Genomic DNA, 72089 nt, shown 5'->3' with positions numbered 1-72089 from the left:
CTTAAGTTGAATATAATAGCTTTTAGTTACCGTAAATCAAGGAGTTTTTTTTGGTTGTTTTGCAGCTGCGTTGTAACGTGAAACAAAGGTACGACAAATTTAAAATTCGTGTGATACGATTTGTGTTTGGTTGTGTTATACAATCAAATATCGAGGAGGGTTGTGCGAGGTAATTGCAGAACAATGATCTAAGCGACTCAGATTGTTTGAAAATTGATCACTTGTGACATGTGTGAAGTTTACCTGAGTGATTCAGGGTGGTACAGTGTGATACCAGTGTTTTATTTGAGTGATTCGGGTGGTGCGGTGTGATACCGGTGAAGAGGAAAATTCTCAATCCTTGATAGATTGATCAAAAATTGAGATCGATTATGTGAAGCAATCAAAGAACGAGGCGAGAAGTCAGCTGTGTGAAGCAATCAAGTTCGTTGTTAAAGCGGGTTCGAGAAGAAATGATATGTGACATATCAAAGTGAGAAATCGGGTGATCCGTAAGAAGAGATTAAGGCACGAAGCTGACTAGTGAGAAATAGATGAATACTTGTGTGAAACAAGCTGTGGAAGAGGGCATCAAGGAATAAACGTGTGAAGCGGAACCGATAAAATTGATTAAAGCATGGAAGAAGGCGATGATGGCAATGCGATTTACCAATCAAAGAAACGAGCAACATGATGCTGCAATGCCCGAAATTAACATCGACTAACTACATCACTTGGTCGATTATGATGGAGACAATTTGGCTGCTCATGGTTTACAAAAGGCCATAGATCCCGTGAAGGGAGGCGTAGTTGAAGAGAGAAAAAAATTTATGGAGAAGGCGTTTATTTATCAATCGATACCCGAAGTTGTACTTCTTCAAGTATCAAAGCATAAGGATTCGAAGGACGTGTGGGATGCACTACGGGTTAGATATTTGGGAGCCGAGAGTGTTCCAAAAGCTCGCTTGCAAACACTTTGAAGCGAGATGGAGGTGTTGAATATGAGAAAGACCGAAACTATTAATGAGACAAGTCAAGTAATCGACCAGGTTCAAGTTCAAGTAATAGCTAAAGGGAACCAAAAGAAGGACGAGAAAAGTCATGGGTTCAATGTTATCGATGTGGAGAGTATGGTCATTTTGCATATGAATGCACGTGCCGACAACCAGAAGAGGAAGAAGAAAATTTGGCTCGTGAAGATCCGATATTATATTGAAGATTAAGGAGTCGGTTTCAGGATTAAGGGGGAATATTGGAAGTTAATCCTAAAACAAGCTTAAAATAAAGTTGAAAGGGTTAAGTGAAAAGTTTGGTTATTTTAATTATTTTATTTGAGTTTGAGTTTTAGTAGGATTAGATTTGGTTGACTTGTTTATCAAGTTTTGATTAGTATAAATAGAGGGTCTAGGGTTAATTTTAATGTATGGTTTTCATTCTTAATAATACTGAAAGATTCATGAGGAGTTCTGATGTGCTATGAAATACACTTATTTTCGTACTTGTTTTTATCAAGCTTTTCGGTGTGTTTTAGCATTTGTTTAACCGTTTCCGATGATGTTTACATGTTTATGTTTGATGTAGGATCATGGGTGATAAGAGCATGGAAAACAAGTCTTAAATTGATGGATTTAGTTCATCCGAGGATTGGATCGACGATGCGCGTATAAGAGTTTTAACGAGTAAAATAAGCGAAAAACGATGACCCGAAGGCCTGCCCGTGCTACGCGACCAAGTGGGCCTTTCTAGTCGCGCACCGTAGCGTCCCACATGTCCCCAAGGTTGCCAAGAATGTTCAGGAATCAGCTACCCCATCTATTTTGTCTTCTAGTAGGTCTTGTGGGCTTGTTTTAACCTATTTATATTAGGAATGAGGTGTTTAAACACACACACACACATATAAAGGGTTTATACCCTATGAACGAAAGATGGACCATTACGGTGGTATCTTTTATCCTTTGGTTTTCGAGTTTGAGTATTTTAACGATTTCAAGTTCGTTTTTGGCTTTTAATCATTCAAGCCTTTTGTAATCAGATTTATTTGAACATGTTTATCGATTTTATATATCTTTTCTACTGTTCATTGATTATGATTGGCTAGATTGGTTAGAATCACCTAGGTTTGATGTTTAACGGTTTAATTTAACTAGTTTAGGGTGCTTAACAAGTGATTGATTGTTTACCTATTGTAAAGTTCATATTTTGTGATATTATTCCATGTATACCTGCTGCCCTAGATGTGTTTTAGGTTGCATGTGCCCCATGTGATTGATTATTTCATGAATTAGTTTCGTGTAGTTGTTAGTTACATCGTTCGGTTAATACTTTGTGTGTTGATTGAGTTTGGTCGACGTCACCATTAGGGTTAATGTTTCATGAGTCATTCAAGTCTGTGAGTTCACCACCTTTGATTTGGACCAAGACTTTATGTGTCGGCTTATATTGCTAGTTATTTTATCGGGTTAGTCGTTGCGAGACCACGTGCGGTTTTTCCATTGTCGGCTAGGTTAAGTTTGTAAATTGAGTTATTTTGTCCTTAGTATTGAATTACCCCTCTTATTTAAGGTTTGCAATAGCTCGAGCCTTAGTGAGATCTGTAACTTACACATGGACTAAGTGATGAGTTATTAGGGTACGTAGATTAACAACCACGAATTAAAAGCTATCTAGACGTCGTTAGGGTTTTCTGGTAAAACTGACCGTAGGGACCCAGTTGCCTTGACCTCATCTATGTTAGCCCGTCTTTAGAACCCTGGTTTCAACTACATGTTAGCACCTGTATCATCTTACGACCGTTCGGTCATCTTACCTAGATGATTCGTTTTCTTATTATCCTTAGTTCCGTTAAGTTCATTAGTTAAGTTTAGTTAGTTTAAATAATTAAGATAAATAAATATATTATTTAGGCAGGACTTAGATTAGGGTTACTTATCTTAGCCGTTCTCATGTGTCTTCGTGTTCGACATCCTGACTTCCCTTAGACTGTGCTACTACGCGATCGGTACACTTGACGTTTGTGGAAAGTTTAGTTAGGTTTATTTGGTTTTATAAATTTAAGACTTAATGTTGAATTGCGAGAATTAGTTATTAATATTTATATATAGCTTTTCGCACATCAAGTTCTCATAAACTTCATGTTCTTGATCCAATTATTCCAAAACTTTGCTTAGGTTTGTGTTGATTACAATACTTTTAAGTTGTCACAATAGTTTATATAATATTTCAATTTTCTATTGCAACAGATCTCCAGAAAAGCAAGATATTGCTATAAGCTTCTCGGATCACGGTTTTCATCTTCAGTTTCATCCATGGCTTCAGGTAATGTTATCTTACGGTTATAAATGTTTAACCTTTTGAAAGTAAAACAACATTTATACTTGGAGATAGAACAATTGTTTTGCAACAGTTTCATTGTCTATTTTTTTTTTGGTTTATTGGATTTTATTAATCCCAACTTTCACATTTTGGCCAGTAATAATCCCAACTTAAGATATTCCCTCTGACAATCCTAACTTGTAAACTACTTTCCTCCAACGAACCTTATCTAACTGGGGTCTAGCGCCGTTAGTTTTTGGTGATGTGGCAGGTGACGTGGACGCCTACGTGTAAAAAAATAAACCCAGCTCAAGTCTTAGGTGTGGCCTGAAGCTAAACATAGAAATTGTGCAAGGCACATTTATGCGAATTGACATAAGAAGTTCAAAGGTAATGGGTTGAAAGGAGTTTTCTAGAAAGCTGTAAGGGCTTATTGTGTGCTTGAGTACAATGAAGCCATCAAGGAGATGAAAGAGTTATCAGCTGATACACATGATGCGTTTTTGAAACAAAATCCTAAATGATTTTCAAGATGCTTTTTTAAGACACACACGAAATGTGATATTAATGTAAACATGTAAGCAGACACCTAAGACTTGAGCTAGCTTTATTTTTTTACACGTAGGCGTCCACGTCACCTGCCACATCACCAAAAACTAACGACGTTAGACCCCAGTTAGATAAGTTTCGTTGGAGGAAAATAGTTTACAAGTTGGGACTGTCAGAGGGAATTTCTTAAGTTGGGATTATTACTGGCCAAAATGTGAAAATTGGAATTAATAAAATCCAATAAACCTTTTTTTTCTTCATGATGTGAAACTATGTTTTTAATTTTTACACGATTATGATTTGGGTTGCATAAAAACATTTGTATAAAAATAGTGTCACACCCCAACCTACGGCGGAACATGTCGGGGTTCGACAATATTGTATCATAGCTCAAAAGACACTAATTGAAATTACACGTGTCAGTATCTAAATTATTCATTTCATATAACAAGTACGCAAAGAACAAACATTGTTCTCAAAATAATAATAATAATAATAACATTACAAACAAAACTTAAAAATAAAAGTTGCTCGTTATTCATCATGCAACCTAAAGTATCAACTAAGCTTCAATCACTTGCTTCATCCAAAAAACTACATGCGTCATGTGCGCAATATATAGTTTGTCAACATAAAGTTGAGCAAGTAATCACGGTTTTTGTATATACATAGTATTGAAAAAGACAATTCGTTGCGATAAACATGAACTACTACAATTAGCATAACAATAATATAAAAAGAGCCATTTCCCTCGTCCCAAACGGGCAGAGTTACTCCGACGGCGTATGATTATTCTAATGAGGATGAGATACCAACAGCCATAACTAAAAAATAATCACATAGTCACATTCGCACGTATAAACTAATTGAGCAATTGCGTATCTACGAAAAAATTGTAATTCTAGTGAAAATTAATCTATTTAAGTTGTGAACGCATAACATCCCCAAAATATAAAATGATAAAAAGAGGGATGTGAATTATTCACCTTATAGAATAGGATATAAGAATGAGATGATGATAAAAGTTAGGATGAAAAAGTTAAGCTCCTCGAGATACGTAAACAAAAGTCCCTAGTTGTTAACGACAATATTTAATCAATAAACGGAAAGTCTTATGACGGATTTGGGATTTGATCAGGTTTTAAATACTATTGTAAAATAAAATATTATTAATCAAATTATTATTATTATTAATTTTAGGTTTTGATTTTCAAATAAATAAAATAAATATTAATTGTTGATAAATAAATAAATATAATTATATACATTACGGAAATTTTATTTGAACATCAAATAGTTTGATTCGTTAAGCGAGAGTAGTAACATATTTTATTATTGAATTTGTGTTTTAAATAGAAAGGGGTTTTTTAACTAATTACGGGTTTAAAAATTACTAAAGTTAACCAAAACCGAGGTGCGGTTTATCAAATAATGCTTATATATATATATATATAGTGAGAGAGAAGATATGATACAATAATACCTAAACGTACAATAGGTACGCGAATACCATATATTCACGAAATCGATCTATGAAATCACATCCCATCATCTCGGAATCGTTAATAAATATCCAATTAATCATTGGTTCACCGAAAAAACAATTTTGGATCGTTAATCGATCAACTTTTTAATTTTTTTCACAAAACCCGTTTTTGAACGTTTTAGTTTTGGCTGAGCGTTTTAGAATTTTTTGCCTTTGAGCGTTTTTGTTTTTGCCTTTGAGCGTCTCGCGTACCTACCGTACATTAAGCAATTATTGTACAGTAACCTCACTATATATATATATATATATATATATATATATATATATATATATATATATATATATATATAGGATTGGGTTTATTTCAGAAGTGGTTTTTAGCGCGAGAAGTGCGAGAAGACATTTGAACCAATTACATTTTTTCTCTTTTATTTTTAATTATTTATATACAAGGGTACAATAGTAAAATGTGAATTGATTTGTTTTTGGTAACTAATGCTAATAGTAAAATGTGAATTGATTTGTTTTTAATAACTAATGCTAATTAAATTGAATGTAAGTTACATCTCATTAACTTTTTTTAGTAATTGGTATTAATTTTATCTTTAATTATGTTTTCATCATGAAGTTGAATTTTGTCATGACCATATTATAATTAAGCGTTGGGTGGTTCTGAATTAACTAATTAGGTTATAGGATATTTTTTTAAAGGTAGTTAGGTAATTTAATTTAGTTTTTGTTAATCTGGTTTGTTATATTAAACAACAGATACCTACACAAGCATATCCATATAAATACACACAATAACTAATGTTGGTTTGTCTGGTTTGTACATATTGTCACCAAAATAAATATCTTTAAACAATGTGTTTTGTTAGATTCACAAATCACATATTAACATTCACATATTATAAATTTTCCTACACATACTACATATTATAACACATATACAAACACATAAAAAATTTTACCCTACACAGATTGATTGTTATATAAACAAATTAATGGTCTATGTAAGTAAGAAAAATAATATACCTACACAATCTTATAGACCGTCTACACAGTTAATCTATAAGTCTATATTTTTTATACATAAAATGTGTACTTTTTATTGTTATTTATGTAATTGAAAAGATATTTAATAAAATTTAGAAAAGTGTAGGATAAATTAATTAGGTGTAACATCCCGAGATTTCTAAAATAATGTTAATTATATTATTAAATATTGGCGGGAAAGTTTACTCGGGAAAGCGGAGAAATAATTAAATAGAGTAGGAGTTAGTATGGGTCGGGCTAGTGTTGGTTAATGGATATGGGTTATGGACTTGGGTCGCGAAGGAAAGAAGGATGAGACCATGGGCTTAAGCCCATGATCCATAATTATATAAGCCTAAATTACCCATTTATCATTCATTTACACATATTCCATACACCACCAAAACACACACTTAGTTCTCTCTCATCCTACTTTCTCTCTAGCCGAAATAGAAGAAGAAACCGAGCATCAACCCGAGGTAATGATAGTATGATATTGTAGAGATACAAACCCGTTAGATTTAGTCACGAAACAACGAGCCGACACCGTTAAACCGTTGAAGTCACGAGATCTGGGTGGAATCGGGTATAAACCGAACCTAAGATGAGCTTAGGGATCACCCTAGCTCAGATCTGGATCGAACGGGACAAAAAACGGTGAAAACGGTGGCCAAAGGAGTGAGATCTCGCTTTTCCGGCGAGATTCATGTTTTTCCGGCAACGGCGGCGCCAGAAAGGCGGCGCCGGAGGTTGTGTCACATCAGATGTGACGTCTGACGTCTGACAAAACCCTAACCCTAATTTGTTACGTAATTTTAACGAATTAGCGGTGATTCGTTAACGGAAGGGTAGCCAGTTCGTTATGGCAATTCGTTAAGAAGGGAGGACGAACTAGAAGCAGCTCCCTAAGTGATTCGTTAAGGAGAAATGACGAATAAGGATAGCGAATCAGACCATGTTAGCTGATTCATTACTCGTCCATTCGTCATGGCAAGATAACGAATTAGCCCGCTAAGTTCGCTAAGTCAATATAACGAACTAGGCGGTGTTTTGATAATGAATTAGACAGTGTTATAATAACGAATTAGGCTTAATTCGTTATAGCAAACAAGTGGGTGAATTAAATAATAATTTAAAATCGTAGTGGAAAATGTGATAAGACAGTTAATAGCAAACAGCTCGACCCCAGCCAGGGGCTCTGCCCCTTGAACCCTGCTAGGGGCTGCCGCCCCTAGACCCCGCTGCCAGGGGCGCTGCCCCCGGACCCCCGTTCATTGTGGGTTGTATTTGAACTAGAAAATACGATATGGATAGAAATAGTTAATTGATATGTGTATTAAGCAGTTAGATGCGCACAGCTCGAGAAGGAGCAATCGTTAGCAGAAGAAGTAGCTGAGATCAGGTGAGTTTCTAGCCCCATGTCCTTGTTATGTTTTCGAGGCTGTGTGCATACTCGATGTGAAGTGTGAATACACTTACCTTAAGTGGTAAGTGTATGCTATAGAAGTCATAGGAGGTAGTTATCATATAATACTTGTCGGTGCGTGAACGATCTTCGGATATTGCACGTATCACCAAGGATAGTGATTTCCAAGAGGTTGTTAGTGTGTATGAATGCTATGATGTGACTTGTTTATTATGTAAATGATGTAATGATATGAAGTGTGTGGTAGACAAGTAGAGGTAGAGTGTGTTAGAAGTGGCAAGAGTCTAGTAAGAGTGTTAGTGGCATGACGGTAGTACGTGGTAGGGTAAGCCTATACGTGACTTCGTTATTAAAGTGGCAAAGTGGCATAACGTCATTCGTTATTAAAGTGATTAAGTGGTAGGGATAAATAAGAGGTTAAGTGGTAAAGTGAGTAGGTCAGATAGTGGACTACGTGTCTTCGGATACGTATATAATGCATGTAGTGGTTGTATGATAAGTTGCTTGATTAACTAGAACTCACTCAGCGTAGCTGACTTTTAGTATGCACGCAGCTGAGCTGATTAGAGAGTTAGCATGAGGACGGCACATGGCATGGATTGAACGGCTGGCATCTGAAGATAGAAGTAAAGATGTTTTAAATATAATGTTTTGTAATATGGTATCAAAGAAAAAATTTAATGTTTTGTAACGAATGGTTGATGTTTCATATCCCGAAAAAGTTTTTAATTAACTCTGATTTGTAAGAACTGTGTTTATGAATAAATCCGACGCTAAAGTAGGGCTACCGGGAACGGAGCCTTACATTAGGTTAATATTCTCCTACACGTACTAGATATACCTTATGATACAATGCATATACACAACAAAAAAAAATTCCCTACACAGATTAATTATTACATACACAAATTACCGGTCTTTGTAAGAAAAAAAATAATGTACATACACAATGTTACAACCCGCCTATACAGTTAATCCTACATAAGTCTGTTTTTTTTTTACATAAAATGTGTTTTTTTGTTGTTATTTATGTAATTAAAAAATATTTAACTAAGTTAATATTTTCCTACACATACTACGTATACCTACTGATACAATACATATACAACAAAAATTTCCCCTACACAGATCAATCATTACATACACAAATTAATGATCATTGTAAATGTAAGGCCCGTTACCGGTGCCCTATATTGGACGTTGGATTTACTTATCAACATTGTTCTAATCATCAGAGTTAGTAAAAACATTCGCGGAATATAAAAACTTTCATAAAATATTTCATAACAAACCATAACTTGTCTCAAAACAACATCTCGTCTTTCAAAATAAACAAAACATTAAACTTAAACGTCTTGAGTCTCCTGATGCCAGCCTCTTATTTAATGCCACGTGTCCCCTCAAGCGAGCCGCCTCGTCCTACTCACCTGCGTGCATACTAAAAGTCAGCTACGCTGAGTGAGTTCTAGTTAATCACACATAACATAATACATACACTTACCTTCCATTATGCATCCGAAGATACATAATAATTACTTTACTAATTTATTTTCATTTCATAAGTTCATACATACGTTCGTACTTTATTACTTTCATACTATATAAATTACCGTCCTTTTCTATCTCGGATATTATTAGGGTCCGATCTCTTCCTTTTCTATCTCAGATATTATTAGGGTCTGGTCCCTCTTTCCTTTGATCTCAGATATTATTAGGGTCTGATCCCTTTCTTGTCTATCTAAGATATTATTAGGTCTGGTCCCTTTTTACTTCTCTATCTCAGATATTAGTAGGGTCTGGTCCCGTCTTCTCTATCTCAGATATTATTAGGGTCTGGTCCCTCTTTCTTCATCTTCGTACATACTACCTTTACATACTCATAACATACATACTTTCTTTAATCATTCATACATATTTATATATTGTACGTATATCTATCATACACATTCATCTATCATAAACATACCTCCCTTGTTGGCACGTGCAATATCCGAAGATCGTTCACGTACCGACAAGCTTTCATTCACATTTAAGATATACATACATAGCATATAAACCATATAAGGCACACACTTACCAATTAAGGTAAGTGTATTAACTATCACATCGAGTATGCACACAGCCCCGAAAACATAACAAGGAAATGGGGCTAGAAACTCACCTGGATCCTGTTGCGTTCACCGTTAATCGTATCCCCTTCTTTAACTGAGCTCGGCTAACTGTATTTAAGTTATACGTATCAAAACTCGTCCTATCGTATCAGATGACTTTAACTTAGTGTTAAGCGAACTTAGTGTTAAGCGAACTTAACATTAAACGAACTTAACGTTAAGCAAACTTAATATCTAAGCGAACTTATCATTTAAGCGAACTTATCTTTTAAGCAAACTTATCTACAGTAGCGAACTTATACGGCGAAGTTGATCAGTAGGCGAACTTGCTTGCAAGTGAACTTGCTTGCAGGTGAAGTTGTACAGTAGCAGTTTCGGGTTTGGTTTTGAACCCATAAACATCTCAGTTTTAACGTGAAATCCTTTGATACGATGTTAATAATTCCCGTGAACATTCCCATGGTCATTTTGGGATAAGACTCGGCCCGAAAATGCATAAAGTTTGGACCTTTAAGCTCAAAACGTTTAAAACTAGATCTAGGGTCTATTTTAAACGAGCCGTTCATAACTATGAGTTTGTTAAGTCTATTGTAATCTTCAAGTTTGCAACTTTACGATTTATCTAGACCCGATCTATCATCCTACCAATTTTCATATAAATCCGTTCATGAAAAGTAAACCTTTTTAACAAAAAGTACCTTTGAGGTTTTTGTTTGAAATCACTCGAGATACTCAAAACCATATCAAACGAACTCCGATTTGAGTGATTCAAGCGGCCACAGAACCGTCTCGTCCCGATATACAAACCTGTCAGCTCACCTTCTCCGGAAACCACCGCTACAGTCGCCGGAACAGCTGAACAGTTGCCGGAACAGCTGAACAGTCGCCGGAATCTTCACTTTTGAGCTGCAGTGCTTTTACTGATAAAAATTGGACTTTCCAACCTCTGATCGAAGATCTTTTCAATGGAAAACTTCATTTATATGTCAGGAATACTCAGTTAAAATTTGAGACCGATCCGATGGCTAGATCTCCGGGAATCTTTGTGTCTTTGTGGGTGTTTTTCTCAAAAACGGGAATTGAGTTAAGTGTGTGTTTTGATGGTGGAGGCTACGGTGTAGAGATGTATGAAAATGGAAAGGATTAGGTTTTAAGGGGTATTTATACTCCCTTAAGCCCATGGACCTAAGGCCCATCTTTCCTTTTTGGTTCATAATTAACTCCATCTAATTAGCCTACTTATCCTTCCATCCTTATTATTTTATTAATTCTCTACTAACTCAAGTAAACTTTTTCATCATAAATAAATAATATATTAAATATTATTTTTAAAAATTTTGAGATGTTACAGTAAAAAAGAAAAATAATGTACCTACAAAATGTTACAACCCTCCTACACAGTTAATCCTACATAAGTATGTGTATATAGGAATTTTTTTTATTATTTATTTAACTAAAAAAGAATTTGCATTTAGAAAAGTGCAGGATAATTTAATTAAGTTATATAAGTTCATGAGAGTTATTTAAATTTAGTAACTTACAAAACACAAATGGTGATAATTGTGCCCTTTATCATTAAAACATTTCATAACTCTTTCCATTTAATTACACAATTGCCATTATAATTTTAGACCATTGATTTCACCAAATCAATGGTGTAAGATCACTTCTCGCACTTCTCTCTATAAATTCAATTCTCGCATGAACCATATCTATATATATATTGTAACATCCCCAAAATTTCGATCCAAATTTGAGAACTTAGGAAAGTTAAAGGATCAAAAATACTCTCAAGATATGTAATGAGAAAAATTTTAAATAAGAAAAATAAAAAGAAATAAAGGAAATAAAATATTCCATATATAAGTTCATCCCATATTAAGAAAATGGGAAAGGAAACTCCATCCCACATGGAAGGATGTAAGAAAATGGAAGCACTTTACTTGGATATAAATAAGGAATATAAATCTCATCCCATTTGGAAAGTGGTAAAGAAATGAAAGCTCTTTATAATGAAGAGATTTTCCATAGTTTTATTCTTTTAAGACAAGCATGCACCTAGCGGTCCTAGCGGAGGGTGCGTAGCACTCGACGCGCACGGGCTCGGGCTCGGGCGAGAACGATGGCGAAGGCGACGGCGAAGGGCGTTGGGCGCATTGTGGCGCTTTGATGACGCACGCTTGCATCGCCGCGAGCAGCTTTGAGAGCCGCCTTAGTATTTTTGGACAACGAGAGTTAGACCCAGATATAACAAGCTACTAAAGACAAATGACCAAAAATGAAAAATGATATCCAGGGACCCATCGCGATAGTCCAAGAAAAGGGGCATCGCGTATCGTGATGGTCCGTGATAACTCAGGGACATGTGTCACACCCAGGTGACAAGTGACAACATGGCATGACACGTGGCATGATCTCCGGAAAGGGGGTTTCGCGATACGCGACACAGGTATAGAAAAGGCCCATCGCGTATCGCGATGGGACCAGAAATCAGCTATAAAAGGGGAGGGGTACGACTCATTTCACACACACACTTTTCACTCTCTCTAGAATATTTTCTCTCACTACATCGTTTTACGTGCCATCGACCCGACAAACATCACCTCGAAGTGCGTGCCACCCAAAAGTAGCCCGACATCTAGTCTCGTAGTACGTGCACGCCCCGGTGACATCTGAATATCACCTCGATTTGCGTGCCAAGAAAGGTGGATCAAGAACGCCTCGATAAACGTGCATATAGAGTAGAAGTGCTGCCCGTATAAACTTAGGAATATCTAACTCCGAATACCCGTGCGAGGTAGGGGTTCTGTCTAAATTATTATTTTATTATTATAAATGGCTTAGACCATAGTCGGGGGTATAGCCCGAACCTTGATTACGATTAAGAATAATATAACTTTTCTTAAGCAAAAGTTATAGTTAAAATAGTATTTCTTTATGATTAAGAAATATAATAATTATACAAGAGATTATAGTTAAGAAATTAATGTTTCTTCTTGAAGAATAAACTCAGTATAGACGTTTCTTCTCGAAGAAGAAACGTAGAATGTAGTTGGTAAATAAACAAGAGGACTAAAGGTCCAAATGCTTTATATAAACAAATGCTTTTATCAAGGTTAAAGCTATACAAAACGGACTAAAGGTCTAAAGCTAGATCGATGATCTAGTTATTTATACAAAAGTTATTCTCGTACTACATGTCCGAGGTAACAAAACAAGAAGCAGAATCAGAAAACAGGAATCAGTATCAGAAACTGATTATAAACAGAAAAGGTGAATACGCCCTAAACCTTTACAAACTCTTTTAGAGTTAGAATGTTTGCATAGGATTTACGAATTCTTAAAACTTTGTGTTACAATAATAAGAAACAGACACTCTGATTAAGAGTATACATGTGTTGTAACATCCTAAAATTTTAATTATAAATAAAGGAAGTTATGTTTAGTGATTTCACGTTGTTAATTATTTAATGTCGAGTAAGGAGGGAGTTGGGCTTAGATTGCGTAAGATGGGTTAAATGAGAATGGGCCTCGGGTCCGTGGGCTTTGAGGGATATAAATATCCCATCCCAAACCCAATCTTTCATTTCCACCTTCTTTCTTCACACACTCAAAACACACACATTCTAACCGATCAAGATTCGAAGCCGAGACCCGAGATTTTGTTGATAGATCTGAGTTGGTAAGGTAAGAACAAATCCTCCAAAGCTAATATTACTGAAAATGGTTAGGATTGGATGGGTTAACCGGACCCGAAACCCAAACTGCCCAAATCGGACCCCTAAAACGTCAATTTTAGGCCGATTTGATGGTTGGGATTTGTGGGCGCCGATCATACGATTCCGTGGGTACCAAAATCGAGTTATTTGGCTAAGAAACGAAGGAGTTATGGGCAAACATATCTGCAGCGCGATAACTTCGCCTGCAAGATTAAGTTCGCCTGATGAACTTCGCCTTCAAGCGTAACTTCGCCTTCAAGCGTAACTTCGCCTAAGGTTTAACTTCGCCTGAAGCCAAGTTCGCCTAAGGATAACTTCGCCTACGGCCAAGTTCGCCTAAGGTTTAACTTCGCCTGAAGCCAAGTTCGCCTAAGGTTTAACTTCGCCTGAAGCCAAGTTCGCCTAAGGTTTAACTTCGCCTGAAGCCAAGTTCGCCTAAGGTTTAACTTCGCCTGAAGCCAAGTTCGCCCGAGGTTTAACTTTGCCTGAAGTGAAGTTCGTTTAGAAAATAAATTAAAAACCTAATGGAAAATGTGTTAAGGCAGTTATCGAAAATAAAATTTTTCCAAGCTGACCTGGCAGCTTAACCCCAGCCAGGGGCTCTGCCCCTTGGACCCCGCTAGGGGCTGCCGCCCCTAGAACCCCGCCGTTCGTTGTGGGTCATATATAGATAGAAATACAAAACGAGTAGTAGTAGTTAATTGATATGTGTAAATATTATACAGTTAGCCGAGCCCAGTTAAAGAAAGGAATTACGATCAACGGCGAGCGTAACAGGATCCAGGTGAGTTTCTAGCCCCATTCCTTGTTATGTTTTCGGGGCTGTGTGCATACTTGATGTGTTGTTAATACATTTATCCTAAGTGATAAGTGTATGCCATATGTGATATATGTGATATGTATGAATGATTGCTTGATGGTACGTGAACGATCTTCGGATATTGCACGTACTGTCAGGTTGTAACGTTATAAATATGGTAAGTATGATATGTATGTTTATGTGTATGAACGTAATAAAGTTAATAAAAGAAGGAAATGACGGTTGTATGGTTGTATGGTTACGAAAAGGGTACCGAGCCCTAATAATACTCGAGGTATGATGTATGGTTGTATGGTAACGAAGAGGGAATCGAACCCTACTAATATTCGAAAACAAGGGACCAGACCCTTATAATATCTGTGATGTTAGGGACCAGACCCTTATAATATCTGTGATGTTAGGGACCAGACCCTTACAATATCTGTGAGGATAGGGACCAGACCCTCATAATATCTGTGATGTTAGGGACCAGACCCTTATAATATCTGTGATGTTAGGGACCAGACCCTTATAATATCTGTGAGGTTATAGGGCGAAAGGCTCTTTAAAACGTATGATTATGAATGTAAAGAAAGTATGTAAGTAAGAAAGAAAGTATGTAAGTAAGAATGAAGGTATGAGCACTTATGTGTGTATGAAAGAAAGTTATGAGGTTAAGTACGTATGTATGTAATAAGGTATTGTATGGTATTGTATGATTAACTAGAACTCACTCAGCGTAGCTGACTTTTAGTATGCACGTAGGTGAGTAGGATGAGACAGATGGCTTGAGTGGAGGACACATGGCAGAAGACTAAAGCCTGGCATCTGAAGATCTGATATGTTTTATAAGTTATGTTTTGATTTTGAAAGACAAGAGGAATGTTTTAAGACATGATTATGAATTGATATGTAATGTTTTATGAAAGTTTTATATTCCGCGTAAAGTTTTTAATTAACTCTGATATTTAGAACTGTGTTTATGAGTAAATCCAACACGAAAGTAGGGTTACCGGTGACTGGGCCTTACAAGTGTTTGGATCCATTCATACATGGTGACTCGGAGTTCCCCGAGGTCATGCTTATCATTAACATGCCTCTGGAAGTCTACGGGACTGTTCAGAGATATGATATTGTGTATATAATTAATTGTACAAGGTACTTAGGCTAATTTGATCCCAATTTAGTTGGGTTCCTAATGAGTAGTCACAAAGGTATTATTGTTGGTTTCACAAAGGTATTCAAAAGAATTTTAAGAGTCAGCGTTATTCACCGGCTGTGTGCTGACGTATTTTCTAACCATTTTACCGGAAAACAAGAAAGGTTAGAACAGATAAACAAGAAGGAATAGAAGATTGGAGTTACAGTTATTAGATGCTATATGGTGGCTCAGATCTTTTATTTGAAAATATTATAAAGAAATATGTTTTCCAAAGAATAGTATTTGTATTACCAAACGGGTATTTAAACCCGAGTTTTCAATATAATAATATTTTATTAAAGACTTCCGCTAAAACAAACCTGCTACTCTGATATATTTACAAACCATGTACAAACCATTGGTCACACACCTAGGCCCTAAGGCGGGGTGTGACAGGTTGGTATTAGAGCCATCAATCTTAGCGAATTAGGTATTTAATTATACCTAGGCTTTGATTAAGGATAAGTTTTGAAAGCTTATTATACAAATACTGATTTAAACAAACTAGATACTTAGTTGAAAAGTATCAAGAAATTATCCAAACTGATACGGATAAGATATAAAACAAATAAGATAGGAGCGTCTCCCTATCCCCAAAAATCTAATCACGCGCAGATGTCCGATTGTCAATCTAGCCAAGGATCATGTCAGCGTTGATCAGGTAAAGGAAAAGGATTTATGGGAACGTCTTTTCTCTATATCTAGCGATGAAAGTACATGCCAAATAAAAATGGATGAAGATTCAGATTCATATGATTCTGACATTCCGCTAGCTCAGATAATTCCCAATCAAAACACTTATGGAGCAGGATCAAGTAGATCCAAGAAACCAATAATGCCATAGGAAAAAGAAGTAATGACTTATCCGAAAGAATATCCTCACGGAGAAGAATATTTTAATTTTCTGGCAACTCAAGATCCTTACTTTGCTCACACTCAAAATGAAGAATAGTATTTGTATTACCAAACTGGTATTTAAACCCGAGTTTTCAATATAATAATATTTTATTAAAGAATTACGCTTAAACAAACCTGCTACTCTGATATATTTACAAAACAGGTACCAACTATTGGTCACACACCTAGGCCCTAAGGCGGGGTGTCACACACACACACACTCACACACACACACACACACACACACACACACACATATATATAAATTGATTAAAAAAATTGTAAGGCCCGAGCTCGGGTGCCCTATATTGTCGTTGAATTTACTCATAAACACGGTTCTAAATATCAGAGTGAATTATAACTAAAACTTTTTGTGGGATAATAAAAGTCAACCATTTCTTACAAACATACGATACTTGTCTTTAAACATTACAAATTGTATCAGCATAAAATATAAAAATAAAGCATCATGTCTTCCTTCTTTAGATGCCAACCATTCAGTCTATACCATTTGCCATCATCAATCCAACTCCTTAAACATATATACCTGTGTGCATACTAAAAGTCAGCTACGCTGAATGAGCTCTAGTTACTCAGGTAACATATATTTCATACACATACTTACATATACACATCCGAAGATACATATTATGTACTTAACATATTTACCTTTCTTTCGTATATACAAACATTCATACATTCCTTCTTACATACATACCTTATGTCATACTTTCATACTACATGCATAACTATCATTACCATCTAAGATATTAGTAGGGTCTGGTCCCTTCTATCTTAGGTTTTAGTAGGGAATGGTCTATTATATCTCAGATAGTAGTAGGGTTTGATCCCTTCTTTCCATACAACCATACATCCATACGTACATTTGGTATATATATTTTTATATATACTTTCATACATACTCTTAACCTTTTCTATATCATTCATCAAACATTCACATATCATAAACTTACCACTTAAGGTAAGTGTATTAACTAATCACATCGAGTATGTACACAACCCCGAAAACATAACAAGGAAATGCGGCTAGAAACTTACATGTGTCCCGTGTCTTTCTGAGTTTATGGTTACAAATCTTCTCAGCTGGGCACGACCAATGTAACATCCTACTTTTGATAATAATAAATAAAATAATTTCATTTACTTAATGGCGGGCTATTATTTAGTTAAGTTAAATAAAAGTAACAGAGTGTGGGCTTTGACAATAAAAGATGGAATAAAGGATGGTGATGGGCCTTAGGTCCATGGGCTTAAGGGTATATAAACATCCTTAAACCTCCCAAAAACCCTAAAACCCTCATTTCATTCATTCAGCCTCCTCCACTCACTTAAAAACACACACAAACACTCTTCTACTATTCAGACCAAATCCAAAGTGAAGAAGGAGTAGACTTCAGCTTGAATCTTCATCACACGAATCAAGAAACATGTCTAGATTCACGTGTTGAATCTGAGCCGAAGCAAACAGAACCAAAAAGGTACATTTTAGACTAAATGTTAAGTTTTTTTTATGTCAGTTTGCCCTAGGATTTGATACTAAGGCGAATCAGGCCTTATTAGGTAAGAAAAATGTAAACTTGAGCGTAAACAAGTTTTTTGGAATGAAACGGGACAAGCGAGTTACGTTTGGACCATGTTAGAGTGAGCAAACGAAGTTTTTGTGGCCCAGAACTCGATTAGTCGGCAAAACAGGCAACATAAGAAAGTGATTTAGACTGGAAAGGCATGAAATGGATTGAATTGGACCAAACGAAATGAATCGAATGGAAAATGTGTTGAATCAAATGGGACACAAATCGAATCGTATAGGAAACGAATCGAATCGAATGGAAATGAATCTAATCGAATTAAGACTCGATTCGATTAGAATTTCAGACTCGATTCGATTAGAATTTCAGACTCAATTCGATCATAATTTTATACTCGATTTTATTAGAATTCATACTCGATTCGATTAGAATTTATACTCGATTTGATTAGAATTTAGACTGGGTTCAATTGGTTTAGACTTAACCCTGAATCGAGTCTGAAATTCCAATCGAATCGAGTCTGAAATTCCAATCGAATCGAGTCTGAAATCCAATCGAATTGAGTTTAAATTCGATTCGATTCGTTTCCATTCGATTCAATTCGTTTTATATCCAAATAAATTGAGTTTCTTCAGAAGTTGATTAAAACATGGTTTTCGTGTGTTTTCTTCCTAATCACATCCTTACATCCCGTTATGCCCGTTTTAAATGATAAAACGAGTTTCGGGCCATAACAACTTCATTTTCTCACTCTAACACAGTCCAAACGTCATTCATTTGTTCTATTTCATTTCAAACATCTTGTTTACGTTCAAGTTTACAATTTTTTTTACATAATAAGGCCCGATTTTCCTTAACATCAAATCCTAGGGCAAACCGACCTAAAAAGCTTAACCTTTAACCTAAAACGTACCTTTTTGGTTCGATTTTGCTTCAACTTGGATTCAACATGTGAATCCAGACGTGTTTCTTTAGTTGTTTGATGACGATTCATGCCAAAATCTACCCCTTCTTCACTTCAAATATGGTCCGAAGGGTAGGGGTGTGTTTGTCTGTGTTTTTGAGTGTGTAGAGGAGGCTGGATGAATGAAATGAGGGTTTTAGAGTTTTAGGGAGGTTTAAGGGTGTTTATATACCCTTGAGCCCATGGACCTAAGGCCCATCACCACCCCTTATTCCATGTTTTGTTGTCCAAGCCCACACTCTATTATTTTTATGGCACAAACTCAATCTTAATACTAATCTTGGCGGCTTTGTTTAGTAAAATTGATTAGGGGCTTGGTTTCGTGGTGTTACAGAGAAGATGTGGTGTCATTTAATTGCATTTTGATTGCGTTTATATAGCGTTTTAGGGTCGGTTAAGCCGCGGTTTTGGTATGAATCAAATTTGTTGTCAATTCGTCAATATTTTCTACAATTAAAACGTAGGTGGGATTCGTTTGTGATCAAAGAATGATTTGGTGACGCTAATTACCATGATTAATCCTTTAATTGAGGAGTAAAAAAGATGGGGGCTGGTTATCATTGGTGGTGACGGTGTTGAGAGGAGAAGGAGGGAAATGTTTGGTTAAACTGCAATTGAGTCTGTAGGTTTTGGTAGTGGTACATAAGTGGATAAATTGCCGGTTTAGGGTCGTTTTTGCACATTTCTCATAGTAATAAATAAATAAATATACTTAAACGAAAGTGAGATTTTATTGACTGAATTACCCAAGAACGAGCCGAATCGGGTAACAACTACAAACACACGAAAATGAAACCGAAATGTTACAACATTCCCTACTTTTGGAAATTTTGTCCCAAAATTAGAGATTAAGCCGTAACGAAAAGGTACGGGTACTTGGTCTCCATTTAGTCTTCTCGCTCCCAAGTGAACTCGTATTCACGTTTAGATTCTCAACGAACTTTGACAAGCGGAATACAGCTACGCTGTAACGTCCTATTTTTTATAATAATAAAAGAAATTTTGTTTATTTAATAATGTGTTATTATTTATTTTAGATAAATAAAATGTTAGAGTGTGGGCTTGGACATTTAAAAGTTGGAATAAGGGATGATGATTGATATACATCTATTTATACATCTCAAATCCCTTGTAAAGTTATGTATATTTAATTCTTTGAGTTCGGTTTAGTTCTTGTTTCGTTTATCTTTTATTGTTTAAGGTTTTGAGTCAAGTATTTTATATTTATCATGTTTTAAATATTTTGGTGTCTTGCATGTTAAACTCTAATTCTTTTTATCATTTCATGTGAAGTCTATGTTCGTTTATGCTCGTCAATGATTACATGATTACATCACTAATGTTTTGTTATTTTCTTCATAGATTTATGGCTTGGTGGTCAAGGAAAAGAAGTTCTAGAAGTTCCTAATCGTTACTTGGAGTTCAAGGAAGAGATTTAACACGTTATATAATAAAATAAAAAAGAAAATTCAGAATTCCCCTCCTGGTGTGCGCCGCGCCGCGCGATTGGGGAGGCTAAGGCCCGTCGCGTGGCGCCTAAAGACCCTGATAAGCTATATTTTGCAAGTTTAGGCCCAGCTCGTTTATATAAAGATGTTATGATACACCTAGACGAAAAAACACTTAATTCCAGCCGATTTTGGAGATAGAAGAGAAAGAGATTGAAGGTTTTTGGAGATTGATTACATTAGAGATCAAGGAGCTTTCATTCAATCAATCAAGGAAGGAGTTTTAAGGGTTTTACCGCTCTACTTTCCTCGTTCTTGTTATTTATCATGATTCTCTTTTGTTTCTTTGTTTGGATTTGTTTTTAAGGATGTTCTAGGTTAGACTCCATGTCTACCTAGGTTTAATGAACATGTTTGATGCTTGATTCTTGCTTTGGACTATTGTTTTGCTTATGGTTTTGTTGATTTAATAGTAAAGACTTGATTTTGCTTTCATGATGCATATGAGTGTTTGTTATCTTGATTGATTGTCAACTTTTGCTTCACATAGATCTTTTATCTCTTGATTTTGTTCTTTAGATTTAGGGTTTGTGTTTAATCATTACTTGGTGTTTTGATTATTGTGATTGAATAGGCCTATTAGATCATAGAAGCTTATTGATCGTTGATTAGGATTTTAAACTTTTTGCTAAATTCCAATAGCTTTAAGGTGAGGAATTGTTCATGTGTCTTGGTCAATCGCATTCTAGGTTAGATTAGTGAAAGTATTCTTGCTTGGTTATTGTGTTGATCCTTGTTCATGATGTCATGATAAGCTTATCAAGTTATCTAGGGTTTAGTGTTTTGTGAGATTGCTTGCTTTAGTATTTGATAACTGTGAGGAAATCAACCCAACCTATTTCTTAATAATCTAATAGTTATTCTTTGGGATTTCATTTGATTTGTTCAAGGGTCCTTTAGGGTTTGTTGGATGAATATATTTAGAAATCAGTTTCCATATCATGTTAGTTGTCCATTGCTTGATGATTGTTGATGCATGGGATTCTTAACTAGGTAGATTCCTTCTCTTACTGGTTTCGATCTTGTGAAATATTGCTTGTTTCTAGTTTAATTGTTTATTTAATTTCTTAGTTTAATATTAGTTTAAAATCCCCCCTAAAACATTAATAATAAATAGTCATGTTGTAAGTCGAGTCTAATTAGTTAATTAACGTAATTTATAGAGTCCTGTGGGTTCGATATTCCGGACTTACTTAGCTTTAGTAAAATTGATCGGTTCACTTGCCGGTGTTTTGTGTAGTTGAGTCTTAAGTCTAGTTTTATTACTTGTTTAATTTAGTTGATATTTAATTGACTGTTTTCAGCACACCAAGTTTTAGGCGCCGTTGCCGGGGACTCTTAGCAATTGCGTTATTTAGCTTTACTTGGACTTATCTGCTACATACGTGCTACTTGATTTAGTTTTGTTTGAGTCGTAGGAGTATAATTTAAGTTTTACTTTATTTTTGAAGTATTTGAGTCTACTCACTTGGTCTGTTGCGTTTTTCAGGTTTATGCAACATCTTCGTTCGCAAGGACCACTGCTGGAGAATCTGGAATTTTCCTTGTTGAAAAACGAGGCTAGTTCGTCCGCAGAAAAACAACCGTCAGAACCCGCATCCACACCAAATTCGTCACCACATAATTCACCACCAGAAAGTCTGAAAAGCCAAATAGAAGTTCAGATGGCCGACGATGGAACAATTGCTGCTCAAGCCTTCGATGGCTTAACCGGAAACCAATCATGCATCGTCGTCCCCGAGATCGACAATACCAACTCATGGCAGATTCCGTCATACGTCATGAACAATATCGTTCAAACTAATCAGTTTCATGGGTGTGATGACGAGGATGCACCCGCTCATATTAACCGACTTTACCGTGTTTTGAAAACTTTTAATTTACAAGGTGCTACTGACGATTCTATTTTCTTACATCTTTCTCCGTTTTCACTTGCATGTAAAGCAGCTCTCTGGCTCGACACTCAGCCACCCGACACGTTCACTACGTGGGAAGCACTACGTTCGACATTTATTAAGAGATATTTCTCACCGGCTAAAGCGGCTATTCTTCGTGATCAGATTCACTCGTTTCACATGGAGCCAGATGAACAATATTGCCATGCTTGGGAGCGTTTTCAGAACCTGCTTGCCCGTTGTTCACAAAATGGTCTTACACCATGGGCTCTAGTAAAGAAATTTTACAACGGGCTGACATATGAAACCCAAGTTTGTTTTGACACTGCTTCTGGAGGTAACTTAATAGCAAGGAAAAATGTCACCGAATGCAACGAGATGTTTGAGAGCTTCGCTCAATCAGACCTCGCCGAAAGGCTACATCGCGGGAATTTCACTCCTGTTAGCAGTACATACTCATCCGCTCGAGGTGTACACCAGGTTAATCTGGATACTAGTGTGGCTGCTGATTTGGAATCACTAACTAGAGAGGTTAAGGAGTTGAAGGCCAAGGTGGATAGGTGTGAGTTTTGTAGAGGTGGACATGGCACATTGGAGTGCCCGGTGATGAATCAACAGGTCGATTTTGTTGCTGGTCAGAATATGTTTCCCAACAATTACAACAACAACAATCAGAGTTGGAACACCTACAAGAACCCGAATCAGAATAATTCTAATTGGCGTCCATCCGGCGCACCACCCGGATTTCAAAATTCTTATACTCTAGGACAAGGTCAGTATTTTAATGATAATAATACCAATGGTACAAATGTTCAAAATAATGTGTAGGATTTGAATGGTGGAATTAGACGTTGGAAGAGATAATGAAGCAAATCCTGGAGAGAGACCAAGCTACACAGAAGAAGTTCTCCGAGCACGACCTCCTTTTTAAGAATCAACAATCTGCTATTCTTGATATTCAAATGACTGTTGGTGATATTGCTCATCATTTAGAAGAAAGGCCTCCAGGTCAGTTTTCGGGTATTCCTTAAACTAATCCGGCTGATCAATTGAAAGCCATATCCACTCGTAGTGGAAGGGTTTTTGGTCCGGAGAGAGTTAGTATAGAAGTTGAGAAAGATGGGAGAGATGAGTTGGTGGATGAGGAGATAGAGGTAGAGGCTCTGGGTAAGTCACACGGTACAACATCAATTATTGAGCCACCAGTTAAGAAGAAGCCGGTTGGAGTCCGGCCACTACCACACATCATTGACCCTGCCTATGTCCCGTATCCCGCCCGTCTAAAGCATCAAAGGTATACGAAAGATTACGGGCATTTTCTCAACATATTTAGCCAATTGAATGTCAAACTCCCGTTCGTCGAAGTCCTCCAGCATATGCCTAAATATGCCAAGTTTTTGAAAGACCTTCTTAAAATAAAGGATAAGTTGGAGGAGCTGTCGACTGTACTGCTGAATGGAGAGTGTTCTGTAGTAGTTCTTAATAAATACCCGACCCCGGTGTTTTTACCATTCCATGTCTTTTCGGAAGTGACACGACATGTCAAGCATTAGCCGATCTAGGAGCTAGCATAAACCTCATGCCATATTCTTTATACGAAAAGCTAAGCCTAGGAGAGCTCACCCCTACTCGTATGACATTGTCTTTAGTCGATCGTTCCGTTAAGTATCCGAGGGGTGTCGTGGAGAATTTTCTCATTAAGGTAGATAATTTGGTTTTTCTCGCTGATTTTGTTGTTTTGGATATGGAGGCCGATGAGAGAGTTCCTATCATTTTGGGTCGTCCATTCTTACGTAATGCTAGGGCAATCATTGATGTGTTTGTAGGCAAGATAACTCTTAGAGCCGGAGATGATAGTGCCAATTATTTGGCTAAATCCATGAGACATCCGAGTGGTCAAGACGGTCTTATCAATCCATGTCATCTAGTTTACTCGATAGAATCATTTATCTTGGGCATGGATCCACATCTTAACAATTCCCGTTCGGTGAGATTTAGTGTGGGTAAGGAGCGAGATATTTTGATGTCTCGAGAAATGGTGAAGTGTGTTGGAGAAAGAGGTGGTGGTAAGCGAAAGTTTGAGAAGGTTCGTGGAGCTAGGAATAAGAAGACCAAGATTGATGAATGGTCGGATCATGATTCAATATCTTTGAGGGAGTTGGAATTCTACCGAGGAGGAGGAAGCTCCACTCGGTCCGCCACGTGATTCGTATAACATGGGTTATTGAGTGAAAACTCAAGTGTAGAGTTTATATATTTTATTTTAATTTCTATTTTCTTTTTCTTTGAGTCACTAACACTAGTCTTTGTAGTTTGTGTTGCGTCGTCGAGTCGTTCCAAGGAATCATCACCATCATGGAGAGAAGAATTTATGAGAATTCTAGAGGTGCCAGGTAAGTTTTACACGTCAAAATAACATAAAATGGGCATAACGAAGACTTGGTAATTTTCTGGAAAATTTTCTAAGGCAAAAAGGCTTAAAAAACGTCAAAATATTATGTCAAAAGTGCCCGTCGCGTCGCTCGACGGGGTTCTTCTTTCCCCTCTGCACAACGCGGATGCAATGTGTGAAGACAGGGGCGCCGCGCCGCGCGGCCTGACCCTCACCCTATGGTTGCACGGTGCCTAGGGGGTTTTTCAGGCAATCTTTTTTATTTTTTGTTATTCCTTGTGTTTAGTTTGGTATTTCGAGTCATGTTTTAAGGTCTAGTTGTTCGAGTCTTGTTGAAGTCATCTAGTCACTAACGTAGTTTTGGTAGTTTGACTTTGTTTTCGCATTTTTAATTTTTACTAGTTTGAAGATTGAGTGAGCTAGAGAGAAAATCCCCAAGGAAGAGTATATTGAAAAAGACAAGTGTGGGGATGGAGTTGCAGTGGAGCCGTATACTTTATGTTTTATTATTATTTGCTCCTAATTATTCATGTTTTATATATTTGTGGGTTGATTGAAGTACTTTAATTGCATAATATCTATCAGCTTGATAAGATACATTTTTAGATATTTTTGTTTTGATTTTGCCGCTTACGTTCGTGTGTGACAGAAGGAGTTATCATTTGCTGAGAACGTTCGTAGTTGGAGGTCATCCATGGAAGAAAACCTTGGCATCATATTTCATGTGCATATTACCAGCTAAGTCTTTTCCATTATCTAGCTTATGAATTTTTTATTTTGTTTTTATTTTAATTTTAATTTTTAGTTTTTTAGTTTTTTGTAGCCCGACTTTATTTTTAATTTTATTTTTATTTTAAGTCGTCCTTATCCTTGCATTGAGGACAATGCAAAATTTAAGTGCGGGTCGTCTATAGGATATTTGAGTCGTAGTTTAAATTGAGTTTTTGCTTTAAAAAATAAAAAAAAATTAAAAAATTGAAAAAAAAAACTGAAAAAATGTTTTTAAAATGTCCCTTGATTATAGTTTTTTGCGTTAAAGTGGGAGATGATGATATTTATTGGAAATTGGTTTTTCAAACTACTAATAATATGAGATAAATAAAAGAAAACACAGTTAGGCTCAGCCTTGAAAATGAAAGGACAATTTGATAAAATGGTTAAAACGGAAATCTTTTATGGGTAAAGCGTTTTGTCCGTGGAAGATAAGTAATGAAAGGTCGGGCCAAACTCAAGCCTCAATTCTTTGTATGAAAAGTGGAAATATTATGAAGTTTAAAAATTTGAATACGCTATCATATGATTCTTGGGTAGGTTTAACGTTAGAGTATGCCGTGTAGCCTGTGATATAAATCTTAAACTGCTAGTTGTAGTGTTTTACACATCATTGGCGTATGGTTTTATAACATTAAATCTTGTATTGATGGGATACCCCAGGTCCGGAGACCATGGGTCTGTATGCAGTCTATTCATCTGGGTATTCACAATTCCAAATGGGGTTGTGAATATTTAAAATAAAGCTAAAAAAGAGCAAACCCGCAGATTTCTTCCACAAAAGTCTTTAAACATGATTACAAAAGTACAAAAGTACAAATGCATTACAGACTTGATCATCCACGCTGTTAGCCATGTGGGGTCCCCTTGCTCGCGTCTCATTACCATTAAGAAACAGACCACAAGGGACACGCTACATGTAAGCCCTACAGATGAAATTTTGCATACTCACCTATGGTGATGGTTCGATGTATTGCTTGATAACGGGGGTATGTCATGTTGTGGGGAACACTAGCTACTAATTAATTGTACCTTAATCGTATCTAATGGCTGCTTGGTAGACTTTGATGCTTAAGCTTAGGTGGATAAACAATACCCTTGATCGTATTAACTATTCATGTAAAAAAATAGAGAAACAAAAGTTTTAATCTGCTAATTTTGAGGTTTAAGTCAAGTTGGGGTGGTCTGGTCCAGTAAAAGCTGAAAATAAGCGGGTCTTAATTGTGTAAACCACTGAGTAATATTATTGTCGGATCTTATTTTTCCCGATAAAGATTAAGCCATGAGTTTAAGTGGACAACAATATCGGTGATCGCGGTTTTTGCGTTCTTCTAAACTTTAAAAATTAACCTATATGTTTGTAAGACTGTAATTTTCCGATTCTGATCCAACTGCATTAGACTTTTTCAGGGACGAAAAAAGAGTAAGTGTGGGGATATTTGATATACATCTATTTATACATCTCGAATCCCTTGTAATGTTATGTATATTTAATGCTTTAAGTTCGGTTTAGTTCGTGTTTCATTTATCTTTTATTATTTTAGGTTTTGAGTCAAGTATTTTATATATAACATGTTTTAAATATTTTGGTGTCTTGCATGTTAAACTCTAATTCTTTCTATCATTTCATGTGAAGTCTATGTTCGTTTTTGCTCGTCAATGGTTACATGATTACATCACTAATTGTTATTTTCTTCATAGATTTATGGCTTGGTGGTCAAGGAAAAGAAGTTCTAGAAGTTCCTAATCTTTACTTGGAGTTCAAGGAAGAGATTTACAAGTTATATAATAAAATAAAAAAGAAAATTCGGAATTCCCCTCCAAGTGTGCGTCGCGCCGCACGACCGAAGAGGCTAAGGCCCGTCGCGCGGCGTCTAGAGACCCTGATCAGCTATATTTTGCAAGTTTAGGCCCAGCTCGTTTATATAAAGATGTTATGATAAATCTAGACGAAAAAACACTTAATTCCAGCCGATTTTGGAGATAGAAGAGCAAGAGATTGAAGGTTTTTGGAGGTTGATTACATTAGAGATCAATGAGCTTTCATTCAATCAATCAAGGAAGGAGTTTTAAGGGTTTTATTGCTCTACTTTCTTCGTTCTTGTTATTTATCATGATTCTCTTTTGTTTTCTTTGTTTGGATTTGTTTTTAAGGATGATTCTAGACTAGACTCCATGTCTACCTAGGTTTAATGAACATGTTTGACGCTTGATTCTTGATTTGGACTATTGTTTTGATTATGGTTTAGTTGATTTAATAGTAAAGACTTGATTTTGCTTTCATGATGCATATGAGTGTTTGTTATCTTGATTGATTGTCAACTATTGCTTCACATAGATCTTTTATCTCTTGATTTTGTTCTTTAGATTTAGGGTTTATGTTTAATCATTACTTGGTGTTTTGATTATTGTGATTGAATAGGCCTATTAGATCATAGAAGCTTGTTGATCGTTGATTAGGATTTTAAATGTTCTGCTAAATTCCAATAGATGTAAGGTGAGGAGTTGTTCATGTGTCTTGGTCAATCGCATTCTAGGTTAGATTAGTGATAGTATTCTCGCTTGGTTGTTGTGTTGATCCTTGTTCATGATGTCATGATAAGCTTATCAAGTTATCTAGGGTTTAGTGTTTCAAGAGATTGCTTGCTTTAGATACTATTAATTAACCCTATTTGATAACTGTGGGGAAATCAATCCAACTGATTGCTTAATTTAATAATTATTCTTTGGGATTTCATTTGATTTGGTCAAGGGTCCTTTAGGGTTTGTTAGATGAGTATATTTAGAAATCAGTTTCCATATCATGTTAGTTGTCCATTGCTTGATGATTGTTGACGCATGGGATTCTTACCTAGGTAGATTCCTTCTCTTTCTGGTTTCGATCTTGTGATTTATTGCTTGTTTCTAGTTTACTTGTTTGTTTAAGTTCTTAGTTTAATATTAGTTTAAAATCCCCCTTACAACATTAATAATAAATAGTCGTGTCGTAAGTCAAGTCTAATTAGTTAATTAACGTAATTTATAGAGTCATGTGGGTTCGATATTCCGGATTTACTTAGTTTAAGTACAATTGATCGGTTCACTTGCCGGTGTTTTGTATAGTTGAGTCTTAAGTCTAGTTTTTATTACTTGTTTAATTTAGTTGATATTTAATTGACTGTTTGCAGCATATCAGTGATGGGCCTTAGGTTCATGTGGTTAAGGGTATATAAAACCTTTAAACCTCCCTAAAACCCTAATACTCTCATTCTTATCCTCTAGCCTCCATACACTCTCAAAAACACACACAAACACCCTCCTTTATCTCGGACCAAGATCCGAAGGAAAATACCCGAGCTCGAGGGTGTTAGAGCATTTTGACAAGCAAGACATACACCAAGACTAGATTGTGTTCGTCAAATCAATTCGTCTAAGGTACGTTTTATAACGAAAAACTTTTCGTTTATGCTCGGCTCGTTTAATATTCCTAGATCTCCATGAATGGTAAAGACTAATCAAACTTGATGATTCTCGTTGAAATTCGTTAACCTTTGATAGGTTAATTAATCAAACAAAAAACCGGTTATAAACATTGACCAAATACACCGTTAAAACTTAATGTTTAAGTGTTTTGTTGATTGGGGTTCATAGGCGCTGAGTATACGAGTCGATTGATGCCAAATTTGTGTTGTTTCATCGTGATTCATGGTTAAATCGCAAATCTGGTGCATGTTAACCGTTTATGCTCTTATCAATTTTGACTTTGACAATGGAAGTCTAAGTTGGATAATTTCAGATGCTTATTCATTATGATAGGCGAATGGCTGGTCATTCGTTGAACCCGTCATAATGAATAAGATACATTCGTGCGCTTTCATGACGAATGAATCCCTCATTCGTCTCCTAGAATTCACGAATGGTCTTATTCATTCATTATCTATTCATTTGTCATGATGAGACGGTGAATTAAACCATTCGTTATAAGATACACTCATGTTCTCTTGTAACGAATGAGCCTCTCATTCGTCTTATAGAAGTCACGAATGGTCTTATTCATTCGTTATACACTCATGCGTCTCGATAAGACTCAGATCAAACCATTCTTTATAACGAATGGAATCATTCGTCATAACTAATGAGATAGCGAATGATTCTTAACCAGAAACCATTCGTCATAACGAATGAGATAGCGAATCAAATTATCATTATTTAAGTATTTAATGAAATTTTTGTAAATGACTATTAATGAAAATAAAATTTTTCCAAGATGAGCTGGCGGCTCTGCCCCTTAGACCCTGCTAGGGGTAAAAATAACTTAGAAGTATTATATAGTTAGAAGTAGTTAATTGATACTATTATTGTTACACAGTTAGCCGTACACAGCTAAGGAGGGGTATTACTGTAAACTCAGCAAGGGACAAGATATAGGTGAGTTTCTAGCCCCATTTTGTTGTTATGTTTTTGGGATTGTGTGCATACTCAATGTGAATAGTTAATATACTTATCTTAAGTGGTAAGTGTATGACATGCGAATGTTTATGAATGATATATGCATGAGGTTAAGAGTATGTATGAAAGTATATAATAGAACATATAAAGAAATGTGTGTATAGTTGCATAGAAGGAAGGGACCAGACCCTAATAATATTTGAGATAGAAGAGACTAGACACTAATAATATATGAGATAGAAGAGATCATACCCTAATAATATCTGAGATGGTAAAGATAGTTGTGCATGTAGTATGAAAGTATGAAGTGTGAAAGTATGAGAGAATGTATGAATGTACGAAAGAAAGGTGACAGGTAAAGTATTTAATATGTATCTTCGGATGTGTATATGTAAGCAAGTGTATGAATGTATGTTGCCTGATTAACTAGAACTCAATTAGCGTAGCTGACTTTTAGTATGCACACAGGTTAATAGGTTGAGACAGTTCGCTTGAATAAAGACACATGACATTGGACTGAAGAGGCCGACATCTTTAGAAGAATGCTGTGATGTTTTACTATGACTTTTTATTTTATGTTTAAAAACAAAGTTTGTTTATTATGGAAAGATTCGAATGATTATGTAATACATGGTTGAAGTTTTATATTCCGTGAAAAGTTTTAATTAACTCTGATGTTTACACCTGTTTTTATGAGTAAATTCAGCATCCAATGTAGGGCACCGAGACCGGGGCCTTACATACACCTGGTCTCTTTGTCCATACGATCCGTGATTTCAATGGGTTTCTCGATAGCGCACATAGATTCATCATTTTTTACTTCGTCGAGAGGTATGTGGAGATTCTCCTTAGCTAAGAACTTCTTGAAATTGGAAACGTGAAAAGTCGGATGAAAATTGGAGAGCTCTTCGGGGAGGTCGAGATGACACACAACTCTACCATCTCTTTCAACGATCTCAAACGGGCCAACGAAATGAGGAGATAGCTTATTCCTTTACCAAAGCGAACTACCCCCTTCCATGTACTTTAAGGAGAACTTGATCACCAACGTCGAACTCAAGAGGTTTACGTCGCTTATCGGCGCAGCTCTTTTGACAGCTACAAGCAGCGAGAAGATTTTGACGAATAAGAGCGATCCGATCGGAAGTTTCTTGAACAAGCTTGGGACCGGTGGTTTGCGATTCACCAATCTCGTTCCAACAAATCGGGGAACAGCATTTTCAGCCATAGAGATCTTCAAAGGATGTCATGCCAATACTAGTGTGAAAACTATTATTGTAGGAAAACTCTAAAAGTGGTAACTGAGAGGATGTTTACTCGGGTCCTTGACTTCGTGTTTTGGACTTGAGAGGATGTGACCCGTGTTATGTGCTTAACAAAGGAAAATTATTTATTTATTTATTTTTATGGAAGTCGTATGCTAAATATCTTAGTCGGTCTTTAATAGATTTTATTTACAAAAACATGAACTCACTCAGCTCAAGCTGACTCTGCGTGTATGTTAGACTGATTTCAGGTTGAGTGTGGATGGGATTACTGCTTGGATGTGCTCAAGACTACCCGAGGTCCAGAGGCAGTCTTAGTCGATGCTCCTTATCGTTTTAATATTTTAGACAATTATAATTTACATTTTTGTCTTAAGAATAATATTCGGATGTTTTATTAATTTTCCGCTACAAGAATACTCTATGTTGAATTTTTTAAATTATACGAAACCGGCGTATCTTTTATATTTGAATTTGTTTGAAATGATTACCAACTGTAGGACTCCCGGGTTTTGGGGTCTTACAAGTGACTCCATATATCACGGATTTACGGGCGTTACCATAGGCGTGTTTTAATTTTGTGAAGCATCATGGCATATCGGAAGCTGCTAACTTGATCTAAATAATATGTGGATTGTGTATAGTTATTGTTGAAGGTATATTTATTGTTTTGTATAAAAGAATATCATTGGAAAATTGAAGGAAGACGAGATGGTAGGGAAAAAGTAAAAAAGTAATTGTTGTGATGGATTTTTATACTTGTTATGGAATATAAAAAAATTTACAAAAAATTGAATAGTGTACATCTGTTAATGAAAGTGTGTTTTTGTTCTTTGTTTTGTGTTTTATATTTGGATTAAAATTTGGTAATTTTTAAATTTTTATTTATAACACTGTAATATATCTTGTGATGTTCTTCGTGTTGTGTTATAAATTTGGATTAAAAAATGATAATTATAGATTGACAATGTTTCCATATATAAATATAACACACTGGACGATTATGACCCTGGAGTGTTATATAACAAGTTGTTGGTGCATGATGCCAGTAGTTCATTTATCCCGTGTTTATTGTGTCTGTAACTGCTACAATGTTCTTATCTTGTTGAACGTGTTAGTTGGCATTTTGTATTAGGAGAACTTGTAGAGTAGCGAAGTTAGGGACAACTGCGCCTAGCATGTTAGGCGAAGTTGTCGCACTATATAACCTAACTTCGGCTACCTTTAGACTAACTTTTTGACGGCTGAGTTTTTGTAACAAGTGGTGTTACGTGTTTGGTATCTTTGGTTCTCGATATCGCAATATAATAAGTATTCCTTTGTGTTTGTGTGTTTGCTTATGATTTACGTGTTCCTCGTGTTAGCTCTCGTACCGTATACGTAGGGGATTCTGCACCCTCGTGTTACGAGATACTCCTGTGTAGATCCGTTTGGGAACCTACAATTGGTATCAGAGCATTTTGCTCGTGATTGTGTGGTTCGGGATTATCACACGAGTGTTAAAATTGTTCCGTTAGACCGTTCACGGAATCGTTTTACGTTGAAACACCGTCCTTTTTTTTGTTTCTCACCATTACACCTTAATCTCTCCTTTCTGTTACTCCCACAACCCTCCAGATCAAAGAATCAGACTGCAAAAGGAAGCTGTACTTCCATCAAAGTTGCCGTCATCGAATTTAGGGTTTTGGCGAAGATACAACTCAGCGAAGTTACTATTAGGCGAAGTTAAACTTTCGCGAAGTTAGTAATACAGCGAAGTTGTCCCTGGTGAAGTTATTGATATTGTTGAGTTAGGGGCAAGCGAAGTTAGGGGCAAGCGAAGTTGGCCTGTAGCGAAGTTCTAATAACTTCGCTGTTCACTAAATAATTTATTTGGATTCTAGGTCTCGTTTTGTTTAAGTATGACTTCGATAAACATCACCGAACTGGTAAAGATGAAAGTTGAAGCTGGTTTAGCAACTAAAGCTCCAAAACTACTTAAAGGAACTGATTTCGTTGCATAGAAAGATAGGTTGAACAGTATGTGAAATATCAAGATGCAAAAATGTGGGTCTGTATTCAAGAAGGGTACATTCCACCCACTACTGAGTTCGAAGGTCGTGAGCAACTTAAGAAATACAATAAGATGGAGGATGATGAAAAGAAAATGTACGAAGCAGAAAGTAAAGCACTAGCACCCATAACAATGGCACTACCTCAAGAGATTCTTCATACCTTCAAAAAGTACAAGACTGCTAGAGAATTGTGGGAAGCACTAGAGAAACACTAGAAGGAAACGTTGGAATTTGAAATTCAAAGTCAAAACTGTTGAAAACTCAATTCTCAGTGTTCAAGTACCTTAAGAATGAATCACTTGATGACATAATCACAAGATACTATCACCTAATGACAGAGTTGAACAACTACAGCATAAAATACACAGAGGCAGGAATTGTAGAAAAACTACTGGATGCTCTACCATCCAAATGGGAAATATACACAGTCTTGATAAGAGATGATAAAGATTTTGAAACTTTTGAGTTGGAAACGGTAGTCATAAGTTACGTAATTATGAATTGAATATGATAAGGAAAGAGACTCATACTGATCAGGTTCAGGATCCGGGAATGTATGGTGCAAAAGGGTCTCCAAACTTAAGCTCTAAATCAGAATCGATTGCGTATTACTCAGGAGGCGAACCAAATTCTACTCAAGATGGTCATGTGGTGATGAATATGGATGGAGATATATGCTTTGTGGCGGGTGGAAGTAGTTCGTCAAAACCTCAATCCTCAGCTGGTAACTCCTCAGCCAATGCTTCTAGCAAGAATTACTCACAGATGCCTACGAGTGTGAAATCAGCTGAACAACAATTTGCTCTTTATGCCTCTTTCATTGCCTCTTATGAAAATTACATAAATGGAAAGATATTCGACCCTACAACCTTGGATGAGGACTATGATCAGATAGATGCTTATGATATGGAAGAAATGGATCTGTAGTGGCAAATGGCTATGATTGTAAGAAGGGTGAAGAGGTTCATGAAGAAAACTGGTAGAAAGTTCGTTGGAGAGAGACCGGGGTTCGACAAGTCAAAGGTTCGCTGCTACAATTGTCAACAAAATGGACACTTTGCTAGAGAATGTACAAATGAAAGAGTCGAGCGAAGTCAGAACAGGCCTACTCAACAGAATGGAAGTGGAAATGAAATCAAGGCTATGGTGTCTCAATAGAACGGTGGGTATAACTGGAATATACAAGTTGAGGAGGTGATTGAACAAGAAAATCTGGTAAACATCGAGACTGGAAGATGTGACAGGGAGTCAGTGGAAAATCAAGCATACATGGCAGAAATGAACGATCAGCTCTCTGAGGTATGTTCTGAATCTCATTGTGAATAATGTGAAAAACTATCTGATAAATTGAAAGCTTTAACCAATCAGTTTGTTAGTTTGGATATTGAATTAAAAAAATTAAAAGAGGAACATTATTATTCTAAAACTAAAGAAAATAGCTATTCGGTAAAAATAAAAGCTAGTGAAAAAGACATCAGAAGCCTTAAGGCTACTATAGCTGAAAAAATTTAAGTAATTGATCTTAGATATGAAGTTGTAGAAGAAAAGACCAAACTGATAGCTGAAAAGGATAAACATATAGCTGATTATCAAGTAAAAGTGGTGGTATTGAACAGGAAAATTGAACAATTTAGAAATTCTAGTGTTCAACGTTCCCCAAGCAACAAAGGGGGAATCGGATACACTGAAGTTCCACCACCTTTCAACAATAATTATACTTATAATCCTGTTAATCAGCCATCCATTTGTATTGAAACTGGTCAGACAGTACCAATTAAGGTTCGTTCGAACAACACCGATGTTGATATGAACAAGACTGTTCAGACAAGCTCTAATATCACAAGTCCTGTTTCATCAAACTCGGACAGAACCTTTGAATCCGTTGAGATGAAGGATGAAGTTGTGTTACTCAAACGAGGGGAGGATTACGAGTTTGACAAAAAGAAATCTTCCTTAAACCCGTTTGTTCCCCCATATGTGAGACAAACTGATAGTAACACAACCTCATCGTCTACAGCAACTTTCGATACGAACGTTCAAAGGAACACAAATAATTCTAACAAGGGTTGTTTTAGATGTCACAGGATAGGACACTTTGTCAATGACTGTCCTCTGAAACGGAGAAAATCTAGAAATATGAGGCCAACTAAATCTGAGAATAAAACGAACTCTAAACTGATGCTGGTAAGAATACTAACACATCCAACTTCAATCGTTGGACTAATCCAAGATTTCAAAGAAACCAGTCTCGTTTTTTCCTAGTTAACCACAAAACGGGTAATTATGAATCCATTAATGCTAGAAACTCAAGGATGTTTGGATGTCCTCATAGCCAGTCATCTAGAAATTTTCCTTTCAGATCAAATCGAAACTTTCCTCAAAAGAACTGTGGGCAACCAAGGTGTTGGATGCCGGTTAACAGGTTTGAGCAACCCAAGACCAGAAGGTCTTGGGTCCCCCGCTTCTAATTCATCTCTTTAATTGTGTAGGAGCAGTCGAGCAGGACTGTAAACAACATGTGGGTTGTAGAAAGTGGCTGTTCCCGGCACATGACTGGTAACAAGAAATTGTTACGTGATTGGAAGACTGTTCAAGGAGGAAGGGTTAGTTTTGCAAGAGAAAGTGGAGGGAGAATTACTGGTATTGGTACTGTTGCTAATGGGAGAATCAAGTTGGAGAAAGTTAATTTTGTAGAAGAGTTAAAGCACAATCTTTTGAGTGTCTCTCAGATCTGTGATAAAGAATATATTGTGCATTTTACAAAAGATGAGGCACTCGTTCTTTTTCCTGGTTTCAAGATTCCTGAAACCTGGGTTGTAATGAAAGATCCAAGAGAAAAGAACACATATGTAATGGACATGCGGTCAATCGATATAGCGACAGAAGAGTCATGTCTACTGTCAAAAGCAACAGAGTTTGAGTCATAATTGTGGCACCGAAGAATGGGTCATATTCATCTTCGTAATATGTACTACATTGTCAAGAATGGGTTGGTACTTGGGGTTCCCTTAAAGAACTTCAACTTTGAAGACCAATGTTTGTCATGCAAGAAAGGAAAGAAGCACAAGAAACTACATCACTCCAAGAGGGTTAACTTAATTGTCACCACTTTCGACCTTCTCCACATGGACCTTTTTGGTCCCATAAATGTCAAGAGTCTAGGAGGAACGTCATATTGGTTGGTGGTGACTGATGATTACTCGCGGTAATCATGGGTTTATTTTCTGAAGGCAAAAGATGAAACAGTTCAGTTGGTAATTAACTTGATTACCAAGGTGGAAAATATTGTTGGGAGAAAGGTAAAGTTCATCAGAAGTGATAATGGAACGGAGTTCAAGAACTACCAAATGGAGATGTTTTGTTTGCCGAAAAGGATTGAACATCAGTTTAGCGCACCATATACTCCACAACAAAATGGAGTAGCTGAAAGAAAGAACAGAACTCTAATCGAAGGCTCCAGGACTATGCTGGCAGACGCCAAACTTCCCGTGGTGTTCTGGGCCGAGGCTGTTGCCATGGCCTGTTATATCCTTAATCGTGTTTTAACTGTTAAAAGATTAAATAAAACCTGTTATGAACTTATGCATGGTAGAAAGCCAAATCTGAAAGGTCTTGAACCTTTTGGGTCCCCATGTTCAATATTAAATACTAACTCAAAATTTGGTGAGCAAGTTGACGAAGGTATTTTGGTCGGCTACGTAGTTGGGACACCCAACAGAAGAGTCTTTAATTTGCCGAACAAAAAGGTCGAGGTGGTTTGTAACACTGACATTACTAGTTACAAATCACCAAAGCCTAGCATGGGACCAGCAGACGCTTTCGACTATGATAAACTATTTAAATATTTTAATATACCTTACTTGGATTTTGCAGACATAGATGAGAGAATGGCCACTCAGATGCTATTCGATGAAGAATAGGCCATTGTGCATCGTCCCTAGTGTAATGAAAACTAACCTACCACGTCAAGTGCGGTTGAAACTCCAGCTGTCTCGAGCGACGATGACTTTTTCAATCCGTTTCACACTCAACACAACTCAGATGAACTCTCTTCAAATCTTGAAAATGATCTAGAAGTTGGTCCCGTTCAAACTATTAGAATCCACAAGAATCATCCTTTGGAGAATGTGATCGGTAATCCTTCTGATTGTGTGCGTACCAGAAGAAGTTTGGAGGAAAACACATGTGTGTATGCAAGCATTAAAGACACTGGTATTATGAATGAATGCTTATATGCCTGTTTCATCTGTCAGATTGAACCAAATAACTATCAAATGGCACTGAAGGATAGCTCATGGGTAGAAGCCATGCATGAAGAACTGGCTCAGTTTGACAAAATGGAAGTATTGCGTTTAGTTGAAAAACCACAAAATGTGAATGCAATCGGTACGAAGTGGGTATTCAAATGCAAAAGAGATGAGAAAGGGGCAATCATTCGTAACAAGGCATGATTAGTTGTCAAAGGGTTTAACCAACTAGAAGGAATTGACTATAATGAAGTGTTTGCTCCTGTGGCAAGATTGGAGGCAATTCGACTGTTCCTGGCCTTTGCTGCACACAAAGAGATGAAAGTGTTTCAGTTGGATGTTAAAAGCGCGTTTCTAAATGGAAAAATCGATGAAGTGGTATATTTCGAACAACCTCCGGGTTTCCCTGACCCAGACTTTCCTGATCATGTGTACAAGCTCAGCAAAGCATTATATGGACTTCATCAGGCCCCACGAGCTTAGTACGCAACTTTGTCAGATTACTTGCTGGAAAATGGGTTTGAGAGAGGAAAGATCGATAGTACTTTGTTTGTAAAGAGGAACGGGAGTGATTTTCTTCTCGTCCAGGTCTATGTGGACGACATCATCTTTGCTACCTCAGAAATTTCTATGTGTCAGGAGTTTGAAGCAGTCATGAAAAAAAGGTTTGAAACGAGCGCCATGGGTGAATTAACTTTATTTTTGGGCTTACAGGTAGATCAGAAGAAGAATGGTATGATCATTCATCAAACTAAATATGTTCACGATGTGCTTAAGCATTTTAAGATGAACGATAGTACCCCCGTTTGATCCGTCTGGGAACCTACACAAGTATAAATATAAAACACACCCCGAAAAAACACTACAACGCATCTTAACCATTAGATCACACAATCCAACTGTAACATCCCCAAAATTTCGATCCAAATTTGACAACTTAGTAAAGTTGAAGGATCAAAATTATTCTCAAAAAAAGTAATGAGAAAATTTAAATAAAGAAAATAAAATCATTTGAGAAGGAAATAAAAATATTCCTTAAATAAAGTCATCTTATGTTAAAAATATGGAATAAGGAAATTCCATCCCACATGGAAAGATTTAAGAAAGTGGAAGAATTCCACTTGGGTATAAATAAGGAAAATGGAATCTATCCCAAATGGAAAGTGGTTAAGATTTGGAAGCTATTTATAAAGAGATAAAATTCCATAGTAATATTATTTTATGCCTAACATGCACCCAGTGGTCCTAGCGGAGGGTGCGGAGCACCCGACGCGCACACGCACGGGCACAGGCTCGGGCGAAGGGTGATGGGCGCAATGTGGCGCTTTGATGGCGCACTTTGCACTTCGCACGCTCGCATCGCCGCGGGCCGCCTTAGTATTTTTGGAAATTGGTTGTAAGACCCGAATGTGACAAGTTACCAAAGATAATGGATTAAAAAGGAAAAATTGAATTTAGGAAGCCATCGCGCAACGCGATGAGCCCGAAACAAAGGTCATCGCGTATCGCGATGGACCTTGATTACTCAGCATACACGTGTCAGCTTGTGGTATGGCGGCGGAGAAAATGCGGCGCCGCGATATGCGACGGGGTTTCCAAGACCCATCGCGTATCGCGATGGGCTGAGAAATCAGTTATAAAAGGGAGGGGTCACGGCATTCACTTCTCACACCAAATATTTTCTCTCTCTAGAAATACTCTCTCACTACCTCGGTTTCCGTGCCCCAACCCGAAATCGTCACCTCGTAATCTGTGCCATATACCGATGATACCTCGAAGTGTGTGCCACCCAAAAATAACCCGACATTCTATCTCGAAGTACGTGCACGACACGAAGACCACCATATGCTGCCTCGTTTTGCGTGCCAACCTCGAAGCTCTAAGGTTTCGACAGTTTAAGCTCTAGTACGCGTTATAGAATAGAAATACTGCTCAATCAATCTTAGTAATCAAACTTCAAATACCCATGAAAGGTAGGGGTTCTGCTTAAGTCATTATTTTATTATTATAATACATGGCTTAGACCATAGTCAGGGGTATAGCCCAAACCTTGATCATAATTATGATTACATACAAAGGATTATAATAGTATTTCTTTACAATTAAGAAGCATCATTTTTACATTTATAAGGATATATAGTTTCTTCACGATTACGTAACATTCTATACACAAGGAATATAGTTAAAACATTGTCTCTTTATGATTAAGAAACATAAGATTTCTCATACAAAAATAGCAGTCAATGAATGTTTCTTCTTGAAGAAGAAACATATTATAGATGTTTCTTCACGAAGAAGAAACTCAACATATGATTTGGTAAATAAATAGAAAGACTACAGGTCTTTATATTTTATTCAAACTAATGATCAATCAAGGTTTAAAGCTATTAAAACCAGACTAAAGGTCTGTAGCCAGATCAAGAGACGATCCGAGTATTTATATAAACCTATTTTATAGGTCAATCATCAATCAATCAATCATTCACAGTCAAGGTTTCAAATGAGATCACCATATCATTTAGAACAGACAATCATAGGTGAACACGTTAACCTTTTCAATCAGTCAAAACATATCTATACTCAATAAAATGAACGGGTGTTTGTCTTAACGAGTCAGTCAACGTTTACATGAGATTACATGTTCTCTAAAAACGTTATAATACAATATAGAAAATAAAAGCAAACTCAGACCGAGTACACATGTGTCTGGATCCAAACATAACTGTTCAGCCTAATCAGTCAAAGGGCGGGCTAATGGTCATACCTAGTTCTCCTTGCAGGGACTACATGGCTCGGGGAACACTAGTGTATGTGTAGGGTAGTGGTACAAAGCCCAGAAGTAGCAATACTTCTGCTGAGTGTACAGAAAACTATAATTGTATTGTAATCGTCATTCAAACATTTTATAGAGTCATACGTGACCAGCATATCGCTGACGTATTTTTCCTCACATTTCAGTGAACAGATTAGCACAGATAGCAAGGAATATAGTCATTCATGAAAATAGACGCTCTCAAGGTAGAGATGACTCAGTTTTAATTCATTATAATATTATAAACAAGATTTAATTATGATTTATAAATCAAACACTCGGGTATTTATTATCCTAGCAAAGTTTCAAATAAATTAATATTTTATTATAACCAAAGTCTTCCGCTAAAATAAACCGCAACTCTAATATGTTTACAAAATTGGTACCAACTATTGGTCATACGCCTAGGCCCTAGGTCAGGGTGTGACACCAACGCACCAGATCACTTCCTACACTTCTTAGACACACTTCACTTCTTCTTTTAAACTCACCCTATATATATATATACATATATATATAAGGGTAGAATCTAGAGAGAACTCCTACAAATGAAAGAACTAGAAAACTCCTTCAAATCTATTGATTTTACTAATTAAAGTAGTGAAAAAAAATGAAAAAAATAGGGGTTTTAAAATAAAAGGGTAAATTGGGCATACAAAATATATGTATTCTCTCTCTCTCTCTCACCATCTCCCCTAATCTAGGGTTCATCTTATCTACCTGCAAAGTTTGTCTGATTCATTGCGAAATCAGTCATTTAAACCAAAGAACCCCATCAAGTAATCGTTCCTACAAGGTCTTATCATGCGTTTCATGTGTATATAATTTGTATTATAGTGATTCAACAAAAATAGTAGTTGATTCTCTGTTTATGTGTGTTTTTTTTGTGTAATTGAGTAACAATGTGTTGATACCAGCTCGTATATGTTTGATTGCACATATATAGTACAAGAATCATAGGTGTATTGCACGGAATTGGCTCAATATACGGTGTTATTGTGTGTTTTGTTTGTAAATTGAAATTATTGCGTTTATATCAGTTCACATATGCAAAATACTCTGTTGTTGTGTTTTTTTTAAATCGAATTACGGGTGTTTTTTTGTGTAAATCAAGTAACAATGTGTTGATACTAGCTCGTATATGTCTGATTTCACATATGTAGTACAAGAATCATAGGTGTATTGCACAAAATTGGCTCAATATACGGTGTTATTGTGTGCTTTGTTTGTAAATCGAAATTATTGTGTTTATATCAGTTCACATATGCAATATACTCTGAATTTTTTAAATCAAATTATGTGTGTTTTTTTTTTGTATAAACGAATAACAATGTGTTAATACCATCTCGTATCTGTCTGATTGCACATATGCAATACAAGTATCACAGGTGTATTGCACGGAATTGGCTCAATATACTGTGTTGTGTTTTTTTTTTTGTAAATTGAAATTATTGCGTTTATATCAGTTCACATATGCAATATACTCTGTTTTTTGTGTTTTTTTAATCGAACAATAATATATTGATATAAGCTAGTATTGTTTGATTGCATATACATAGTTCATGATGATGTGCTTGATTGATGTTTTTTAGATGTGTTTGTCAGAACACGGTAATGTTACCTTATACGAGCATATCGGTATACATTGCATATATCTATTACATTACAGTATGGCCAATTTGATGCAACAATATGTATTTGTGTTTATTGCACGTATGCAGTGCTTGTTTGTTTTTAATTTGAATGATAAATCAAGTCGAATTTTGAATGTCTTGTTAAACATTGCGCGTGCGCAATACATAAATCTTATGCCCGATTACATAGCTTTCCAATTTATGTTAGTCAAACATATAATTGTTTATGTTATCGAGCATATTCGTTTAGAATGGATATACACATCACGTTATAATACAGTTAGGTTGGCGTAAGACGTGTACTTGTGTTTATTGTATATATGAATCGTATATTGACAAGAATGGTATGATGTTTGTTTAGGTACACATATATGCAATATATGTAATGTTTAGCCTGTTTGTTAACACTTAGTTATAATATATATAGGTAATAACAAAAGCAAGATGAAATCTCGAGAACATATTGTTGATGAACATTACTTTTTACATCAATTATTGACAAAAGTTATAAAAAGGCGGATATGCACTATTAGACATCGATATCAGTTTAGTGGGTTTAAACGACTAGTCGAATATTATATATGCAGTTCAAAATGATGTATTTATTTTCATATATGAAGTGGTGAATGTAGTACTAGATTGATGACAAGCATTAAGTTGTGCGTTGATCATAAATGAAAGCTATGAACGATGCATGTATTAATGATATGGACTAAATTATATATAAATATTATAACTATTTCCTACACTTTTGAATGACTTTATGGTTGTTTTTATTAAATGGTTCGTATTTAGATTTTAATGATTTCAAGAGAGAACACGCTATATGAAATATTTTTAAACTTGAGACCGACAAATATTAATACAATTAACCAACTCAGTTTATACTAGAAATTATTGTCACGTGAGCAATATCTAAAACCAATTCTTGTGATTTAGTTACATGTTGAGGAGCAATATCTAAAACCAATTCTTGTGATTTAGTTACATGTTGAGACAGGGCCCATCTCAATTGTTAGAATTCAACGATGAATTATTTGGACTTAACACAATTGTGGGCCGGAGCAATTAGAAAAGAAAATAAAGTCTCTTTTAACAATCTAGCTTGGAGGTCACGAAAGAGAAGTGAGGGTTAGAGGTGGAAATAAGGCTTAAATAAAAAGAAATCATGAATTAATATAAAAAGGGGGTTTTGTTGGAGATTGGGACGCGAATCAAAGGGGTCCCCCCCTGTTGATGCTACTGCTCAATTGGAAAACAAGAAATAACAATCAAGCAGCCAGCCAAGCTCGTCAAGAAAGTCCATCGCAATAAGAATTAAAAAGCAAGCTATCACACAGCTCAATAATTTAAGCTTCCAGGCTAGTAGCTCAACTATTTATATATATTTTACGATGAACCGCACTTTATTTTTTATCTTTGTTTCATCAATAATTATGATTGGCTAAACTGTTATACTGCCTGGGTTTGAATGAATACTTTTTAGACTTGTTATATTTTCGGTCTTGGATTATTATTAAATGGTTTATGTTTTGGTAAAGTTTTTATTTTATTTGGTTGTAATGCATATGCGTATTTGGTATTAATTTATGATCAATTTTTGTTCCATATGCGTTTTTATGAATGTCTTTAATGTATAGATGCATATGAGGTTGTATACTGTGTGTTTACAACTAGTTTATGGTATATTGTTAACGCATTCCATAGGAGCAATAATTGAGAATTTATAGATACCTTATATTCTGTCACTTGAGAGACGAGAGGTAATTAAGTGTCGCATGTTTTGGTCTTTTGCGGGTTTGGGTAGTGATTTCACGGGAGTGAGTTACCCTAGATTCCTTTAGATTCTTACAGATCCGAATTATAACCAAATTTAATAAAAATACCCCTTTACGCCTTAGGGTGTTTTGTGATTAGAGAGACCGGGAGGTAATTTAATCTTTGGGTACCTTAGCATAGTTAGGTAATGTGAGACCGGGAGGTGATCCGAACCATTAAACCGTTGAGCTTACATGATATTTAGGGTTCTTAGGTATTGTTGGTGAGACCGGGAGGTGATCTAGCTTACTATAGTTATTCCTTAAATTTCATATTTTTAGAATACGATACCAATTATAAATCCAATTCTGAGAGTTTACGAGTTGACTAGTAGGATTCTTTGCCTAGGTAGTTGTTTCCCCCTATTTGAGTTTTAAACCGATTTGTCCGTGTCTAGTTTAGAGAAAGTATTATTTATTTTATATTTATTAAAAAAAACATAAAAATCAATTAATTAAGTTTAGTTAAGTTAGAGTATTATTAAAAACACAAAAACAATTAAATCTATTTATTTATAGTTAATAATTAAAAACACAAAAACAATTTATTTTATAGTTAATAATTAAAAAAACACAAAAACAATTAAATCTATTTATTTAAGTTATAGTCAGAGTCTAGTTTAGTCGTCGCTAGTGTCCTTTGGGTTCGATATCCGGACTTCGTTAGGCTTTACTACAGTCGATAGGTACACTTGCCTGTCCAGTGGTCTAGCATTAGGAGAGTCTAGATTTATAAATTTAAAACTAGATTGTCTAGGTTAAGTTAGGTTTTTAATAGACCGTTTCGCACATCAATTGATATCATTTTTTGTATTTTACATGATTAGCCAAGTATTACATATATGTAGTGCACAATTGATTCATCACTTATATATATATAGTACATATATAGTTGGTTATAATACATGTATGCAACATTTATATATCATACGCACATTTAGTAAGTTGTATTCCATGTATATTATGCATATCCATTAAATGAATATGTGGCATGTTGTATTACATATAAGCATCACTTGTATATTATGTTCATGTAGTATAGCCTATTGTATTACATATATTCATCAATTATCTGTTACGTATATGGAGCACCAATGCATAAATGTCACAACACATTGTTGTAGTATACATGTAATGCATTAGTATTGCATATTGTAATACATTATGTAATATTGCTAGTATACGCATGTATGTAAAAGTTACATGTATATTTAGTGTTAATCGCAAAACTGAACTTGTTGTTAAATATGTTATGCAGGAAAGATATAGTTGCAATTGGGTATCGTCTAGAAACGAGGGCATCTATTTTTGAAAGGGTGCTTTCAAACAAAGAGTTCTATGGCAATGTTATTGACTGTTGGGAAAAAATATAGAAGCCCATGATCAAGTCACTGTTTGTTCTGTTGCGCGAGGAAATCAACAAACAAAAATTAAATGCGAGTGCACCTAAAAATATATTTGTTTTTCAGTTCATGGACAGCAAATAGTTGTTATATTATCGATTGTACGGACGTGTTGATAAACGTGATAGTTATTTGGTATAATATGTAAAATTTTGCGTATTGGTTGTTAGACCAGTATGTCTTTATGTGGTATGAAAGTGAATATAAATATTACAGTACTTATTATGAATGGTATCAATCGTTGTTTCAAACATGTATTTGTATGTTACAGTTTAACTAAACCTGTAATCATAGGCACACAAATACACAAGTTCTCTATTTTATGAGTGTAGAATCTTTTTGACATATGTCATACAATTATATAAGGTTGAATGTAATACAAAAAATATGGGCGCCAGTACGGCGTTTTAAACATTTTCGTTGGGACATGTAGCGAATAGAACATGGTCAAACCCATGGAAATAGAACCCAACAAATTGTAAAAGGTTGTTGACCCTACCATGTTCATAATTAAACTATTGTATCAGTTCTTCACTTTATTAATTCAGTAAAAACAACCCTCTTACTATTCTCTTTATGAAATCCAACCTTTTATTTGTGCATAAACCATACTGCCTCAAACATGGCTTACTGTATCTTATGATTTCAGTTTTTATTATCATTATGAAGTCTGCAACTGCTAATACATATCTATAGTACTATACATAGTATACATGAGATCACATATTCGTTTATATGGAAACAACTACACATACGTGATCATTAGTAAAATATTCTCAACAAAAGCTCTATTTACATGAATGATACATGAAAGAAAACCGATCATAATTTACACATTAAAGTTACAAAAGGATAATATGATGATATAATGAAGATAAATGACAAATTACGTATGAACATGAAGAAAACTGATAATACATGAACTTCGACTACACAACAGTTTTATAAAATTATGATGCCGATGAACTTCAATTACACATATGACAGACCTACGAATAACCAACCTATAAATATCCAATCAAAATTTATTATGATCAATGTAAAAAAGTCAAAATCAAATCAAATTACAAATCTTGATTTTGACTACTTATTTTTTTTAAATCTCATATATCACCTGACAAGTGACTTCATCAGAGTAATACAAAATTTAATGAGCCAAGCCTTCAATATCACCTGACAAGTGCCTTCAAGCCATTGTAGCTACAAGCCTAGTGCATCCTAATCCATGTGTTGCTATAAGTCCATTCATCAACCCACAACTAGAAGTCCAACTGAAAGCCCATTCCATATTCTACTCACGTAAAGTCCAACAGATGAGAGAAAACACAACAAAAAACAATTATAAGAAAATAATAATACGTATTTATTGATTATTGAGCTGGATTATTTATTATTTTCAACATATACAAATATTTAAAAGTAAGATTATTCAAAGAAGCTGTATTATTACAAAATATATAATAATAACAGTATTACGTACATGCAATACTCGGTATTACACATTATTGCATATATGCAATACTCAAAACTCGGTATTATACATATGTAATACACTGCATTAAACAAAGATGACAATGTAATATTGCGTATCAAAGAATTTCATTTATTTTATTATGGAAAATATATAATACTAATAGTATTACATGTATGCAATACGAGCAGTCTTACGTATATGCAATACTAAGGGTATTACACATATGCAATAGTCTGTATGACACATTATTATCCATTTGTAATACTCAGTTATCTTCTAATAATCTATAAACTCATGATTAATTAATACATGAAGGAAGCAACTTATGTATTTCTCCTCGAGTAATAGCCCGTTTTTGACCTAGCATCTACAAAATAATGGCCCTTTTTTACCTAGAATCTACCAATTATGGTTGTTTTTCACCTAGATTCTTTAAATTCAAGAATTAGAGTACATTAACTGATTGTAGATCTTGCAAATACAACAATATCTAATTATTTGTAACACCCTGAAATTTCTAAGAATAATATTTAATATATTATTTAATTTTGGTGGAGAAGTTTACATGAGTTAGTAGAGAAATAATAAAATAATAAAGTTGGAAGGATAAATAGGCTAACTAGATGTAATTAATTATTGACCAAAAAGAAAAGATGAGCCTAAGGTCCATGGGCTTAAGGGAGTATAAATACCCCTTAAAACCCTAATCCGTTCCATTTTCATACATCTCTACACCTAAGCCTACACCATCAATAACACACATTTATCCAATTCCCGTTTTTGAGAAAACCACCCACAAAGACACAAAGATTCCTAGAGATCTAACCGTCGGACCGGTCTCAAATGTTAACTGAGTGTTCATGGTATGAAAATGAATATTTCCACTGATTAGATCATTGATAAGAAGTCGGGTAGTCTGGTGTTTATCAGCAAAACCATAGCAGCTCAAAAGTGAAGATTTCGACAACTGTTCAGTTGTTCTGGCGACTTTATCGGATGATTCCAGCGAAGGTGAGCTGTTGGGTTTGTAGATTGGGAAAATACGGTTCTGTGGCCGCTTGAATCACTCTATTAGGAGTTCGTTTGATATGGTTTTGAGCCTCTCGAGTGATTTCAGATAAAAACCTCAAATGTACGTTTTTGTTAAAAATGCTTACTTTTCATGAACGGATTCACATGAAAATTGGTAAATTGATGGATCAGGTCATGATTATTCATAAAGTAATGAACTTGATAGTAAACGGGGTAGTTGGTTCGTTTCGGGTAAAACGAGTAGTGTTCGGTTTGTGAAAAGAGCGGGTAAACGAAGTCGGTTTTGCATGAAACTTAGTAGGATAGTAAAACGGACCTTATTATGTGATAAAGTTGCAAACTTGATGTTTAAAATGAACTTAACGAACCCATGGGCATATACGGCTCGCTTAAGAAACGCTAGATCTAGCCTTAAACGTTTTAGCCATAAAAGTTCAAACTTTATGGTCACTCGGGTCAAGTTTTGGCCGAAAACGGTTAGGGAAAAGTTTATGGATTAATACCGAAAAATAATAAAGTGTTAAGGTCATAAAATATAATAATAACGGTGAAAAATGGGTCCAACTGTTCAGCTGGTTCGCTTACAACAGTTCTTCGATTACAATGATGTATTCGATTACATCATTAAGATCGATTACGACTGATAACTTGAATACAAGGAAGCAACTCGAATACATCGGTATAACTAGCATAAAATGGTCATTTCTATTACAATGTCCAGGTCAGTTACATTGGGCTTATTCGCTTACAATGTGATTTTCGATTACAACCTAATGACTCGAATACATTCCTTATGCTCGATTGCATAATCCTAGTCAATTAAAAGATGAAACTCGAATACACCTTGTCAATTGGTTACATGTTGGACTCGATTAGAATGAACAGATTCGCTTACATTGGTATAATCGATCACAATTAGACTCGGTTACAATGTTAGGGTCGATTACATTGATAAGTTCGATTACATGGTCCAGGCTCGAATACAAGTCAGAACTCGATTAGATTGCAAACTTGTGATCGATTACAAGGACTTGTTCGCATACGATAAACTAATTCGAATACAAACCTATAATCGATTACAAGTCTACGAACGATTACATAAACCAATCGATTACATGGGCCCAATAGATTACCTTGTGCTCTTTCGATTACAATTATACCGTCGGATACATTGATGTTATTCGATACAAGGTAAAATAGATTACAAAGAGATTACTCAAATACAAATACAACGTATATTCGATTACATTGAGAGGGTCGATTACAAGGAACATTTGGATCATATTAGATAACTCAATTACAACATAGAAACTAGAATGCAGTGTAGACTCGATTGCATGATTGTATTCTACTTCTGCAAAGAAATAAAGGAAATAAAAGAATACTAAAATGATTGAATACCTTGTATTCTAATACCATTCAAATACAAGGAATGAAATATTCTAAGTAAAAGTAATCTAAAACAAAACCATTAGATTAGACCAGACTTAGCCATTTTGGCTGAACTTGAATAATGTGATTAGGACAAGTATTGATACGTATAATTTATATACACCTAGCAGAGCTCAGTTAAAGAAAGGATAAACGATAAACGAAGAACGAAACAGGATCCAGGTGAGTTTCTAGCCCCATTCCTTGTTATGTTTTCGGGGTTGTGTGCATACTCGATGTGATTAGTTAATACACTTATCCTAAGTGATAAGTGTATGCCATATATGATTTATGTGAAAGATATGAATGATTGCTTGTCGGTACGTGAACGATCTTCGGATATTGCATGTACCGTCAGGTTATAATTGCAGATATGAATGTTATATATAATGCATGAATGATATATGTATGTTATAAATATGAGAGATGGCTAGGTACAGAAGAAAGGGACTAAGCCCTAATAATAGTCAAGGTAGAAAGAGACCGGACCCTAATAATATTCGAGGCAGAAAAGGGACCGAGCCCTAATAATACTCACGGAAGAAAGGGACCGGACCCTAATAATATTCGAGGCATATAAGGGACCGAGCCCTAATAATACTCGAGGCAGTAGGGCGTAATGCTCTTTAAAACGTATGAGCATGTAAAGTATGAATAAATGTAAAGTAAGTAAAGAAAGAATAAAGGAAAGAACGAAAGAAAGAAAGAAGGTATATACTCATGTATGTACGAAAGAAAGATAAGAAAGTTAAGAATATACTATGTATCTGTGGATGCGTATGTATAAGTATGTGAAAATATTGTATGTTACTTGATTAACTAGAACTCACTCAGCATAGCTGACTTTTAGTATGCACACAGGTGAGTAGAATGAGACAGCTGGCTTGAGTGGGGCACATGGCAGATGAATAAGAGACTGGCATCAAGTGGTTTTATGTTTATTTATGTTTAATTTGGAAAGACAAGGATGTTGTTAAGACGTGTTTATGAAGTTATATGTAATGTTTATTGAAGTTTTAATATTCCGTGAAAGTTTTTATTAACTCTGATATTTAGAACTGTGTTTATGAGTAAATCCAACGTCCAATGTAGGGTACCGGTAACGGGGCCTTATAAGTTGGTATCAGAGCATAAGTTCGAGAGAATTAAGCATCCTACATGCTTAGACTCGAACAGAGAATGAGATTTAAATAAGAAAAGAAAGAAGATGGCAGTTCAAGGAAGCCATGTGTCACTCAAGAAAGCTCGGTAAATGTAAAGTATATGATTAATGTCATGTATAATGTAAGAATGTGTAAGGAAGTTGGCTTAATTTCTATAGAAAGAATATCTGAATGTTAGCTTAATTGCTAAAGAAAGAATGCGTGTATGCTAGCTTAATTGCTAGGGATAAGAATGTAGGTTATATGTATATTATGATTGTGTGATAAGTAGAAACTAGCACAAGTGAAATCACAAAGGAAAATATGTAGAACCTGAGGAGTAATGTAAAGAGTTAATTACACTTGGTCACTGTCATTAACTACTTACCTTACAAATCATGTGCTAAATAATTCCTAGAGTGATAACGTTTGTGTTTCCTTAGAGATAAGATAGATGACTGATACAAAGGAACGAGCGCGAGGAGGTCGTACTGGACGTTGTGGTAAGACACGTGCCAACCAGACACCTGTTGAAGAAGGCGTGAAAAAGCTATATACGAAAGCAGTAGGACTTCGACTTTAGGAAGTAATGAAGAAGGATCACGCATAGAGCTTGCAGTCATGTACACTATGGAAGTTGCTCAATTATTTCGAAATACAATGCCAACAATGTTCGTTGAAGCATCAAAGGTAGCCCAAACTAGGGAATCCAAGTGGAAGCAACATGAAAGAAATGGAGATAAGCCAACTAGCATGAATCAAGACATGTAGTATGCCTGCAATAGTTTTCTCCATAAGGGAAATTGCTGGGATCGGGAGTAACGAAGTGTCACACCCCCATCTTAGGCCTAGGAGCGTGACCCAACAGTTGGTACCATAGTTGTAAATAAATCAGAGTTTCTTTAATTTGCGGAAGACTTATAAAACTTTAAGGATCAAAAGTGTAACATTTATATATACATTCAAAAGACGGGATTATAAAACACCCGTTAGAGTTGTTAACAAAATATTACTTGTTTATGTTTACAAACCACCATTTTAAACTTATACAAAAATGAATCAGAGCCATCGGATATTAGTAGCACTTCGTCATTCCAAGCGCTATCATTGTTCACCTGCAAAATGTAAGAAAATACGTCAGCAACGAATGCTGGTGAATACGCTGACGCAAAATATCTTCTTTTACTTAATTATCCCTCGAGACTACGCCTGCCTCGGCCCAACGTGGCTTAGGAATAACAAAGTCAAATAACACATTATAAACTAGAGCCTCTACTCTAGGTCACCTCAGCAAACACCGCAGCGTTTGACTTAGTTAAATACCCGTATATATACACAATGGTCGTACTCCCTGCAGGAGAGCATCCTACGACCAAGGGTGGTGCGATCATGCCCATACATCGCATAGTACCACCTATGTAAGGATCCAGACATACGTATACCACAGCCTGAGGGCTAGGTTCATACCCTTAGTTATAACGGTTTTAGGAACACATAGTTCCTTGTAAACAATTTCATATAAAAAGTTTGACTCATTTAAAAACAAGTTTAAAAGTTTGGGGGCGTATTCACCTTATCTCTTTAGGATCGGCTTCACTCACCGTCCAAGGGTCTTTCCCTTCTTTAACTCGCACCTATAGTATGAGTATAAATATTTGTTAGTCAGAAACACGATCCGGCTTAAGACCTTTAGTCTTATTTTATATCTCAACCTTGATGGACCTTTAGTTCATTTTCTTTTACTTGAAAACCTTTAGTTTAAAAGTAAATTATAAACTTTGAGTTTATAATAAAAACCCGACGTTTCTTCTTCTCTAAGAAACGTAATCATTTTCTTTTATTATTTAAGAATACTCATTATTCATTAAATAATATTTTCATAACAAAGAATATAATCATATATACTTACACACATATATATGTATTCACAATATTAATAATCAAACTTTCATTCATTTCTTTGTTATGTTTTCTTTTCTTTTATTTTATCGAGGTATCGAGTATAACCTCGACTTAGGGCTTAAGCCTTGAATATAATATTGAACTATATTGAATTCATTATTACGCCTAACCTTAGTGGCGTATTGGAAACCCTACGAAATTGAGCAGCACTCCGACGCTGCTTTATCTTTTTGATAACGCCAAACTTCAACACTCGTCGACACGCTTTACGAGGTTCATCATCGTTACAACAAACACTTTCTTGTTATGTGGGTGGAGGGTGGCACACACTTCGAGGAAACGTTGTACACAAACGAGAGATCGGGGCACGCTTATCGAGGCAAATCGTTTATATGATTGTGGGAGTGTAGAGAGATGTTAGAGAGAGATTTGAGAGCTGAGTTGTAGTGTGAAAATATGAAGACCCGGACTTGCTATTTATAGACATAAATTTGGGTCCCATCGCGTACCGCGCCCGATCCTCTGGCAAGCCCGTCGCGTACCGCGACGCAGGCTTGCTGAGTCAATGTATAGGCTTGCCACGTGGCGACACGTGGTAGCCGTGGTGACACGTGACGACACGTGGCGGCAGTGTTGCCACATGGTGACACGTGGAAGTAGGTGATGCCACTGTGTGCCACGTGGCACACGTGTCACTCTGTGTTAGAAGCCCCATCGCGTATCGCGATGGGTCTCTCTGATGATCCATCGCGTACCGCGATGTGTCAGAATATCAGAAATTTCATTTTTAACCCTCGGGTTTGGATTTTGGCAGTTTTAGTCCCCCGACTTTGGAAAGTTTATCATTTTGAACTCGAAATTTTCACGATGTTACCCGAAGCGAACGATGAGGAAGTGGAGATGATCGATAAGGATGGGTGATTGTCAAGATATCCTAATTGAACATGCATGAAAGGATGAGACTACATAGTGTAGCAAATATGAAAGAAGACACTAAGAAGAATGTAGTTGTGTACCTGAGACCTTATGGAAGAGACCACTAGCGATACTTTTGTTAAAGTACGAGAATGGTTAGGAATTGAAAGGTAGAACTAGAGAGACGTGAGTTCCTTGCTACTATTTATGATTGACCTTAAGAGAGTTCGATGTCATTTGGGAATGGATTTGACGTTTGAGTTTAAAGCTCGTATAACATGTAAGAGTAAGTTGATAAGGTTCAAGTCTTTGGATGACGGTACAGTGACAGTTTATGGTATTAAGGAAAGTTCAAGGCTTAACGTCATTCCAATGATAAAAGCTAAAGGTTTGTTAAGGCGATGGTGCAGTGCCTACCTGGCGTATGTTGTCAAAGCTACGGCCGGCACGAAAGGAATAAAAGGCGTTACCGTAGTGTGTGTGACTAACCAGAAGTGTTCCCAGAGGACCTTCCGGGGTTAACACTGGAACGAAAGGTAGAATTCTAGATTGAATTAATATCAGGAGCACAGCACGTTGCGAAAGCACCTTACTGCCTGGCGCCGTCCGAGATGAAAGAATTTATGTCCAACTACAAGAACTCCTCGACGAAGGTTTTTTTTATGCCAAGTATTTCCTGGCAGGGTGTACCGGTGATGTTCGTGAAGGAGAAAGACAGAAGTATGAGAATGTGTATAGATTTCTACGAGTTGAACAAGCTTACTGTGAAGAATAGATATTCGTTGCCACAAATTGATGATTTGTTTGATAAAATGCGCGGTGTAAGTTGGTCCTCGCAAATAGACCTTAGAGCAGGCTATTATCAGTTGAACGTGAAAGAGGCAGACATCCCTAAGACAACGTTTCAGATATGAACACTAAAAGTTCTCGTGATATCGTTGGGATTGAAGAATGCTCCAACAACGTTTATGGTTATAATGAATAGGGCATGTCATCCGATATTAGGACAAATATGTCATTGCCTTCATAGAAGATATTTTTGATAAGTCCGACCATGCTGAACACTTGAGAAAAGTGTTGGAAACGTTGAAGAAGGAGTAACCGTATGCTAGGTTTTCAAGGTGTACCATTAATACATGTCCTAAGAGTTTGGATATCTCTTGAAGCAGAAAGAACGGAATACGAGGCAAGAAGATGGGTATGGCTGATAAAGGATTATGATTGTGAAATCAAGTATTATCCTGGTGAGGCTAATATGGTTGCTGACGGCCAGAATGTGAATAAGATATCACGACAATTAAGTAGTATAAATTAGTTAGTACTTCGGATTGCATGAGTGAGATCCATGAGGCACTAAATTAAAAGTTATAAAGGATGAGAGCAAGATGAAAACAAAAAGAAATGAATTCTCTAGGTACACATAGAGTTGAAAGATAATACTTATGATGTGAAAATCATATTTGGTCGGCTGAGGATTTCACGTCAGGATATCTTTGAGGCCAAATCCTAGATGAAGGTTATAAGTCTAGATACTCGGTTTACATCGAAGCATCAAAAGGAAAGATGTCGATTACAATGAAGGTAGATAATAATGAAAGTGAAACGCTTAAGTAGAATTCAAATGAAGATAAGTCCAGGGTATGTGATAGTTGTGGATAGACATGATACTTTGCCTACACTGATAAGAACAACCACAAGTGTTACGAATTTGGAGCCGAAAGTCACACCGCAAGAAGATGCTAGAAACCAAGAAAAAAAGATGGAAATACATGCTCGGAAAGGAAGTCGGTTAAGACGATTGGTTTTGATATATGAGACGGCCTGATATGCAGCAGCACACAACAATCGATTCATAGGACAATGTGAGAATTTATTAGTCAAGAAAAAGAAGATGTATCACCATGGATCATGATCAAGCTAACTTAGACAGCTATAACTCATGAACCCTGTGTGCTGATACAAAGCTGAGAATGAAAGAAGGTTTAAGTGTTAACTTAAGGAGTTTTTCGACAAGTTATGCCAATGGATGTGCTCAAGAATTACAAGAAGTGTTCTATCTCAAGGAATAGACAAAGGGATTTTAAGAAGTAATCCTTTAGGAGAAACTGGAAGAGTTTCCTTTTTGGAATTAATATGTTTTAAACATATTGCAAATCGGTATATTTGCTAAAAGTTGTAATTGGACAGAATGGTCATCCAGAGCTAAGTGTTGTGATAGTAATTGCAATATTTCTATTCAAATGAAAAGAAGAGCATGCATGTGGAACTAATATGCACTTTCAAAGTCTGGATAAGGAAGCGTATCATCGAGGACTTCATGGAAATGCTACCTAAGAAAGCTAAAACTAATTAACATCACTCGATGATTGTGAGACAAAGGATAAACTGGTAAGTTAGGAAGCTAAGCTGGTTCAAGAAAGAATGTGAATACAAGAAGTAATCCTTTTACAAGGACTAAGCAGGTTTCAAGGACGAAACCTCTTATAAGGTGGGTAGACTTGTAACACCCCGAAATTTCTAAGAATAATGTTTAATATATTATTTAATATTGGTGGAGAAGTTTACTTGAGTTAGTAGAGAAATAATAAAATAATAAAGATGGAAGGATAAATAGGCTAACTAGATGTAATTAATTATTAACCAAAAAGGAAAGATGAGCCTAAGGTCCATGGGCTTAAGGGAGTATAAATACCCCTTAAAACCCTAATCCGTTCCATTTTCATACATCTCTACACCTAAGCCTATACCATCAAAAACACACACTTATCCAATTCCCGTTTTTGAGAAAACCACCCAAAAGACACAAAGATTCCCAGAGATCTAACCGTCGGACCGGTCTCAAATGTTAACTGAGTGTTCATGGTATGAAAATGAATATTTCCACTAATTAGATCATTGATAAGAAGTCGGGTAGTCTGGTGTTTATCAGCAAAACCATAGCAGCTCAAAAGTGAAGATTTCGGCAACTGTTCAGTTGTTCTGGCGACTTTATTGGATGATTCCAGCGAAGGTGAACTGTTGGGTTTGTAGATTGGGAAAATACGGTTCCGTGGCCGCTTGAATCACTCAAATAGGAGTTCGTTTGATATGGTTTTGAGCCTCTCGAGTGATTTCAGACAAAAACCTCAAATGTACGTTTTTGTTAAAAATGCTTACTTTTCATGAACGGATTCACATGAAAATTGGTAAATTGATGGATCGGGTCATGATTATTGATAAAGTAATGAACTTGATAGTAAACGGGGTAGTTGGTTCGTTTCAGGTAAAACGAGTAGTGTTCGGTTTGTGAAAAGAGCGGGTAAACGAAGTCGGTTTTGCATGAAACTTAGTAGGATAGTAAAACGGACCTTATTATATGATAAAGTTGCAAACTTGATGTTTAAAATGAACTTAACGAACCCATGGGCATATACGGCTCGCTTAAGAAACGCTAGATCTAGCCTTAAACGTTTTAGCCATAAAGGTCCAAACTTTATGGTCACTCGGGTCAAGTTTTGGCCGAAAACGGTTAGGGAAAAGTTTATGGATTAATACCGAGAAATAATAAAGTGTTAAGGTCATAAAATATAATAATAACGGTAAAAAATGGGTCCAACTGTTCAGCTGGTTCGCTTACAACAGTTCTTCGATTACAATGATGTATTCGGTTACATCATTAAGATCGATTACGACTAATAACTTGAATACAAGGAATCAACTCGAATACATCGGTATAACTAGCATAAAATGGTCATTTCTATTACAATGTCCAGGTCAGTTACATTGGGCTTTATTCGCTTACAATGTGATTTTCGATTACAACCTAATGACTCGAATACATTCCTTATGCTCGATTGCATAATCCTAGTCAATTACAAGATGAAACTCGAATACACCTTGTCAATTGGTTACATGTTGGACTCGATTTGAATGAACAGATTCGCTTACATTGGTATAATCGATCACAATTAGACTCGCTTACAATGTTAGGGTCGATTACATTGATAAGTTCGATTACAAGGTCCAGGCTCGAATACAAGTCAGAACTCGATTAGATTGCAAACTTGTGATCGATTACAAGGACTTGTTCGCATACGATAAACTAATTCGAATACAAACCTATAATCGATTACAAGTCTACGATCGATTACATGAACCAATCGATTATATCGGCCCAGTCGATTACCTTGTGCTCTTTCGATTACAATTATACCATCGGATACATTGATGTTATTCGATACAAGGTAAGATAGATTACAAAGAGATTACTCAAATACAAATACAACATGTATTCGATTACATTGAGAGGGTCGATTACAAGGAACATTTGGATCATATTAGATAACTCAATTACAACATAGAAACTAGAATACAGTGCAGACTCGATTGCATGATTGTATTCTACTTCAGCGAAGAAATAAAGGAAAGAAAAGAATACTAAAATGATTGAATACCTTGTATTCTAATACCATTCAAATACAATGAATGAAATATTCTAAGTAAAAGTAATCTAAAACAAAACCATTAGATTAGACCAGACCTAGCCATTTTGGCTGAACTTGAATAATGTGATTAGGACAAGTATTGATACGTGTAATTAATATAAAGTTAGCAGAGCTCAGTTAAGGAAAGGATTAACGATAAACGAAGAACGAAACAGGATCCAGGTGAGTTTCTAGCCCCATTCCTTGTTATGTTTTCGGGGCTGTGTGCATACTCGATGTGATTAGTTAATACACTTATCCTATGTGATAAGTGTATGCCATATATGATTTATGTGAAAGATATGAATGATTGCTTGTCGGTACGTGAACGATTTTCGGATATTGCATGTACCGTCTGGTTATAATTGCAGATATGAATGTTATATATAATGTATGAATGATATATGTATGTTATGAATATGAGAGATGGTTAGGTACAGAAGAAAGGGACTGAGCCCTAATAATACTCAAGGTAGAAAGGGACCGGACCTTAATAATATTCAAGGTGCAAAAGGGACCGAGCCCTAATAATACTCGAGGAAGAAAGGGACCGGACCCTAATAATATTCGAGGCAGAAAAGGGACTGAGCCCTAATAATACTCGAGAAAGAAAGGGACCAGACCCTAATAATATTCGAGGCAGATAAGGGGCCGAGCCCTAATAATACTCGAGGGCGTATGGTGTAATGCTCTTTAAAACGTACGAGTATGTAAAGTATGAATAGATTATGTAAAGTATGAATAAATGTAACGTAAGTAAAGAAAGAATAAAGGAAAGAAAGAAAGAAAGTATATACTCATGTATGTACAAAAGAAAGATAAGCATGTTAAGAATATATTATGTATTTACGGATGCGTATGTATAAGTATGTGAAAGTATTGTATGTTACTTGATTAACTAGAACTCACTTAGCGTAGCTGACTTTTAGTACATATGCACACATTTGAGTAGAATGAGACAGCTGGCTTGAGCGGGGCACATGGCAAATGAATAAGAGACTGACATCAAGAGGTTTTATGTTTAATTTGGAAAGACAAGGATGTTGTTAAGACGTGTTTATGAAGTTATATGCAATGTTTATTGAAGTTTTAATATTACGCGAAAGTTTTAATTAACTCTCAAATTTAAAACTGTGTTTATGAGTAAAAAAATTTATTCTCTCTCCTGATTCATTTTTTAATTAAATTTAATCTCATCCACACATTCTATACTCATTTAATTAAATGTGTGGTCCATATTGAGTTTTTATAGTTCTTACAACTCATCAGGTTCTCCAAATATCACTCCCCTATATATATAAGGTTGATTTTTTTTTGAGAACCTATATGAATTCTAAGATACTCAAGAATAATGGATCATATTTAACCACATCACTTACTCCATCATAATAATTAAGAGTGTTATGATCTTTTCAACATCACGCAATCTCTCTCCTATGTATACATCACCAACTTTTAAAACATTATACGAATTAATGTGCGTATTGGATTTATCAATAATAAGTTAAAGTAACTACAATAAACTAAATAATTTTATTTTGTTAATATATATATAAACACATAATTTAAAATAAAAACACAGTTTTTTTTATTTTTAAAATATGAATATGTGGTTTTAAAAATATAAAGAATCGATTAAAAGAAAACTCATATATGAGAACATAAAAATTTAGTTTTGAACATATTCGCTTAAGAATATTGTATTACATGAAAACCCATATCTTTTTTTCTATTTTTCTCATGACACAATTTTGTATAAAGATATTTAATTATATTAGTTGCTGATCATAATTCCAAATATAAAAGTCTTTTTATAAACTATTACAATTCATTTTTAAAGTGTACACCATGTTGAATTTCTTTCGTTTCAGTCAAGCCGAATAGTAGTTGGTTAAATATTTATAAGTGAATATCCAACAAAACAAATTTAAAATAAAGCGTTTGTGCGTACAAAGTTTGAAATTGATGATTGCATAGCAAGTTTATGGTTTTTGAAAATAAAACATCAAGTTATACTTATTAACATGACCCAGCTTAAAAAAATAAGTTTTAATTTGTGTATTTTTATGTAATATGTGTATTAGTGTTGTGTAATTTGTGTATTTCACGTAATATGTGTACTTATGAACCTTTTGTAACATATGTAATTGATAATTCATGTAATTTTGTGTAGTTTGTGGTTGAGTAATTAATGTAATTTGGGTAATTTGTGTAATTGGTGAAGATTTTGGCAATTTATATCATTTGTGTATTGTGTAGTAACTTGGGCAAATTTGTGTATTTGGGACAATTTTTGTAATTCTAAAGTTTTTGTAACTTGTGTGATCTAAATAATATATGTAATTTGTGTAGTATAAGTAAATATAAAATTTTTAAATTTTACTATTTTTGGTTTTGAGTAGTATGCGTTATAAGATTATTATTAATTGCATAACTAAAAACAGACGTCAAGTTTGATTTGTCTTAAATAAAATCTTCAATCATTTTGTTTAAGAGAATTAGAATATTTTATTTACAAAATTTTTTAATACTTAAAAATCTAGTCAAACTAGAAAAAATATAGAACTTAAAAATTGATGAAAAATAAAGTAATGTTAATTATTTTGTCTTTTCTTCTTGGTATTTCTACCTTTATATATATTTCCTATATAATAGTATTTTCTCTCTCATATATAAATATTAAATTATGATTTAATCCAACCACAAAATATCAAAAATTTAATTAAATGTGTGGCTTCAATTGGCTCTTAAAAGTTTTTAAAGCTCACTTGTTTATTAAAATATCTCTACCTGTATATGTATACACACACATACATACATACATGCATGCATACATACATAGAAAGAATATATAAGCATATAATTTTATCAAACCTTTATTATTTGGTTTAGGTTGGTTTATCGATACGTAAGTATGAGGTGCCAAGAGTGGTAAAGTCATTACCTGGTTGAGTACCAACGGAAAATGGTTTTGCAAACTGATTTTTGTACAACATGTAGTCGTTCGGACATGCTTGTATACTTTCAACCTCTAATTTCATTGGACACATCAATTTCTTAGCTTGGTATATGGATATAGGTAACTCGTTGTTTTTGGGAGGCATGTCATGCAATAAAACTAATAGACATGTAAAACTCTTATCGCTCCAACTGCATTTTGTCTTTAAGTTAAAGAGTTTCAAGACGGCATTAAGCTTAGAAATGCTTTTACAACCATTATATAACCTTTTTTTCTGCATCGGCAAATATTTGTTGTAGTACTTATTTTATCAAGCATTTACACCTTATCATCATACATACACTAAACACATATTAAATTATTTGATTTAGGTTCGATCTTAAGATTTGGTCAAGTCAATAATCCATCGAAATCCCAAGACTTCAAGGTGAGTTTCATAGCCCTTTTTCACTTTTGTTTTGGGGGTAGAGGAGTTTGCATTCGCACTCATGTATATTTTTTTACAATTAAACAGTTATAATAACAAGTATTCATTTATCTGCATTATTATAAGAATTAAACATGATAATGTTTGAAACGTTTGCAATCATTAACTTGACCTTCAAGCCAACGGTAGTACACTAGTACAAAACTACAAATATAGGCATTGGATGAAAACCGCATCAAGCCTTATTGACAACTCTATGTAACATCCCAAGTTTCGTCGATATTTAAAAGGAATTGAGTTTAATTAAACTAGTGTGTTCCCGACGCGCTTTGCGCGGGGAACTCGTCGATGGACCCGAATATTAAAACGCAAATATGCAAGCACATCGTAACGAATATCACTTCGACACAACAAAATAAAAGTTTATCTTAGTATCAAAAGAACTTCATTGTTATTGTCCCGGCTCATTATATGGTTTACAATACGAAAAAGTATATATTTTTATTGTGATTTCAACTTCGTCTTCATCTGAACGTATATAACTTATTGCGAATACAAGTTTGTTTTAACGGCATGATATAGATAAAAACATGAGCATTTCGTAACGAAATACTAAAAGTTTTTGAAAATAGTGTATGTTAAACGTTACAAAAGAATCAATAACTTCAATGTATAAGTAATAAAAAAACTATTTAGGAAGAAAAACACATTTTAAGCACATACTAAAACCACGAAACTTTGGGAGGCTAAGTTGACACAATCTAAAACACAAGGACTTATGTTGCAAAAGTAAACAATTACTGTACATTGCAACATGTATTGTTACAGTAGATATCTAGGTTTCCTTTTATATATAGATAAATTATAGAAGTGTAAGGCCCCGTTGCCGGTAGCCCTACATTTGGTGTTGGATTTACTCATAAACGCAGTTCTTAATATCAGAGTTAATAAAAACTTTACGCGGAATATAACTTTCAACCATAACATATTGCAAAACTGTCAAATCTTGTCTTAACAAACATTCAAATTTATTTAAACGTAAAACATAGTCTTTTAAAACATCATGACATTTTCTTGTGATGCCAGTATCTGCAATTCTATGCCATGTGTCTTCAGTCATGGGAGCTGCTTCAACCTATTTGCCTGCGTGCATACTAAAAGTCAATTACGCTGAGTGAGTTCTAGTTAATCACATAACTTACTTTACATACACATATACGTGCCCGAAGGTACGCATTACATACTTAACCTGTCCATCATTCATCATACACAATCATAACTAGCCTTATGCTATAAAGAGCATTCACCCTACATACCTCGGATATTATTAGGGTCCGATACCCTCCATCCTCGGATATTATTAGGGTCCGGTACCTTTCATCCTCGGATATTATTAGGGTCCGGTACCCTTCATCCTCGGATATTATTAGGGTCCGGTACCCTTCATCCTCGGATATTATTAGGGTCCGGTACCCTTCCTTCCATACCTCTTTAACATACTTACTATATACATAATCGTAAGTTTCACACATACATACATCATTCATTCTTCATCTTACAACATACATATAACATCAACCATTTCCTGGCAGTACATGCAATTCCGAAGATCGTTCATGTACCGGCAAGAAACCATTCATACATTTCACATAATACATATATGGCATACACTTATCACTTAGGATAAGTGTATTAACTAATCACATCGAGTATGCACACAGCCCCGAAAATATAACAAGGAATGGGGCTAGAAACTCACCTGAAGTCGGTTACGTTCACCGTTAATAGTTATTCCTTTCTTCAGTTGGGCACGGCTAACTGTATAATAATTACATGTATCAATTTAACTATTACTACCCATATCGTATTTCTATCTTCATACAACCCACAACGAACGGGGTCCGGGGCAGCGCCCCTGGCAGCGGGGTCTAGGGGCGGCAGCCCCTAGCAGGGTCCAAGGGGCAGAGCCCCTGGCTGGGGTCGAGCCAGGATTTTATTTTTATTAACTGTCGTAACACATTTTCCATTAGGATTTTAACCCATTATTTAATTCGCTAACTTGAAAGTCCAAGGGTTTCTTTGTAATTAATTCAATCTTTTTCTAAGTCCAGTGACTGTTCTGACTTTATATTAAACTTCTAGTTCGTTACTTGGTTCTTAACGAATTGGTTTGTCTTAAAGAACTGGTCATTTGTAACGAACTGAACCCTTTAACGAACTGGACCTCTGACGAATCCGTCCATGTAACGAACCAGTCCACATAGCGAATCAGTTCAGGTAACGAATTGGACCTACTAATTCGTTATCTCCTTTAACGAATGACTATAACGAAATGGGGGTTAATTCGTTATCTTTTCCGTAACGAATCTGGACGCGAACTAAGGCTAGTTCGTTATCTTTCATCAGCGAATCAATTTAACGAATTACCCCTAGTTCGTTAACTCTCCGTTAACGAATTAGGGTTAGGTCAGAGAATGTCAGAAACATTCTCTGACATCATTAAATGTTCAGCCGCCTTTCCGGCGCCGCCGTGCCGGAAAATCGCAGATTCCACCGGAAAAGCGTATTTTCACTGCTTTACACCATTTTTCATCGTTTTTCGTCCCATTCGATCCAGATCTGAGCTAGGGTGATCCCTAAACTCATCTTTGGTTCGGTTTATACCCGATTCCACTTGGATCTCGTGACTTAAACGGTTTAACGGTGTCGGCTCGTCGTTTCAAGACTATATCTAACGGGTTAAGCTTAAACTATCATTACCTCGGGTCGGTGCTCGGATTCTTTCTTGGTTTCGGCTAGAGAAGGTGGGAACTAGAGAGAAAGCTTAAGTGTGTGTTTTGGGTGGTGTATGGAATGTGTGTGAAATGAAATTAAATGGTGATTAAGGGTACATATATTTAGGGATCATGGGCTCAAGCCCATGGACTCCCCTTCTTTCTTTCATAACCCAAGTCCATAACCCATACCCATTTACCCAACACTAGCCCAACTCGCATTCTATTTATCTAAGCCGATAACGACCCACTATAAAATAGACGAAATTTATTTTATTATTATAACCGAAAGTAGGATGTTACAAGAAGATATATGAAATTATCTAAAGTATGAGGAGAATAAGTGTCATTAGATGAACAGTTAAACATGAAACCATACCATCTTCCTATAAATATAGTCACCTCTTATTCATACCCATCCTAGCTTCCAAACTCATTATTTACCAAATTCCCGTTTTTGAGAAAATAACCCACAAAGACACAGCGATTTCCGGAGATCTAACCGTTGGATCGGTCTCAAATTTTAACTGAGTGTTCATGGCATATAAATGAAGATTTCCATCAATCAGATCTTCGATCAGAGATCCGAAATTCTGGTTTTTATCAGCAAAACCGTAGCAGCTAAAATGGAAATTTCCGGCCGCTGTTCAGATTTTCCGGCGACTATATGTAACATCCTATTTTGTGGATAAAAATAGAATATTTGGAATCTATATTTCAAATATTAGTAAACAAGTGAGTAACGAGTAAAACGACTCGTTAAAATATGAGATGTTTATACAAGCTCGATGCTTTCTGAAATTGTTTAAAATAATACTAATAAAAATACATGCTTAATTATAATATATAAGTATTATTATTATTATTATTATTGTTATTATTATTATTATTCTTATTAAGTTTTAGAAAGTTCCCGTAATACTGTTTTAATAATAGTATTACGCCTGAAATTGGTATCAGAGCCATGCAAATTTCTTTCGTGGGGGCTCTAGCCGATGAATTTAATATACATGAATACGATTTTAATAACTTAATATACTTAGATTTTAATTTTATAAATAATACTTTTATAATGCAAATTATAAAAGTTCCAATAATACTGTTTTAATAACAGTATTACGCCTGAAATTGGTATCAGAGCCATGCAAATTTCTTTCGCGGGGGCTCTAGCCGATGAATTTAATATACATGAAATAGATTTTAATAACTTAATATACTTAGATTTTTAATTTTATAAATAATCTATTGTGTCTTTTAGTATAAAAGACACAATAGATTTTCCCTTTTTATTTAATGATGTGTGTCAGATACAAACGCCTACCTTACCTAAAATAGAAGAAATAGATTCAAGACCATTAAGTCTTGATTTACAAGATAAACCGTTATTATTATCTAATAATGTTTCTTCTAGATTATCATTTTCTAATAAAAGTGTAATTAGTCACCATTTAATTAGAGATACAAATTCTAATAGATTCTCTGACATAATTAAAGCAAAAGAAGATACTATAAAAAATTACAAAATACAAGGAGAATACTTTAATGAAAATAAATATTCTCATGTAAACATTTTAATAGATACAGGTGCAAATGGAAACTATATAAATTTCAAACTTTGTAAGAATTTACAAAAATATCCATTAGACGAACCTCACCAGTATACTAATTTTAATGGTGAACTACATGAGATTAATGAAGCTGTGGAAACTATGATAAAATTTGGAGATGAAAAAATTCCATTAAGATTACTAATAAGTAATGAGGATGAAAACGACACATTAGAAATTATGTTAGGATTGACATTTTTAGAAAATGTTAAACCATATCAGATAACCTCCTACGGGTTAAAAATAACACGATATGATAAACTAATATATATACCAAAATGACAAGCCCTAGAAGTATTTATATTCCAATAGGAATCACTTATAAAGATTATAAAGCCGAGTATTTTGCAGCTTACATAGATAGTGGTTCAGGATTAAGTATTTGTAAATCAGAATGCTTTCCAGAAGAATACCATGAGGATTTAACACCTTGTAATGGTATTAGTTTTTCTAAGGATATAGTCTCTTTAAGAAGAGGAATAAGAAATCCAATAATATTGTTAGGATCATATCTAGTTAAATGTCCTTCATTCTACTTTTATGATTCAGGATCAGACGTATTATTAGGAAGTGATTTTTTAGAAAGGTTTAATAAGATAACTTTTGATATAATAGCATATCAAATAATATTAAAAACACCATGCCACCACTTAATAGTTGTTAAAAGAATAAAAAATGCATACGGAAGAAAATTTCCAATTAATTTTACAAAACGCGTCAGCAAGCGTGGTGATATAGGCTACAAACCATGCAAATTGGTATCAGAGCCATGCAAATTTCTTTCACGGGGGCTCTAGCCGATAAATTTAATATACATGAATACGATTTTAATATGTGGTTTATAAAATTCCCGTAATACTAATAAAAATACATGCTTAATTATAATATATAAGTATTATTATTATTATTAAGTTTTAGAAAGTTCCCGTAATACTGTTTTAAAATAATAACAAAATAATAATAGTTATAATATAGAATAATGGTGAAGCATGACATTGGTACTCTTAATAAGTAAGTAAGTTTAGATATGAGTGCCACGAAGAAATAAGAAAATAAAGAGAATATTAGAGATAAGATTGAGGAATCTTTGTTATTAAGTAAACTTACTATATTACGTTTCATTAAAATAAATATAAATAATTCTTTTATGTGATGGATAATATCAAGGAATCTTCAATCTGAAGATTTATCTTGCCATCCATATATATATATATGTCACGCATATGTGCGGTTTGTTCTATAAAAGAAAGAAAAATATAATAGAATATCTCTATCAAATAATAAGTGGAGTGAGACACAAGAAAATTGAAGAATTAGTTAAGTAGTGGTCATCATCCACGGGTGGTGTTAGCGGTGACCAGATTACTTCATCGACCAAAGTGTTCACTAGGAAGTCAGGTTTCATATAAGTATTGCCCAAAGTGGAGGGAAAGATAAGTACACGGACCATAATCATGTTAAACGTTTCATATATGTTTATTTTGATATACATATATATATATATATGTGATTATTTGAGAAATGATTGTGGGTCAAAGCATGTGAATTAATGTGTGGCTTAAAAAGAGGCTATAGTTTTAAAATAAATATGGTGGTATGCCTCTAATAAAAATACGGGTTACAAGTCCCGAGGGTTTCGGTAGTTGAAACCCCAAAATTTAAATACTATATATATAAAAGATTTCGGGGGTTGAAATCTTAAGGGGTTCGGGTGTTGAACCCCAAAATAAAAAAAGGAGAGTTAATAACCCTCATGGGTTAAAAATGAGCTCATAAGAAATTCGGGTGTTGAATTCCCAAAGAATAAAGGAGTAAAATTAAGGATTTGGGTGTTGAAATCCCAAGGAATTCGGGTGTTGAATTCCCAAAGAATATTATGGAGTAAATATATAAGGAATTATGGTGTTGAAATCTCAACGAATTTGGGTGTTAAATTCAAAATAAAAATAAAACATATTTTTTATAAAATGGTGTATTTACTTAGAGAAAGCTAATAAAAAATATGTATTAAAATGTTTTCAGGAAAAGCACCCGTAGATGGTTGAAGCTTCATGGACGGGAATGGACTGACAAGAGAACCCTACTCGTGATAAAAGTTTGTATAATAAAGTTTATTAAATAAATTTGTTTTGTTGTAAAATAAATATTTAAATAAAAATTAGATGTCACCACGAGTGACATATTTTGGATGTAAACTGGGACCTACTCTGATATATTTTGAGAAAGTATTATTTATAAAAAATAAAATAAATAGGGTGTTTCACTATAGCAGCTTTTTCCGGTGAAGGCGAGCTAATGTGTTTGTAGATCAGGGCGAGAAGGTTCCGTGGCCTCTTGAATCACTCAATTTCGAGTTCGTTTGATATGGTTTTAGTCTATCGAGTGATTGCGAACATAAACCTCAAAAGTATGCTTTTGTTAAAAAAATTTACTTTTCGTATATGGATTTGTATGAAAATTGGTAGGATGATAGAACGGGCCACGATTATTGATAAAGTAATGAACATGTGAGTAAACGGGTTAGTTGGTTCATTTCGGCTAAAACAAGCAGTGTTCGGTTTGTGAAAAGAGAGGGTAAACAAAGTCGGTTTTGCATGAAACTTAGTAGAAATCATTTATCCTGGCTGACCCAACATTATAGAACCTGACACCGCAGCCCCGTGATGCTGAATGAGCCGTTTGAATCTAGATATAGATTTAATCGGGTGTTTAATCTATAAAAACGAGCTTAAGGGCCAACTTAGCTTAGATCTTGACACCCCGAAGCTACCTGGATTATAAACGAATAAATGATAAATTAACACATAAAGGTAATGATTAAAATGAGCACGACTTATAAAGAAAGACAGATGCTAGAATATGCACGTATGAGTACAAAAGTAGTAGTTAACTAATATGTGTTGAACAGTTAGCCGTGCACAACTAAGGAAGGGAATTAATATTAGCTCTGAAGGATCCATGTGAGTTCATAGCCTCATTTCCTTGTTATGTTTTCGGGGCTGTGTGCATACTCGATGTGATTAGTTAATACACTTACCTTGAGTGGTTAGTGTATGATATGTGAATGCTTTATGAATGATATACGACTTATATATGAATGACATAGAAAATGCTAAGAGTATGTAAAAAATTATATATAAATATATATAAAGAAATGTATGTATGGTTGTATGATTGTATGGTTAAGAAGGGAACAGACCCTAATAATATTTGCGAATGTAGGCCATCCTAAGTTTGCTCCCTTCTTAACCATACAATCATTAGGGTCTGTTCCCTTCTTAACCATACAATCATACAACCATACATACATTTCTTTATATATATTTTTTTATACTTTCTTACATACTCTTAACATTTTCTATGCCATTCATATATAATTCGTATATCATTCATAAAGCATTCACATATCATACACGTGCCATTCAAGGTAAGTGCATTAACTAATCACATCGAGTATGCACACAGCCCCGAAAACATAACAAGGAAATGGGGCTAGGAACTCACATAGATCCTTCAGAGGTAATAGTAATTCCCTTGCTTAGTTGTGTACGGCTACAGGTTTGCTAGTTGAAGATTTGGAAGTTTGAGAAGACTAGATAGTTTAGCTTTAAGTTATATCATTAAAAAGATTATTGTATAATTGTTTGATTTTATATTTAGTGTAAATGTGTACTTGAATATTGTTAATAAATTAAATAGTTATTGTCACTTTATACCAGTGTCTTTTGAGCTACTACTGAGCAATCAGCGTTACGCTCTGACATATTCCGTCGCAGGTCGGGGTGTGACATTATATTTCATAAGCATTGGCCATTTAATATGTGTCATTTATATCTCACCTACATGATTCCACGGCTAAGATTTAAGAAATAAAATTTCAGGATCTGACCATTAAGACGACTAAGTTCATGATCCTTGTCTTTCCTAAACAACCAATAAGAAACGCTCACACCACCTATATATACGTATGGGATATAGCTTGATTTCAACCATCTACATTTATCTAAACTTTCTTTTTTCGTTATGCCATTGAAAATGGTACCAAAACCTTTGATCTCCAAAGACGGAGAGGCTCCCTCAAAAGGAAAACTAGTAATGAAGAAAAGGGAAAAGAGGGGGGAAAGAAAAGAAATCATATAAGTCATACAAGCCGTATATTTTTAAAGTTTTGAAAAACATACACCGTGACATCGAGATCTCCAATAAGGCAATAAGTATAATGGAGTCGTTTATCGTAGACATAAAAGAAAAAATATGCCTTGAAGCTGCTGAATTGTCAAGGCACAACAAGAAAAGCACAATATCTTCTAGAGATATTGAATCGGCTGTGAAACTGCTACTGCCTGGGAAATTGGCTAAGCATGCTATGCATCAAGGCGCTGTTGCGCTAGAGAGCTTTAATAAGTATTAGATATATTAGGTTTCGTTTTATGTTCATGGCTATTGTAAGAAACCTTTTTAATGAAACTAAATAAAGCCATTTCATTGTGAAGTAATACATACAACTCGGTTACATTAATATTAAGTAGATACAATGAAATAAATACCAAAATTTATATCCTTAAGATTTTGTACCTATACAAAAAGAGTAGTTTGGTTTCGAAATTACATTGTCGTTAACTTGGAATAACCTGCTAAAACCATCCACAAGGTTTGGTTACAATTGACACTTTCATCAAAAAAAGTGTGTGCGCGTGTTTTTTTCTTTTTTGCATTCTAGAACCCTGAGGTGCTTGTAATTTCCATCCCAATCGCTAATCCCGTCTGCATATTAACATTAAGTCATAGGCATTTTTGTCTTTTTACATATAATAATGTATAACGAGAAGTTACATTTATTATTTAAAAATATCCAAATACTTTTTTATTATTCTTTTTATTCTTATGACCGAAGTATAAAAGTTTTTTTCTTAGAAAAATATGTTTAGTAAGAATTTAATATAATTTAAAAGTCAAGTAGACGTTTTCCAACAATCAGGATCAATTGTGTAATTATTTGGACTTAACTGGAAAATTTAATGACGTTAGTTGCTAAGGACCATCCATGTTATGAAAATGCTAATATCGGGCCCATTGGTGAACATTTTTTCAACCAACAGGATTAACTATGTAATTATTAAACATTAAGGACCAACAATACAAGATCTGTAAAACATAAGGACCAACCAAACAATTGACTCTAAAAATAATCTAGTTATACTATTAAAACAATACAAGTTGTCCACATGCCATTTAAACACTCCATATAGGATGCCAAGTAGATGCCATGTTACAATTTCCTATTATATCATGACACATGACACATTTTCCTATTGTAACCCATGACCCATAAGGCTTAATAAAATTTTGAAAAATGAATTACTGTGTGATACGGGTTTCGAACCCAAGACCTCATGTTTCAAACCAAAGATGCTTATCAACTCCACTAAAGTGATAATTATGTTAGATTTTTTACTTAACATATATAAATGTAATTCTCTTCAAGTATAAAACCAAAATTATATTTAATTGTTAACAATTCTATAATTCACAATATCACATTGTCTTCTCATATCTCTTTAACACAACCATTTAAGAAATAACTGAGTTTAAGTATTACATATAATAATTTTTTTATTTTTATTATATTTTCCACCTGTGTGAAACACGAGCTCTAACCTAGTATTGAGGATATAACTGTCTACGTTTTGGTAATTAAATGGCATGATATGAGGTTTTAGACGTTAAATTGTAAGTAAATGCTATATTGTGTACTAATCGTAACTTGAAAACATAATATTTCGCGTCCATTGGAAATGTTAGAAAACATAATTCTATGTTAGAAATAACGTGTTGGTAAGAATGCATCTACATATTCTAATAAAGTAAAATAACTGTAGACACGTATCAGTTTGTGGTTAATCCTCACATTTTTTCCCTCCAAAACTAATATATGACATAAATCAATAATTATTCACTTTCCTTTTACACTTCAGTTTTGTTATATCTAATTAAATTATTCACTTTTCTTTAAACTATATTTATATTATATCTATACAATTTTATAAAATAAATATTTACATATTATACTAATATACATTGTTAAATATATTTCATAACATACTTGGTGAAATCCAAAAATCAATAACAAACCATGTTTATTAAATACTGAAAAAAATTTAATTTTAAATGTTATTATTAACATATTATACTATGTATATTGTTGAAAATTGGAAAAAAAATTAAAAAACAAAAAAAAAAACAAAAAGAAAAACACTAATATGCTTTCAATTTACAAAGTAACTTATTAAATTATTAACCTATAACTATATGCTTAAAGTTGATCCATTTTTATAAAATTAATCCATTTATCTATTTTTTTGTACATTGTCATATAAATTTATAAATTATAAATATATGATTTAAATCTTTTTATTTATTTTTTGGTTAATTTAGTAATTATACATATATGTGTTAAATTGTCAAGATAGTATATACAAATAACTTTTAAATATAATATAATTTATCATATTTAGTTTCTTGTTTTTTTTATCAAGAATTGCTTCGGTTTATTTGTGAAACTTAAATTTGATTGTTACGGGTTAAAATATCGTTTGGTACAAATTAACTACATTGGCTCAAATTTGTTACGCGTAAAAAAAGAGTAATCCGAATACTTTTAAAAATTTGAGAATGCAAATAGATTTATTGTCAAACTTGTTACGGGTCA

The sequence above is a fragment of the Bidens hawaiensis genome, unplaced genomic scaffold, assembly GCF_021521415.1.
Source record: "Bidens hawaiensis isolate Kalapana, Puna unplaced genomic scaffold, B.hawaiensis_p1.1 tig00011150_1, whole genome shotgun sequence".
Classification (NCBI taxonomy): Eukaryota; Viridiplantae; Streptophyta; class Magnoliopsida; order Asterales; family Asteraceae; genus Bidens; species Bidens hawaiensis.
Note: the sequence above shows the minus strand (reverse complement) of the source record.